The 72,089-nt window shown below is 39.2% G+C and overlaps 3 protein-coding genes and 1 pseudogene across 9 annotated transcripts in view; all 4 read left to right on the top strand.

Moving 5' to 3' along the window:
• The first annotated feature begins 557 nt into the window (after window positions 1-557).
• On the top strand, window positions 558-59,974 carry Znf227 (zinc finger protein 227). Of its 5 annotated transcripts, none has more exons than XM_047528074.1 (6): window positions 558-1,338; window positions 6,003-6,049; window positions 7,920-8,046; window positions 10,102-10,194; window positions 12,777-14,885; window positions 57,256-59,974. In XM_047528074.1, the coding sequence occupies exons 2-6, from the start codon at window positions 6,035-6,037 to the stop codon at window positions 58,701-58,703; spliced, it is 3,792 nt and encodes a 1,263-aa protein (XP_047384030.1). In that variant the 5' UTR covers window positions 558-1,338; window positions 6,003-6,034; the 3' UTR covers window positions 58,704-59,974. The 5 variants fall into 5 exon arrangements, with proteins under 5 accessions (XP_047384030.1, XP_047384026.1, XP_047384028.1 ...); XM_047528070.1 differs by lacking the exon at window positions 57,256-59,974 and having other exon boundaries at window positions 558-774; window positions 1,186-1,338; window positions 12,777-15,408; XM_047528069.1 differs by lacking the exons at window positions 558-1,338; window positions 6,003-6,049; window positions 7,920-8,046; window positions 10,102-10,194; window positions 12,777-14,885 and adding exons at window positions 43,711-44,623; window positions 46,649-46,721; window positions 47,129-47,190; window positions 50,359-50,485; window positions 51,434-51,529 and having other exon boundaries at window positions 56,575-59,974.
• On the top strand, window positions 8,666-9,446 carry LOC124966629 (40S ribosomal protein S4, X isoform-like; annotated as a pseudogene).
• Window positions 28,318-29,761, top strand: LOC124966627 (heterogeneous nuclear ribonucleoprotein A3-like). The gene is given in 1 exon segment (XM_047528088.1): window positions 28,318-29,761. A coding segment is annotated over 1 exon segment (1,092 nt). The 5' UTR covers window positions 28,318-28,505; the 3' UTR covers window positions 29,598-29,761.
• A 7,295-nt stretch (window positions 59,975-67,269) lies between the features above and the next one.
• The window catches only part of LOC124966623 (zinc finger protein 233-like), a 14,054-nt gene continuing 9,234 nt past the window's right edge, over window positions 67,270-72,089 (top strand). For 2 of the 3 annotated variants that reach the window (XM_047528078.1, XM_047528079.1), the window contains exons 1-2: window positions 68,948-69,744; window positions 71,090-71,137. In XM_047528078.1, coding sequence (XP_047384034.1) covers window positions 69,736-69,744; window positions 71,090-71,137 — 57 coding nt within the window. In that variant the 5' untranslated portion in view covers window positions 68,948-69,735. Of the gene's footprint in view, window positions 67,316-68,947; window positions 69,745-71,089; window positions 71,138-72,089 lie in introns of those variants that run through there. The other variant, XM_047528080.1, reaches the window with a different exon arrangement.

The following is a 72,089-nucleotide window of genomic DNA, read 5'->3' on the forward strand; positions in this document are numbered from 1 at the left end:
CATGAAGGCTCACTTCCGGTTCATAAGTAGTTCTTTCCCGTGATGTTGTCCCTTCACTGAAGAAGCAAAAGAGCTCCCTCGGGACATTTTAATGAAAGCACTACCCCAATTCCTGGGGAAGAGCTCTCACTCCCAAAGGTCCAGCCTCCTAATACCATTAGCTTGTGGGTTAGGATGTCAACGCAGGAATTTGGGCGGGGTGTGTGACGCAAGCACTGATACCACAGCATCTAAAGTCTATTCCGTTTCTTAGTCTTAAATTTTCCAGAATCTACAGTCTCCTAAGGCAGACACACTACAATGAATAAACTTGGCCCAAAACCTTCTCAGGGATTCTGGGAAGTGAAAATCAGGAAACTGGGGAAATGTAGTCCAGGATTGAGGTAGAGCGGCTGGTTTCCCCCTAGAATTCTGGGACATGTAGTCTAAGCTCCGTGCACTTCGCATACTTCCTTTATCCTAAGCCCGTTCTGTAAACGGTCCCTCTCCCCCGCGGAATCCTGGGAAGCGTAGTCCCGGAACTCCTGTGCTCGCGGGCTCTTACCAGTGAAGGAAGGCAGTTCTGGGGGTTTCTGGGCAGGGCAGTGTATGTAGTCCCGGAGCCTTTGGTAATCGCAGGCACTTCCGCTCCAGGAGGGCAGCGTAGCAGCCATCTTTTCCCGCGCTGAAGTGGTTTTTGATCGGCGCCCCAGGAATACTTCGAATTTCCCCCATATGTACTTGGGACCAGCCGCTTACAGTCTTTCGTTTGGGGAGGAACGGCTGACAGCGGAGGTTCGAGGATGGCGTTTTGCGTTCTCTAGGGGCGGAGCTTCCTTGAGTTGGGGGCTTACAGGGTCCGGGCGGTCCTGGTTCGTCTTCACGGAGTTAGAGGGCGCCCTGGGGTGCTCGCGCCTCCTACCCGACTCCCCCACCTGTGAGCCAGCCCTGCGACCTCAGACCCTACCACCTCGGGCCGCCTAGTTGATCCCTCTGTACTTTTGTTGTGTAAAAGGAAATGACAAGTTACACCTTCATATAATGGAGTATTTTGAGAAAAACGTGGTATACTACAAATGATTTTAAATTGCCTGGTACACAGATTTTTCTCGATAATACTAAAATTTTTTCGAGAAGCATGTTTCCAGTGAGCATCTGTGACGTCAGGAAGCAACTGGATTTTCCCTAAGCCATTGCTCTTTTTAGGAAGGAGAGTGTTGCTTCTAGCTGGTTTTGGGAGATGTTGCTGTGACTGATTGGAGGTGAAGACACAACCTTGGTATTTCACAACCTCCTCTTCTTCCCCATTCCTGACTTGTCAAAAAGCACTGCACAGAGGAGAAGGCCGCAGAGTCCCACGTGAGTAAGACTTGTCATTCTACAAATGTCACATAAATCTGAGAATGTGTTACAGTTAAAGCATAATTTGCGGAGTTCTAAGGGCTTTATACAGATGAAGCCCTTCACAGTGCTTTGTGAAATGGTACCGCTATTTTTCCTACTGTGAAGATGAGGAGACTGAGAAACAGAGAACATAACCTGTTTGCCCATGGTCCATAGCTGGTAGGTGGCAGAAATAGCCCTAGATCCTGGGCAACCTGAATCCAGACCTGAGTTCATCATCTCTTTGGTATGTTCTCTGAGTCATAGGAATCTGGCTACAATTGTGTGAAAATCTGGCCAGGGTATCTTGAGAGTAAGATGTGGGTTTCATTTAATTTCAAATAATACTTATGTTATAGAATAACCATTTAATCATGGGAAACACAAATATATAAAGAAGCAAATCCTAATTACCATAACCATAGCATGTAAATATGACAAATATTAACAGTTTAGTGCCTTTTTGGCATTATTGTGTATGTTTCTGTTTATCAGAGGCCATTTTGGGGGACACTAATTGTCACTGCAGTGCTTTTGAAACTGGGATCTGCTAGGCATGATTGCACTCACTTATTATCTCAGCTGTTCCAGAGACTGAGGCAGGAATATCACAAGCTCAAGACCAACCTCTGCAACTTAGACCTTGTCTACAAATAAATTTTAAAAAGGCTGGGGAGGTAGTTCAGTGGTAGGAAGCACTGCTGGGTTCTATCCCTCATATGGCCAAAAAAAAAGGGGGGCGAGGAGTGGGAAGAAGAAATGAGTTCACAAACCAGCAGTATTAGGATCACACAGGTAGAAATATCCAGCTTTAAGTCTCAATGAAGACCTTCTACTTCAGAATTTCTGTAGATGGAACCCAGGAATCTGCATTTCAACAAAATCCCAAGATGATTCCTACACAGGCTTAAGTTTGAGAAGCTCAGGAATGGGACCTACTTGGAAACTCAGGCCTAGGCAATTGATCTTGCCACATGTCACAGCTAAAACTGAGCTGGCCACACAAGCTTCCTACTCAGTCCCATGATTTTGTTCACTAAATGTTGCCAATTATCAAGTCTTCTTGAAAAATGCTGACATGAGCAGAAGGCAGCTAGCTAGTCTAGAGTTGAAATGGAGAGAATTAGAAGTGTGAAGATAAATTTTTCCTAGGATTTGGGGAATGGACTCATTGCTCTCTTGTACAGAGGACTTTTGTCTAAAGTGGCAAGATTGACCACTATTTCCTGTTAATTAATGCTAGATACTCTTCTGTAGTCATTGTCATCATTACTATTATTACTACTGTTGATATTACTGTGATAGTTTCCTGATTTCATTAGTTTTTTATTTTTATATAAATTTAAAACTTCAGAAAAGTCGAAAAAACAGTGTAAGGAAATCTCATACTCAACTGAGATTCACCAGTTGTTTGCATTTTGCCTATTTTCTCTGTTGGTAACTGTCAGCCAGGAACATATCTGTTAACCAAAGGCATTTAATTTTATTTTAACTTGCTGCAACAAGAGAACCCACGCACTGTAGGGAATCAGGCCTGGGGTGTCTTGGTAAGAGGCAGTTAGGAGGAGCTGGTTGTAGGTTTATACTTGTACAAGCTGAGATGGGAAGAAATGTAGGCAAGTGAGTTTGTTCTGGATTGGATGCTGTCAATAAGCAGAAGTAATTTGATGACCAAGGATTGTAACAAAACAGACTAGAGAAACAAAACAGACTAGAGTTTTCACTGGTAATGAAGTGGTCACTCATGTTAGCCAGGAGAGACAGTTATTTGCTTATTTTTGTTACTATAGAATGTACCTCTGTGTTAGACTGTCTTCTTTTTTCTTGTCCATCAAATCACTGAATGGCCTTGCCTCATTCTTGTTGATCAGCTGAAAACATCAAGTATTAGCTTTTGCCACTATTAGCTATTAGAGCTTTCTTTTTCTTTATGTATATGTGTGTATACTTATATATAAATTGTTATTTATTTTTTTGCCCAAGCACTTGAGAACAAGCTGGAGGCAGTGATCAAAATGAAATTAATTACATCGATAGCATACTGTCATCTAACCCACAGTTCATATTTAAATTCATTCATCTTTCTCAATAAAGTTATTGCTCCCAGAGTCTTTGAGAACCCTCCATCTCAGGTCAGAGACTAGCCCAGTTGTATGCATTGCACGTAGTTTTTGTTTCATTAGTCTCTTTAATGTAGAATGATTCCTCAAACTTTTTCTTTTTTGCTTTTGAAATTTTCGTAAACTATTGGCAAATTATTTTGTGGAATGTCCCCACTTTTTTTGGTTTATTTGATATTTGTTCATGATAATCAGGCTGTGCGTTATCAACAGAGGTGCCATAGACGTGAGCAGGCTTCCTTCGCCAGGCATGATGTAGGTCAGATGTCACTGTGTTCACCCAATGGTGGTCTCAGCTTTGTTCTTTTGGCTAAGGAATTTGCCAGGTTATCTTTTTCCTCAATTAACACTTTGAGATTTTGTAGCTATATTTTTCCTCACAAACTTCTGCCAACTTTTAGCATCCATCAGTGATTTTCTAGATATCTTTCATTCTAAATGTGTTAGTGTATATGTTGTATAGAAAGGGCTTTTTCTGTTCTCACCTATTTATTTGTTACATATTATTTATAACAATATGAACTCAGATTTCTGTCTTCCTCATTTAAATTGAGTGTAGATTATCACACTTTTTTATTGCAGTATCTTGATTTTATCAGTTTCTTTACCTCTGTGCCTGTGTGCTAAAAGGGTATTTCCTTCTTAAAAAGAAACAGCAAAGGCTGGGGTGTAGTTCAGGAGTAGAGCATGTGCAGCGTCAATTCCTGACAACACAAAACCAAAAGGGAACATCACAGATTTGTATACCTTTTAAAGTTGTCTATGTCAATTTAAATACTGTTGTTGGGCTAGGAGTGTACCTTAGTGGTAAAATATTTGCCTAACATTCATGAAGCCTTGGGTACAATCCCCAGCACAGCAAAAATAAGTTAAATAAAATGAATACATATTATTGTTGGGGTAGCAAAAAGTTATCAAAGACAACCAAAGATTTTTTTAGAAGCTTTAGGAGATTTTCACATCAAAGAGCAACAACCTGTGAGCTCCATGTATCTTAAAATGTTCTCATTGGTAGAAATCAGGTGTGTGTGTGTGTGTTTACTGGGAATTGAACCCACAAGCACTCTACCACTGAGCCACATCCCCAACCCTTTTTATTTTTTGAGATAGGGTATCACTGAGTTGCCAAAGCTAGGCTCAAACTTGTGATCATCCTGCCTTAGCCTCCCAGGTTATTGGGATCATAGGCATGCACCACTGTGCCTAACCAGAAATCACATTTTTAAGGCTTATTTTAAACTGTAGGTTATAACCTACTTATTGCAGTTTCCAAGAAAGAAATTCCAATAGTGTTCCAAGAGCTCTCTACCTTACACCTATCCTGTAGGTTGACACTGTTATTCCTGCCACTTGGAGATGACAGAACTGAGATGAAGAGAAGTTAATTAATTTCCCCAGCATGACAGTTCTAGTGAGTGAGTAGCCATGCCAGGATTTCAGCCCATGCACATCAGCTCTCTTGTACCATACCCAGAGTAAGACTTTCTGCTGTACCGGCGGCAGGCTGGCGACCAGACAACTGTGTATGGATGGGCACATTCTGTGAACAGCTCCCAAAAGGGGTAAAGGAAACACCTAGTGTCATGTTGATTTCTCATAAGCCACTAGGAGCAAGCACCTTTGCTAATTCACAAGGAGCAACCACATGGGTTAGCAACATACTTTCTCAGTTTCCATTTTCAAAAAGGAGAAAAAAAAATCTACACTATAACAGTCATAAAGTATTCAAACCTCCCAGTCTTCAGTTGCCTGATGCATGAGAGGTACCTGATAATGAGCTTCCAGTCTCCAGCAGGTATCTCAGGATGGGATTTGCCCCACTTAAAGGTGGGAGATTCCACTTCCAGGATAATCCAAGATGACCTCACTGGCTTCCAAACCTATTGGCAAATGGGGAGCTGCAGCTTGGGGAATGGGTGTAGTTGGGCCCCTGTGTCCTGGGGCAGAGTGCGGTTGGTTGGGCAGGGGTCCTGGAGGTGGGGTGTGGTCGGTCTCCTTGAGGAGTCCTGGAGGTGGGGCTCAGTCAGTCACTGGGTGTCCTGCAGGTCCTGGCTATTGTCTCAAAATGGGGGCAGCCACGTGTAACCAAACCTGCCGGTACTGTGATAGTGGACTTCCAGGCAACAGCAGGCAACTGGTGGTCCGTTGGCGGTCTGTGGTCAGTCTGCAGGCTACCGGTGGAAGATTGGCAGGTGAACCTCAGGTGGTAGTTAGGTGATGGGTAGGTGAAAGGCAGGCGGTGGGCAGGCAAGAGGCAGGCAAACGGGCAAATGGCAGATGATAGGCAGCAATCTGCTCTCAAAAAATAGTCGATATGTTGGCAGACTGCAGGTGATCCAGGTGGACAAATGGGGTAAACAGCAGGGGATTGATAAGCAGCAAAGACTATCTCACAGAGAAACAGATATCCTCTTCTTGAAACGGAGCAACAAGGAACGCAGCCTCCCTGTAGTTTGCCATCTTGGATCCCCCTCAGAACTCAGTTTCCATTGATTTCTCTCTTTTCTCAATTCTTCTTAGGACTCTGCACTCCCCAGAAAGAAGAATTAAAGATGAGCACATTCAAGGTGAGTAGAGCTTACCTTTCTCACTACTAAATTTTTATTTATTTTATTTTTTTGGTGGTGCTGGGGATTGAACCCAGGGCCTTGTGCATGCAAGGCAAGCACCTTTTCTTACTACCAAAAGTGCCACTTTAAAAAGTGCTCAGAGGGCTGTGGTTGTGGCTCAGTGGTAGAGCGCTTGCCTAGCATGTGTGAAGCATTGGGTTCGATTCTCAGCACAGCATATAAATAAATAAATAAATAAAGGTCCATTGACAGCTAAAAAAAAAAAAAGGTGCTCAGAGATTGGAAGTGTTTCAAGGTGAGTCAAGGCATGCAGAATGTACCAGGTACTTGTTTTGTTCCTTTTAAGTTTAGCTAGTTGGTATTAGTTCTTGTTTTGTTTCATTTTTTAACTTTACAAATAAAAGTATACAGATTAATGGACAGGTACACTCATAATTATATGTTTCAGTTCATAACATAGGTAGATTTTTCTTAATCTTATATATTCTTTTTTCTGTTCTATGAGTCAAACCCAGGGCCTTATGCATTATAGGTAACTCTCTGCCACTGAGTTATATCCCCAAGATACTTCATTTTTTTTTGTTTTCATTTAATGTTATACAAATTCATTTTTAATTACTGTACTAAATTTCCACCAAATTTATATACCCAATTCTTAAACTATTCTCTCTGTAGACATTTATTTTAGTTAGGACTTCCACTGTTTTAAGAACATTACAGTGACAGTGTTCCTGCATTTAGCTTTTTCTGAAAAAGTCAGTTTTGAAAATTGCATTTTTTATATTCTTAATATACTAATTATTCAGAATTGAAAAGATATGTCTTACACATATGTTTTTGGTAGAATATTCAAATATAGCTCAATGTATCAGATTTGACTACTGCTTCGCATAGAAAAATATTGTTCAACATTTTCTTACTATAAGATCTAGATTCTGTCTTTCCTATGCCAGAGTTATACCCTGGGTGTATTTCATTTACTGATCTATTGCATTTTTCCTCTGTGGGTTTGGTATTAGGGATTGAATCCAGGAGTGCTTAACCACAGCACCACATCCCCAGCTCTTTTTTTATTTTTTATTTTAAGGCAAGGTCTTGCTAAGTTGTTGAAGCTAGCTTTGAATTTGGAATCCTGCCTTAGTCTCTTGAGTTACTGGGACATGTGCTGCTGTACCTGGAGTTTTTATTTTATTTATTTATTTATTTATTTATTTATTTATTGGTCAAAGTAATATGTGACATTAATATGAAAAGTCTAGTGGTACTAGAGAACTTTCCAGGTACTTACGATTTATCACTGCATTTATGCTTCAGAGCAACTGTGTGAGGTACTGGGTTTCCTCTTCATTTTAAACATAAAGAAAAGTGGCTGTGAAAGTATTCACATGGAATTCCAAAGACCTAGAGTAAATACCAGAGATCTAGGGTTCTAGTAAAAGATGGAGACAGGAAGAAACAGAACGAGTCTTTGACTAGAGATTTGACATTCCCTTGTGGTTTATTTCAACCTGTAACACTAATAAGTCATCTGGCTCTAACCTCGGTGGGAAGGCAGGTGCTATCAGGCATTGGTGGAATTTAATTGGTAAACAATTCCGGGGAAATTGGAAATACTAATTAAAATGTAAAATCTAATGCAACCATTAGATTTCTAGGGAGTTTACTTATTACTGTATTCACTGAGAGCACCTGTTTTCTTTTTTCTAGCAGCATTTTTGGTGAGGCTGAGGAAAATCAGGGTATGGCATCAGTGAGTAGAAGGAAGAGGGCTGGGAAGCCTACGCATGGCTCAGAACCCAGCGAACCCTCCTTCTACCTTCGTAGTGGACACTTTTCATAAGATTAAGGTCATGTATGTGTGTTGTAGGAAGCTGTGACTTTTAAGGATGTTGCTGTGGCCTTCTCTGAGGAGGAGCTGGGACTGCTGGACTCTGCTCAGAGGAAGCTGTACCAAGATGTGATGGTGGAGAACTTCAGGAACCTGGTCTCAGTAGGTGAGGCCTCCCTCTCAAATAACTCTGTGACCTTGGAGTTTTAATGCTTTGGGGTTCTTGAAATCGTTCCCAGACTTTCCTAATTCCTATGGAATATAGAAGAAGGATGTTTCTGATCTTTCTGAACAGAGTATTTTAGGTTTTTTAATTTGTATTTGGTAAAAGAATCACACATTGACACTATATTGCTATTCCTTGCCTATTCTTTTTCAGAATTTTGCCCCTGTCCCATTAGTGAATTTTAAAACTGATTTATTAAATCCTTTTTTTTTCCTTTTCTTTTCTTGTGGTGCTGGGGATTGAACCCAGGGCCTTGTGCATACGAGGCAAGCACTCTACCAACTGAGCTATATCCCCAGCCCAAACTTTTACTTTAATTTTTGTTATGGTGCAGCCGAGGATCAAACCTAGTACCTCACACATGCTAGGCAAGTGCTCTGCCACTGAGCCACGTCCCCAGCCAATTTATTGAATCCTATCAGCAATTTTTAATTAAATAAAAGAGGGTGGAAAATATCAGAGATCCTTAGGAAAAATGGTACACATTCCAGCAAAAAGTGGCCAACTGTATGAATGGTGTAAGAGTTGGTAGGAAACTCTTTCTGTGCCTAGAGCAGCCATGACTTGTGGTCCCAAGAAGCATCAGAAGTGGGTAGCAGCTCCTAAGCATTGGATGCTGGATAAATTGACTGGTGTGTTTGCTCCTCATCCATCCACTGGTCCCCACAAGCTAAGAGAATATCTTCCTCTCATCATTTTTCTAAGTATGCCCTGACAAGAGATGAAGTAAAAAAGATTTGCATGCAACGCTTCATTAAGATTGACAGCAAAGTCCAAACTGATAAAACCCACCTCGCCGGTTTTATGGATGTCAACAGCATTGATAAGACTGGAGAGAATGTCTGTCTGATCTATGACACCAAGGATTGTTTTGCTGTTCATTGTATTACACCTGAGGAGGCCAAGTACAAGTTGTGCAAAGTCAGAAAGATCTTTGTGGGCACAAAAGGAATCCCTCATCTGGTAACTCACGATGCTTGAACCATTCGCTATCCTGATGCCCTAATCAAGGTGAATGACACCATTTAGATTGATTTGGAGACTGGCAAGATTACTGATTTCATCAAGTTTGACACTGGTAACCTGTGTATGGTGACTGGAAGTGCTAACTTGGGAAGAATTGGTGTGATTACCAACAGAGAGAGACATCCTGGCTCTTTTGACGTGGTTCATGGGAAAGATGCCAATGGTAACAGCTTTGCCACCTGGCTCTCCAACATTTTTGTTATTGGAAAAGGCAACAAACCATGGATTTCTCTTCCCCGAGGAAAAGTAATCCACCTCACCATTGCTGAAGAGAGAGAGACAAGAGATTGGCAGCCAAACAGAGCAATGGGTGAAATAAATGGTCTCTAGTTGACATGCCTGGAGAGTAGAGGTGTTTGTACTTAATTAAAATGTAGCAGGATGGAAAAAAAATTGGTAGGAAGAAATTTAATAAAAACAGACATTAGATAAGTCAGTCAACTCAATGTGGGGGTGCATGCCTGTAAACCCAGCTACTCAGAAACTAAGGAAGGAGGATCGTGAGTTGGAGACCAGCTTCAACAACTTGGCAAGACCCTGTCTCAGAGCTTGAAAATGGACTGGGAATGTAGCTCAGTGGGAGAGTAATTGCCTACCATGCATGAGGCCCTGGGTTTACTCCTTAGTATCTTCAAAAATGAAGAAGAAAAGAACAAAAGGAAAGGAAGAAATAGATCATTCAGACTTTTTATAATATATATTTATGCACATTTTTTTTTTTTTTTTGTGGTGCTGGGGTTGAACCCAGGACCTTGTGCTTGCAAGGCAAGCACTCTACCAACTGAGCTATATCCCCAGCCCTTATGCACATGTTTGATTCATGAAATGGTATTTCTGTAATGGGTGATGATTTTTTTTAAAAGTTTGATGAACACTATTTTCAGTGTCTTGAATATACATTTGTAACTGTTTCCAGTAGATTTTAGCTCTACCATGTCATTTTAAACTTATGACTCTGCATGTTCACAGAGCATCAGCTCTTCAAACAAGATGTATCATATACAGAAAGACAAGAGAAACTGTGGATGATGAAGACGGCAACCCAGAGAGAGACAACTTTAGGTAGGGACCAAGCAGTTTTGAGTTTTTAACTGTGCATCTTTTGTTCTCATCATCCCTGTTGCTGTCCCCTGGTCCAAGTTGCCAACTCTTTCCTGGATTATTGCAGCAACCTTGATTCTGGTCGCCCTCTGCTACTCTTCCCCTCCTACAATCTGTTCTCTGACATGACAGAGTGATCCTTTGTAACCTTAAGTTAGAGTGTGACATTCTTCTGTTCAGAAGTCTCTTGTGGTTTATTTTATGTTGAGAGTGGCCGAGCGCATCCTACATGGTCTGCTTTTTGCCCTCCACTATCTTTCTGACCTTATTTCCTATCTACCTCTTGCTCAGTCTTTTAAGTGTTTTCTTCCCTACAGTTTTTCAGGCCTGCCAAGGACACTTCTGCCTCAGAGACCTTTATATGTTCTTTTCTCTGCCTGACTTCTTGTTTACCTATAATCCTCCTAGCCCCTTCTTTCCTTCATTCAGGTCTCTGCTCAGTTTTGTTGTTATTGTTGCGATTGTTTTTTGGGTTTTTTTTTTTTTTTTGTGGTCCTGGGTATTGAACACAGGGCTTTGTGTATGCTAGGCAATCACTTCACTACTGAGCTATATTCCCAGCCCCTCTGCTGAGTTTTAATACCATAAGAGAGGCTTTCTCTCACCACCTTTCTAAAAATATAATTCTCCCTTTATGCTTTGTGCCCTGCCACATTTTGTGTCTAAGCATCAGTCATTGCCTTGCATATATATTTCACTGTTTTTTTTAAATCACCTATGCCTTCTCATTGGAGTATGAGAGAGGAATAGAATAGTTTTGTCTCTTTCATTTATTTCTGTCTCCTTGGTGCTTAGGATAGTCCTGTTATATGGCAGGGGCTCTGTAAGTATTAGTTGAATAAATGAATAGGTTAGTGGATCTGGAAATCTATCTTTCATGGAGATAACTAATAGGAAATGAACAAATCAGAACAAATAAGGGATTTTGCAAAAATATTTCTCATCACATTAATTCCTAACCTAATTCTAATTTTTCAGGAGTGTGTGTGTTTGTCTATTTGTACAAGCCAATCCACACCTTAGGGAATCTACTTAATAGTATAGTTGTAAATCAAACTGAACAACATGCTTTTGCACTGAATTTATTTGTGCGGTTGTAGCAGAGCTTGTGTACTTGTGAAGGGATTTTTTTAAAATGGTAATTCTTATGTCAACTCCCGAGACATTTGCCTACAGAAGAAAATAAAATTCTATATTCCCTATATCAGAAAAGAAGTCTCAGAAGATAGCCAGCTGTGAATTAGCCTTTCCTTTGAAAGATTTGCTCAGCTGCATTTCATTTGCTACTTCCAAAGTCCACAGACATAAGAAATGGATCTTCTGTTGTTAACTCTAACAAACATTTTATTTGTATTCAGATTTATACAACTGTAGAAGACATTTCACACAGTGACACCATTATTGCTTGTGATGATTCTCTGATCATTTCTAGTCTGTTCTAAACATTTATCACTAGCTATTAAATTCACTTCACATTTTATTGATAGTCTGCAGTTTTCAGTTTGGAAAACATTCTTGTCAAAGGCAAATGTCTGCATCTAAAGTTTTCTATACTTTGCTTTCAAAGAGTCAGCATTCTTCTTGCCTCTGAATTTTGACTCTTGCTTGAGGAAGTAGAAACATAATAGAGAGATGATATAGAGGCCTCAGAAAAAGGCTGGGCACGTGGCTTAGTAGTAGAGTGCTTGCCTGACATGTCTAAGACTCTGAGTTCCATTCCCAAAAAGAAGAAGGGAGGAAGGAAGGAAATCTTTATAATGATCTAGTACACATATCTTCACACTTTCCTTTCACCTTAAGTGATTCTTAGTATCTTTACCATTTTTAAAAAAATTTTTTTTTAGTTGTAGACAGACACAATACATTTATTTTATTTATTAATTTTTTGTGGTGCTGAGGATCAAACCCAGTGACTCACCATGCGAGGCAAGCGCTTTACCACTGATCCACAATCCCAGCCCTCTTACTATCTTTTATTTTTCTCCTCAGCATTAACTCACTTGGTGTACCCCTGCTTCAAGTACAGCTTTTTGCATTCTCAGCAAAACTGCACTTTACAGTTCTTTTTTGGATTTCATATATTTTACATTAAAAATTCCCTTTGCATCTGATTTAGCTCAAACTTAAACTTGGATTTGGAGTTACAGAGAATCCCAGAAGTCAAATTGGAATTTATCTGTGCATCCATTGCTTGAACACCTACTATGTGCCAGCTACTATCCTGGGCAATAGTTATAAAACTGTGAGCCCCATGTTTGTCCTTATTGATACTGTGTTGTAATAGGAATGACTTGTAATTTTAACAAAAAGATTTAGATAGTATGTCAGTAATTGTGTTCTTAAATGAGTTTCAATAATGGTTAGTAGTTGGGAGCTTAATGAACCATCTCTTGGTTTCTGCCAGTATGTAAACCAAAAACCTTCATATATGGTGAAAAACTGAGGTAGGCCATCCTGAGTTTTATTAAAGTCTCTTACTGTTCCTAAGTGAATCTTTGAATAAAGCTTTTACTTGTTTGTGTCTCTGAATTCTGTTTTTATAGGAGAGAACAATCAAAGTGAGTTAAGGACTGTTCAAGACAGAGAATCCCTTGAAGAACTTTGCTGCTGGAAAATCTGGCAACAAATTGCAAATGACCTAACCAGGTGTCATGGCACCTTAATAAATAATACTCAGGTCCATAAACAGTGTTATTCCCCCTGCCAGGTTGGGACAGGACTACCTGATCAAATTTCTGAAGATGAGAACTCTATACAGAATCATAAAGCCAATGGTCCCAATCATACTGAAGACCCAGAGTTTCCAATTTTGAGAACCCAGGATTCTTGGAGGGAAACATTCATAATTGAATCACAGAATTATCAGAGTGGGTATCAGCAGATTTCCATGAAAAATAAACTCTGTCAGCACAAACAGGATATTGACCCCATCAGTTGCATTTCACATCACCGTGATGATCTTAGAATAGACCAAAGTGAAAAATCTTATAGCCCCAATGAATATGGAAAAGATAGCCTAAAGATTTTGACATTTTGTAAGCACAGGATGACTCGCCCAGATCATAAACCTTACAAGTGTAATGAGTATAAAAAAGCCTTCAATGATCTCTCCAGCTTTGAGCCTCAGCAGCAGTTACACTCAGGAGAGAAATCTCAGACATGTTTTGAGTGTGGAAAAGGTTTCCATGACAGCTCAGTACTTTGTGTTCATCTGAGAGTTTGCATGGAAGAAAAACATAAGTGTAATGAGTGTGGTAAGGAATTCAGTCAGAGCTCACATCTGCAAGCCCATCAAAAAGTCCACACAAGAGTAAAACCGTACACATGTGAGCAGTGTGGTAAAGCTTTTAGTCGTAGATCAGCACTTAACGTTCATTGTAAAGTCCACACCGGAGAGAAACCTTATAATTGTGAGGAGTGCGGGAGGGCCTTCAGTCAGGCCTCTCATCTTCAAGATCATCAAAGACTCCACACTGGGGAGAAACCATTCAGATGTGATGCTTGTGGTAAAAGTTTCAGCCGGAATTCACATCTTCAGTCTCATCAGAGAGTACATACAGGAGAGAAACCTTATAAATGTGAGGAATGTGGGAAGGGTTTTATTTGTAGCTCAAATCTTTACATTCATCAGCGGGTCCACACAGGAGAAAAACCCTATAAGTGTGAGGAATGTGGTAAAGGTTTTAGTCGGCCTTCAAGTCTTCAGGCCCATCAGGGAGTCCACACTGGAGAAAAGTCATACATATGTACTGTGTGTGGTAAAGGCTTTACTCTGAGTTCAAACCTTCAAGCTCATCTGAGAGTCCATACTGGAGAGAAACCATACAAATGTGAGGAGTGTGGGAAGAGCTTCAGGAGGAACTCCCATTATCAAGTTCATCTAGTGGTCCACACAGGAGAGAAGCCTTATAAATGTGAGGTGTGTGGGAAGGGCTTCAGTCAGAGTTCCTATCTTCAAATCCATCAGAAGGCCCACAGTGTAGAGAAACCTTACAAGTGTGAAGAGTGTGGGCAGGGGTTCAATCAGAGTTCACGACTTCAGATTCACCAGCTGGTCCACACTGGTGAGAAACCATACAAATGTGAGGAATGTGGAAAGGGATTCAGTCGAAGAGCAGATCTTAAAATTCATTGCAGAATCCACACAGGAGAAAAACCATATAATTGTGAGGAATGTGGGAAGGTCTTTAGGCAGGCCTCAAATCTTTTGGCCCATCAGAGAGTCCATAGTGGAGAAAAACCATTCAAATGTGAAGAGTGTGGGAAGAGCTTCGGTCGGAGTTCACACCTTCAAGCCCATCAGAAAGTCCACACTGGAGACAAGCCCTACAAATGTGGGGAGTGTGGGAAGGGCTTCAAGTGGAGCCTGAATCTGGACATGCATCAGAGGGTTCACACAGGAGAAAAACCATATAAGTGTGGGGAGTGTGGGAAGCACTTCAGTCAGGCCTCAAGTCTCCAACTCCACCAGAGCGTCCACACTGGAGAGAAACCATACAGGTGTGATGTGTGTGGGAAGGTCTTCAGTCGGGCATCACAGCTCCAGTCTCATCAGAGAGTTCACACAGGGGAGAAGCCTTACAGGTGCGAGGTATGTGGTAAGAGCTTCAGCTGGAGATCAAATCTTACAATTCATCATAGAATCCATGTCAGTGATAAGTCCTATAAGAGAGATGATAAGAAAAAAGAACCCACACAGGAACAAAGTTCTATAAAATGATTTTTTTTTTTTTTTTTGGAAGACTCAAGCGGCATGTGAATCCTTCACTTCCCCAAAGAAAGAACTTTGTTTCATTGAAGTCGGCGATTCAGCTACTCAGAAGAGAGATTTTAGGATGAGTTTTATCAGGGATTTTTCAAAAATTATCATCATTGATAAGCCAAAGTTGGTGTCTGCTGGAACGATAATTCCATAATGCAGAGACTGCTGAATGTGCATAACCTTAGCATTGCCCAGTACTTCATCGTTACTGTGTTTAATAAATGGGGAAAATGTGTAACTGAAGATTGTGTTGAAATCACCTCCAGAGCATTGCAAATTTGTAATCAGAACAGGAAATGTGAAAGTAACCATAATAAAATTCATTCAGAGAGAGAGTTGAAATGTAGAAAAACACTCAGTGCTTCAATCTACAATGTTTATTTAGTATTACCCATTAAGATTAGCACCTGTCTTCTGCCAGCCTTTCTTGACAAGTTGGGTCCTATCTTCTTGGACTTTGTTAAGTGTTTTATATATATAAATATATTATATATATATATATATATTTTTAATTTTCAGTTGTAGATAAACACAATACCTTTATTTTATTTATTTTTATGTGGTGCTGAGGATCGAACCCAGTGCCTCACATGTGCTAGGCAAGTGCTCTACCACTGAGCTACAACCCTAGCCCTGTTGTACTGTTTTATACAGTATACATTCAGTTTTTTTTTGTGATAGTATATACTTTTGTTCTTGGAATGGTAGGACTCTGTATACTACACTACTGATTATTTCCAACACCAATAAGGCAGAGGTTTGTCAGAAGTTACTCTTGACAAATATTCTTCATAGTAATTGTTAGAACTGATAATTTTCTTATTCTCTACATTTTCATCCAGACTTTGACATCACTCAGTTTTTCCCAGGAGTGAAAGCGAAGGGGGAGCAACTTGGAAGAGGAGTCAGTCAGAATGCAGAATGTGCATCCTTTGGTAGAATAGGAACTTAATATTAATGTTCAAATGGACATCAGTGATGTTGCTGAGTTTTGTAAACATGGAAATAAGCATTCACCAATATATATTACTTTTAAATTTAAAACTATGCATAAAATTATACATATTTATGGGATGCAGCATGATGCTTCAGTTAGGAATTTTAATATTTTTTTAAGTTATCTGTAATAACATCATTTAAAATGATGGTCAAGATTTATGACTGTACAAGAATAAATTTAATGTAGTTTAGAGAGAGCACCTTAAACTGGTGTGTGTCCATGTGTGCATCCAGTCATGTGACAGGTTATGTACCTTATGTAAACAGCAAGGAGAATCTTCAGGGATTTTTCCACATTTAATTTCTGTATTTTAAAATTTTCAGGGAGAATTTTTGTAGTGAAATACTGTAAGTTTGCAGTAACATATAGTAAAACTACATAAAATATAATTTGAAAAATTACTAAGAATATATCAATGACTTAAGGTTAATGAATCAGCATATAAAAGTCAAAATTAAGAAATAAACTGGAAATCGGTTATTTTTTAAAAATGGTATGCTTGTTCAAATGTACATTGGTGAATGTAAATATCTATTTGCGGTTAATACATTTGAATCTTCTTAGGCATAAGTCCATGCTGTTTAGCAGTGTAGTCCCAAGAGTAGAAATTCATACATCCTTGTTCTTGTCAGACTTCTTCCCTGGATAAATACAGAGTCCAGGGTGCTGCCTTGTCCTTTCTGGTCCTTGATCTGATTGGGGAAGAAGCTGAGTCTTTCCAGATAGTATGTGCCAAAGAGAAGAGCTGTGGGGAAAAGGAATGGTGTGAAGGTTGTTTACAGAGTAACAGGTTGAGGCAGATCCTGAAGATGGAGAGTGAGGGTACTTAAGTTCTGGGGCTATACATAGGGAGAGGGCAGCATGATGCTATGGAACCTAATTATGGGAACAAGCAGTTATGCAGGGTTGAAGACCAGTTTTTAGGCAATTCAGTGATCTTGGTTTGGGAGCTTTCCTCAGCAAAGGATACATGTCAGGGGAAAACCAGGTTTCCAGAATCACATCTTCACATTCTAAGTGTGGAAAGACTATGGTGCCTCAAATCATGCTAGATACCACAAATCCGGGTCTTTGATGTTTTGTTCTTAGTAGATATATCAGGAAAATTACCAACTCTCAAGGTGATTTGTAGTTTAGGGGTTCAGCCATGGGTTGGCACACTACCTTCTTTAGGCCAAATCTAGTCCAGTACATTAAAAGCTTTATTGGAATATGGCAGTGCCTAATTTGTATGTTGTCTATGGCTGCTTTCTTGCTACAGTGGCAGTTCAATTGTGATACACTATAGCTCACAAAACCTAAAATATTAACATTTTGACTTTCTTACAGAAGAACTTTGTTGACCCCTGTGTTAAACCAAAATGGTTTGTCTTCCATAACTGAAAAGATCATATGTAGTTCAGGGTTTAGACCTGGTTGAGTCAGGATTCCAGAATGATTTCCTTTGGATTCTTGTATCTGCCTTTCTGATTGACTTTAGTTCTTAGGTTGGTCCAAAGCCGGGGACCACCTTCTTCACAGCTGTTGGGAGAGAGCTTGCACTTTCATTTATAGTGTTTGTTAGTTCACTCTTTACTCCCAGTGTGCATGGTATGCTGACCTTGACTCCCATCTAATGTCAAGATTAAACTCCCAGCTGTGTATCTAGCTCCCTTGGCTTTTGTGGGCTATTAAGTTTCAACTACCACTTGCCATTATGGCCTTGAGTTTTGGACTTCTGGAAGGTCTTTCTATTTTTGAACTTGACTACGTGCAAATGTTTTGGGGGACATTATGTAGTATCACCATTTCTTTGTTTTTGAAAAAAGAGGTACCAATAAGAAATTCAGTCAGTGACTGAATGGTAACACATTGAATTCACAAAGTTAGGTCTTAGGTCACAAGACATCAATAGGAAGGAGGGAATCCTGAAAGATGAATGGGAACATAGAGCAACAGGGCTGAGGGCTTTGACCTCCAAATTTATTTAAGTTCCTCCTTTGCCACTAGAAGGAGCTCCTTCCTCCCCACTCTATGGATTGAAGAACCTATAACATCCTTTCCTGGGATAGTTGATCTTGCAAGGAGCTATCGATCCTTAAGACATGCCTCCATTACCTCTAATTTTTCTAGACCTATAATAAGACTCAAGTTCTCACAGGTCATAGGGAGAGGAGTCTTTAGGTAAAAGGTATGCCTGACACTATAATATACCAGCCAAAATAATGATTTTCATGTTTTATATCAATAGAAACCTTGGAAATATATATGGTTGCAGGGCATAGTGGCACATGCCTGTAATCCCAGTATTTAGGAGGCTGAGGCAGGAGGATCCCAAGTTTGAGGCCAGTGTCAGAACTTAACCAGACTCTGTCTTAAAAATTTAAAAAGTCCAAGGATGTAACTGAGTGGTAGAGTATCCCTCGGTTCAGTCCCCAGTACTGCAAAAATTGTGTGTGGGAGGGGGAGAGAGAGAGGGAGAGTGTGTATTGTGTACTTAAGGACATAGAATCCAGTGGAAGGGATACAGTGATGGATTAGGTGGATTTTTGGTATGGGTACCCTGAACAGTGAGTGGTTCCAGACCCACTGTGTTAGCTTGAGCATCTGGGGATGTCTTCAACAGTTTGTTGAAAGGCAAGTTGGTCTACACTAAAGTTAAAACCTTAGAACTTTGTAAGTATGCCGTAGAACAGTTTCTCAACCTTGGCACAATCGGCATTTTAGACTGGATATCTCTGTTTTGGGGAGATGTTCTATGCATCATAGAATGTTTACCAGCATCCTTGACCTCTAGCCACTAAGTGCCTGTGTGTGCTTGGCAGTTATAACAGGCAAAAATGTCTAGACACTGCCCAGATGTCCACCGAGGGCAAAGTCACTCCCAAATGAGAGCACTGTTGCAGATGATATACAAAGACATAGGAATGCCTAAAAGCCAGAAGAGATTTGACATGGAAAACCTGCTCACCCAAACCGATATGGGCCTAGGAGGGGGGTGTCCAGAGGACACTTTCTACAAAGGATATGAGAAATTCACTGGGGATGGTATCATTGGGGAGCTCTGTAGCGACTCTTTATGGACCAGAAATAAAAGTGGGAAATCTTGACATACAAATGGCCACTTGATGATGGGATCGTCAGTGAGGAGGATGGGATCCTGGCATGTCCAGGGTCAAGCAGAGGTACTTCACTGGCAGAGATGACATTTATCATAATGAGCAGGAAAGCAAAAGGGATCATCAGAATGGGTTAACAAGAAGAGATCTCTACTTTCACCCATTGATTGTGACATCCCTCTGGCTGAAGTCAATGAGAAGTCTACCAGATTTGTACTTGGTTTGGTTAATTGGAAAAGCTCTAGATCTAGTAAATCAACTTAAGAGAGAATCGTGGCCCTTCATCCAATTCTGTAATGTGAGTTCCCAATTCCAGAGTACCTTGAATGAAGGGTAGGCCAGGTCCCCTTGAGGAAGTACCCTTGATATGCTACCCAAACTGATTTATGCTACTATAAACCATTCTAGCTTTCCCCAAAGTGACTTGCAGCCATAGTTTGGGTATGCATTAGGTATGTGGATACAAATCAGAACACGGAGGGACTACTGGAAACTAGAACTGCATTGACATTAACTTCCAGAACCCCAAAATGTCATTGTGGTTTTCCAGTTAGTAGGAGAGCTTAGAGAAGACCAAAAACAAACAAACAAACAAACAAAAAAGGATGTTTTTGCTCAGGTCCATATATAATGGTCCAAATGGATTCCCCGAAATGGTCCCATGATTATTTCCGTAATTCCAGAATGCAGAGTTGGAATAGAAATACTCAACAACTGGCAGAATCCTCATACTGATTCCCTGACACATGGAATGAGGGCTATTCTGGTAAGAAAGGACAACTAAATGCTGTAACTTCCTTGTAAATAGTAAACCAAAAGCAAAACCACATTCAGTGTCTTGAAAGTCACACCCCCATTTATTCACTCCTTGACTTGTGCAGAACATAAAAAGTGAATCTTGGAGAATGACATGCAGTTATTTTAAATTTAATTAGGAGTTGATGTCAGTTGCAACTCCAGGATGGGGTGTTATTGCTGGAGCAAATCAACCTGTGTGCCGTGACTGACCTTGCCTTTAAACTGATATGTGATTTCTTCACTACACCTAATAGTAAATATTCGAAGCCTAGCTTCATCTGATAGGGACATCAATACATTCTCTTTTTTTTTTTTTTTTTTTTTTTTTTTTTTTGCGGTACTGGGTATCGAACTCAGGGCCTTGTGCTTGCGAGACAAGCACTCTACCAGCTGAGCTATCTCCCCAGCCCTCAATACACTCTTATAGTCCCAGCTTAGGGTAACATCGGCTTTCTAATATTTTCACAATTTATCCAGGGATTGGCAAACTGTGGTCCGTGGTCAAAATTTGACTGCCAGTTGTTTTTGTAAATACAATTTCATTAAAACATAGCCATGACCACTTTTTACATAGATGCTTTTGTGCTAAAATGACAAAGTTATGAGTGTGAAAAGCCTAAAACTTTTACTATCTGACTCTTCCCATAATAATTTTGTTTTCTACTGTAGTCTGTAGAAATCTTAGTTGCCTCTCCATTTCACAGGACACCATACTGACCCAATATGATGGAAAAAATATGTTATACACACATATACATACATACATACACACAATGCAGATTGTACTTTGTAGACAGGAAGAAGTAACCATATAAGACATCTTGGTTAGACATACACATGAGGAGGATAGATTAATAGAGAACATAAATTCAGGCCACCTACATTAGATTTCTAGAGATGTAACTTGAGTTTCAAGTGTTGATTTTTCTACCTGCAATTTTGTTGACATTTGTGTGTGTGTGTGTGTGTGTGTGTGTGTGTGTGTGTACATGGAATCTTTCTATATGTAACATCAAGTCATCTGCAAACAGCAATAAGTTTAATTCTTCTTTTCCAATTTGGATGCCTTTTAATCTTGTCTGACTACTATAGATAGAATATCCAGGATTATTTTAAATAGTATTGGTGAGATTGGGCACTCTTATCTAGTGTCCAATCTTAGAGGAAAGGTTTTCAGTTTTCTGCATTGAGTATGATGTTAACCATTATTTTTTCATGTATAGTTTTCATTGTTTTTTCATATGTGGTTTTTATTATGCTGAAGTAGTTGCCGTCTGTTCCTAATTTGAGTGTTTTTATCATGAAATGCTTTTTTTATATGGTACAGTACATTGATTGATTTTCATATGTGGAATCAGGCTTGCATTCCAGGTATATTATTTTTTAAATGCCAGGTACGATCCTTCTTAATGTAGTTGAATTCAGTTTCTTAGTGTTTTAAGATTTTTGCATCAGTATTAATCATACATACTGGTCTCTAGTGTCTTATCTTTATCCTTGTCTGGTTTTATTATCCAGGTAATTCTGGCCTCAAGGACGAGTTTGAGAATATCCCCTCCTTGTCAGAGCTTTCAAAGAGTTAAGAAGAATTTGCATTACTTCCTTAAATATTTGATAGGATTCTCCAGTGAATCTATGGGTCCTTGACTTTTCTTTTCTGAGAGTTTTTTTTTTTTTATTGTTGCTTCAATTCCACTAGTTATAGGTGTTCTGCATATCTGTTAGATCTAATTGTTCCATAGTGTTTTTCAGGTATTATCTTTCTTTTTTTTCCTCTCTCTCTCTTCTCTCTCTCTTTTGGTACCAGGGCTTAAACCCAGGGGTGCTTAACCACTGAGCTACATCCCAGCCTTTTGTTTTATTTTGAGACCAGGTCTCACTAAGTTGCTTAGGGCCTCAATACGTTGCTGAGGCTGGGTTTGAACTCTCGATTCTCTTACTTCAACCTCTCGAACTGCTGGGATTACAAGGATGTGCCACCGTGCCTGGCTGTTTCCTTATTGATCTTCTGTCTGGTTTTTCTATCCATAACTAAGATGGGATATTGAAGTATCTTGCTATTATTGCATTGCTGACTATTCCTTTGCCTCAGTTTTGTTGGTTTGCTTCAAATATTTGAATGTTCTAATTTTAGATATACATACATTTATAATTGTTATATCATTCTGGGGAATTGAACTTTGTCATTATATAGTGCCCTATGTTGTTGTTGTTTTTGTTTTTTGGGGTACCTGGGATTGAACTCAGGGGCACTCGACCACTGAGCCACATCCCCAGCCCTATTTTGTATTTTATTTAGAGACAGGGTCTCACTGAGTTGCTTACTGTCTCGTGGTTGTTGACACTGGCTTAGAACTCTCTATCCTGCCTCAGCCTCCTAAGCTGCTGGGATTACAGGCATGTGCCAATGTGCCTGGCCCTATTTCCATTTTCATTATATAGATACTTTTGTGGTTATGACAGCAACTGTATAAAATATGTTAAAGTTGTAACAATTTATTTAGACTAATAATAGCTTCAATCACATATAAAAACTATTTTATATCTCTGCCCCTTCCTACTTTATGTATTGATAACAAAATTTGTTCATTTTATATTGAGTTTCCACTAACATTGACTTATAATCATTTTAATCACTTTCTATACCAGATTTATAGGGAGTTGCTCACCTACATTACAATACTACCAGATTCTATATTTTTCTGTGTATTCATTCATCTTCACCAGTGAATTTTATATTATTGTATGGTTTTGTGTTTTTGTTTATCATTTTTTGCTTCAAGTTGTAGCACCCATTTTAGCATTTCCTAAAGGTCAGTTCTGTAAGAAGGAAGTGGTGAAGAACTCCTTCAGCTTTTTTTTTTTTTTTTGTGGTGCTGGGGATCGAACCCAGGGCCTTGTGCTTGCAAGGCAAGCACTCTACCAACTGAGCTATCTCCCCAGCCCCCTCCTTCAGCTTTTGTTCACCTGAGAAGGTCTTAATAATTTCGTGCTTCAGTTTGAAGCACGTTGCTGGGTATAGTGTTGTAGGTTGTCAGGTTTTCTTTAGTATGTTGAATATATCATCCCACTTCCTTCTAGCCGTCTAGGTTCCTCCTAAGAAATCTGATGACAATCCAGTAGGAACAAACTTGTAAGTGACAAGCTGCTTTTGCTGCTTTCGAGATTCTCTGTTAATTTTAATTCTTTGATTATGATGTTCCTTGATGAAGTTATTTTTAGATCTATACTCTGTTGGAGGTCTTTGAGCTTCTTGAATTTGCATGTCTGTTTCTTTCCTCAGATTTGAGGAAAGTTTGGCCATTATTTCTTTAGTTAGGTTCTCTGCCCCCTTTTTCTCTTTTCTTCTCCTCTGGGACTCCCAGTAATGGTGAGTTGTTCCACTTAATGGTGCCCCATAAGTCCCTTGGGTGCTTCACTTTTCTTTTCTTTCCTCCCATTCTTGCTTCCTTCGTCTCCTCTGCCTGTCTTCAGGATCACTCATTCTTTCTTCTGCCTGGTTGAGTCCCCCCAGGGATTTTGTTTCCACTCAGTTATTGTGTTCATTAATTCCAAAATTTCTCTTGGGTTCTTCTTCATATTTTCCATTATTTATTAATATTCTAATTTTATTTATGCATAATTTTCATGATTTTATTCAGTCATTTCTCTGTGTTCTCTTTTAATTCACTGAGCATCTTTATGGTGGTAATTATTATTTCTTTGACAATTCATATGTATTCATTTCTTTAGGTTTGGAGATCTAATTTGTCCTTTTAAATACTTTTAAATAGATCATGTTGCCTTTTTTCTTTGTATCTTGTTTTTTATTGTTGTTGTTGTTGGTTTTTTGTTTTGTTTTGTTTTGGTACTGGGGAGTGAACCCAGGGGTGTTTTAATACTGAGCTGCACCCCCAGCCCTTTTTTATTTTATTAAAAATTTTTTAAAAAATATTTTATTTTAGTTGTAGCTGGACACAACACCTTTATTTTATTTTTACCTGGTGCTGAGAATCGAACCCAGGGCCTCATGCATGCTAGGTGAGTGCTCTACCACTGAGCCACAACCCCAGACCTTATTTTTAAATTTTGAGACAGTTTTTTTCCAAGTCACTTAGGGTCATTATGTTGCTGAGGCTGGCCTCCAACTTGCCATCCTCCTGCCTCAGCCTCCCGACTCACTGGTATTATAGGCCTGCACCATCAAGCCTGGCTGTCATGTTTTTTGTTAGAATTTCAGTATCTGAAGAATCAGCCAACTCCCCAAGACTATGCCATCTTGTTTTCTTAGGAAGGACTTTTTCCACACCATCCAGGTGGTGATTCTGGAGATGTCTTGAACAATTTTCTGGGTATGCATCCTCTCTGGGCTTATGCACACTATTTAAAGAGGTTTTCAGGGAACTTCACCTGCTGTCTGTGACATTGAAGCCTCCTCTGGTGCTATAAGAAGTCGAGTCCCTGGAGCTCCACCTAGTGTTTGTGCTACTATGGTCTCTGGTGGATGGTTGGTGTGTTTCTCAGAGACCCACAAACTGGCTAAGAGTTGGTTCTTTGAATACAGGCAAGACAGACACTGTCCCTCATGCAGCATCCCTAAAAGTTAGTTGAAGGTACATTCTATTTTCAACCCCAGGCAGACGATGGGATTGGGCTGGGGTTCCCCAAACATGCTGTGCCTGTGTAGGGAAAGTGGGGGTGAGGCGGTGATGAAAGTGGGTGGGCAGGGGCTCTGGTGAAAGGAAGTATCAGTAAGTGTCTTGGAATTTCTACTGTGCTTCAGTGTGGCCAGCTTCTTGCTTACCCGGGGTGCAGGAACGTTTTAACTGGTTTGGGATTTCTTTTCTGTTTTTCCTATCATCTTGTTATTTATATGAAAAAGGCATGTTTCATAAAACACACTGAGAAAGTCCATATGACCATTAAGACAAGGCAGGGAGGTGACAGGTCTTCCAAGCCCCTGCTGTGGAAGAAGGAGGCCTGGGACAAAGTGGTGAGAAGGAAGTGCAGAGTGGCAGGGGTCACAGAAAGGAGAATGCTCCAGGGGCATCAATACTGTTGTCAGGTTATGGTAGGATCCACAGTGACCCGGATGCTGGCTTTTACAGGGAGAGGAAGCCACTTACTGCTGCTCACTGGAGTGAAAGCTGATCCCTGATTCCTGTAGGGCACTCATCAAGAGACCCAAGACAGAAAGCCCACAATAGGAAGAGCAAATCAGGGCAATGGCCAGGGAGAAGCAGGTGCCCTACCGTGGTTGGAAAGGGACAGGTCTGAGGCCAAGGTGATCCCTTACCTGTAGACGTTTTTGTCTCTCTGCCAGGCACTGATCAGGGCCTGGGTGTGGAGGATGCCTCCCTTCAGGGCTGGGTGGTGCTTTTGCCACCAGCATCAGTGGTGTGCATACATCTGGCCTCAGAAGGAGTTTGCCCATCTCCTCTATGACGGATAGCTGGGTGGTGTAGGTACTCTGGGAGTCCTGGGTACCAGGTGGCTTCATTGCCTGCACATAGCCCATGGAGGGCCATCCAAAGTCATAAAACAACTGTCTAAAAGGGCCAGCAGCTCCTAGCACCAAGCACCAAGCCTATGGAAATGGGACACTTTTTTTTTTTTTTTTTTTTTTTTTGTGGTGCTGGGGATTTAAACCCAGGGCCTTGTGCTTGTGAGGCAAGCACTCTACCAACTGAGCTATATCCCCAGCCCAAATGGGACACTTTTGACTGTGGGGACAAGGGTGCCTGACTTGGGGGTGCCAGAGCTGGGGATGCTGCTGGGGTCAGGAGTGGTGGGTTTGTAGGACATCCCCAACTCCTGAGTATTGCTAATATCTGCTGGCCACTCCTCAGGGGTTTGCTGTCAGGCTGCTCAGATGTGCTGATTCTTTTTGGGTTCCTCACAGGGATATTTTGTGGGGTTGCGTTAAAATATGAGTTTCCCTGGGGAAAGAGGAGAGGGTCTAGGTCTTGCTCAACCTCTCTCTATTTTGAAGGCAGGAGGTACTTTATTTAGGTGTGTTACTCAATCATACTGTCCAACCTGAAACATGACCAGCTCTGAGGAAAAGAGAAAGTTTCACAATAGTCAGGACTTCTGGGAAAGACCCTGTGCCGCATGGACTGCATGATTCAGCATATCCAATGGTGTATGTAGTGTCTGTGACAAGCAGGGACCCTGCATGAAGCTCATAGAGCTTTAGGATTTTGAATCAAAGTTATGTCATGCTCTGCCTTTACTCTTTATGAGAAAGCAGCTTCTGACTTTATTTGACCCTAGTTAAAACTAAATAATTGGTCATGGGCTGGAAAGTTGCCACGAAGTCAGATCATAAATTTGGGCATACCAGCAGCAATACGTTATCAAGTGGCATGGTACATATGAGGTTGGGTTCACACACAAGTCACAAGTAATCTCATGAGCAAGTGGCTCAGCTTCCTATAACTTCTACTGCTACAGTGACTCCAGACTCTCAGTGCACACCTTTGGCCTCATGAGGAATTTGCTGATTGGTTGAATGTGGAGGAAACATTTGAACCTGGTTTAGAGATAATTCTTCATGATATGCTGGCATCACCCAAAAATGGACAGCAAGAGCACGGTGGTCTGTAAGATGTTAGTGAAAGGAAGTATTTGCATTTGTTAGAATTTTGAGAATTGTACCTCACAGTTCTCTTTTCCTGGAAGGAAAGGTGGCAGGGGTCCTAATAGCTTTGCTGGATGTTCAGGGACTTCAAAGGAACATTGCAGTTGAAAATTGCCTTGTCAATTTGGCAAGGTGGATGGACCACTCTTAATCAGTAGAGTGAAATTATTTGTGATCCTTGTAAATAGTGAATAAGGAGCAGCACAGAGGAGCATCTTAATAATCAGAAAATCAAAGCTGTCCATTCTGTGGATGTCCCTCCATCTCTTTCTCCAAATGACTTTGTCCTTTCCCAGTGTCATGAAAAATGTAGTCATGGAAGCTGGGGTTGTGGCTCAGTGGTAGAGCAATTGCCTGGCATGTGCAAGGCATTAGGTTCGATCCTCAGCACCATATAAAAATAAATTTAAAAAATTAATAAAATAAAGATGTTAAAAATGTTGAAGTAGTCATGGTGGAAGGGAAGGGATAGGGCTTGTGTGTAGGTTCAGTAATATGGTCTAAATCCAGTCTAGCTATAGTCGCTTCCATGTTCAATCTATCAAAATCACAGACCCACACAACCCCGGACATTGTCCTCCAGAGGAAGCCACCAACTCCCTGGTGGAATTCGATGATACCAGGCCATTTCCATCATGGAAGGGGTAGCACTTTGCTGTCCTTGGAAAGGACATTTATTCTTGATATGGATCTGCCTTTCCTGCTCCAGTGCTGCTTCTATTGTTTTTAAAAATTATTTTTGTTTTCTTTTTTTTAAATTTCTTTTTCAGAACTTCTTCTAAAAGCAGAATCTGTGGATCTTACAAAATGGCTTATCCTCTGTCAAGGTTTTTTACCCAGCATTACTTGTAAACAGAGCAGTCATTTTACAACAAATGAATTGTAGTATTTGGGTTCATGCTCACAGATCTCACTGATCTGACCATGTTTCCTATGAACAGTTACATTAAAGTAGCTGAATACGCCTGGATCCTAAAAATCTCTACAATCTTTCATTTGTATTCCCATTATTTTTTTTATGTAAGGTTTAATTCCTTTTGTTTTGTTCTTTTTTTGTTTTCCTCTGAAGTATAATCACTTCCCTAACTCATATCACTAGTAACTACTTTTCATTTTGTTTATATAAATAGAATCACATTGTATACATTCTTTGGGTCTTGTTTTTTTGTTCAACATTATGTTTGTGAGATTGAATCATGTTGCTGTTTATGTTTTTACTTATTTCATTACTATAAAGCAGGGGTGGACAAATCCCCATGGGCCAAATCTTGGATAAATTTTGGTGTACTGGTGTGTAAGTGTGTGTGTTTCTGCTTACAAGATGTAGAATTTCTGTGTCATGGAGGATTCATATATTTTATTTTCATAGATACCATGAAATATTTTCCAAGGGATTTTACTATTGTAAACTTTCACAAGCAAAATGAGAGTATTCCATTTTCTCTGTACGCTCACCAGCACTTGGCACTGCAGATTTAAAATTTTTTAAAGTTTAAAAAAATCATTCTAATTTCTTCATAAAAGCAGGAAGAACAATAGTTACTAGGATCTGAGGTTGGGGAATTGGGAGGATGTTAATGAAAGGATACATTAGCAGGAGGAATAAAACATTGGTCATTGGGTTATGTGGGCAGTGCTGACTCTTCTAGGGTTCCATGTGTACTACTATGATGACTAGTGAAGTTGAGCAAACGGAGCACTTGTACATTTGCACAGCCTCCTTTGGCAGTGCTTTTTCACGTGATTTGTACATTTTTGTATTTACTTGGCCTCAATTTTATTTTTGGATTTAATCATGCTTCATCACAGTCTGCTTACAAAGCTTTCAACAGATATGTGTATTGTGATTATCTTCTAAACTAGTTTGCATTTCCACTTTATGATGTATTTGATGAGCAACCTTTCTTAGTTTTAAGTCTCTCAATCGTTTCAGTTAGTACTTTTAGAAATACTTGGCTACCTGAGGTTGGAAGATGCGAGTCTGATCTTAAAATGGAGGTAAAACTGCCACCTGGTGGTCCCCAGCCAACTCTGTCCTTTGCTGCTGCTGCCAGGGTGGGGGGCCATGATCCAAAGGAACCAGAGAAATTGAAGAAGCTGTTTATTGGTGGTCTGAGCTTTGAAACTACAGATGATAGTTTAAGACAACATTTTGAGAAATGGGACACACTCACAGATTGTGTGGTAATGAGAGACCCCCAAACAAAATGTTCCAGGGGCTTTGGTTTTGTGACTTACTCTTGTATTGAAGAGGTGGATGCAGCAACGTGTGCTTGGCCACATGAAGTTGTTGGGCGTGTAGTGGAACCAAAGAGAGCTGTTTCTAGAGAGGATTCTGTAAAGCCTGGTGCCCATCTAAGAGTGAAGAAAATTTTTGTTGGTGGTATTAAAGAAGATACAGAATATAGTTTGAGAGATTACTTTGAAAAGTATGGCATGATTGAAACCATAGAAATTATGGAAGACAGGCAGAGTGGGAAAAAGAGAGGATTTGCTTTTGTAACTTTTGATGATCATGATACAGATGACAAAATCGTTGTTCAGAAATACCACACTATTAATGGGTATAATTGTGAAGTGAAACAAGAGATGCAGTCTGCTGGATCACAAAGAGGTTGTAGGGGTGGGTCTGGCAACTTTATGGGTCATGGAGGAAACTCTGGAGGTGATGGAGGTAACTTTGGCCATGGTGGAAACTTTGGTGGAAAAGGAGGCTATGGTGGTGGAGATGGTGGTAGCAGAGGTAGTTATGCAGGAGGTGATGGTGGCAACTAGGGCAGTCGTCCTGGTTATAGTAGTAGAGGAGGCTATGGTGGGGGTAGACCAGGACATGGAAACCAAGGTGGTGGATATGGTGGTGGAGGAGAAGGATATGATGGTTACAATGAAGGAGGAAATTTTGGTGGTGGTAACTATGGTGGTGGTGGTAACTATGATGATTTTGGAAACTACAGTGGACAACAGCAATCAAATTATGCACCCATGAAGGGGGGCAGTTTTGGTGGAAGAAGCTCTGGCAGTCCCTATGGTGGTGATTATAGATCTGGTAGTGGAACTGGTGGATATGGTAGCAGAAAGTTTTAAAAACAGCAGAAAAGGGCTACAGTTCTTAGCAGGAGAGAGAGTGAGAAGTTGTCAGGAAAGCTGCAGGTTACTTTGAGACAGTTCTCCCAAATGCATTAGAGGAACTGTAAAAATCTGCCACAGAAGGAACAGTGATCCATAGTCAGAAAAGTTACTGCAGCTTAAACAGGAAACCTTCTTTTTTTTTTTTTTGTGGTGCTGGGGATTGAACCCAGGGCCTTGTGCTTTCGAGAGTGAGCACTCTACCAACTGAGCTATCTCCCCAACCCAAACCTTCTTGTTCAGGACTGTCATAACCATAGTTTGCAAAGAGTGCAGCTATTGATTAATGCAGTGTAGTGTCAATTAGATGTACATTCCTGAGGTCTTTTATCTGTTGTAGCTTTTTCTTTTTCTTTTTCTTTTCATTACATCAGGTATATTGCCCTGTAAATTGTGGTAGTGGTACCAGGAATAAAAAATTAAGGAATTAAAAAAAAAAAAAGAAAAAGAAATACTTGGCTACCTAATACAAGGTCAGGAAGATATTTTAGTAGCTTTTAGGGTGCTTTTTAAGATTCACATTCAATCTCACATTGATGTTTGCATATGGAATGAAGTACATGTCAGGATGATTCTTTCTTCATGTAAATACTCAAAGAACCTATCCTTACCTTTCAAAAAAACTTCCCCATTGTCCTGCAGTGTTATCTTTGTCAAGTTTCAAGTGACTAGGTATGTGTGAATCTATTCCTGAACTTTGATCTCTTACATTAATCCATTCACTTATCTACATATATGCCACACTGTTTAATTATTACAAATTCATAAAAAGTTTGGATATGGCATAAGTCCTCCTCTATGTATTTTATTACAAATTAATTATTCTTAACTGTTGATTTTCCTTATAGGTTTTAGAATCAGCTTTCCAGTTTCCAGAAAAAAACTGGGATTTCTCCTAAATGTATAGACTGTTCAAGGGTAGCACTGATATCTTTATAGTAATGAATTTGCAATGTATAAATAGCACCACATCTTATTAAGTTGCTTAGTTAGTCTGGCCTTGAATTGTGATCCTCCTGCCTCAGTTTCCTAAGTCACTGGCATTATAGGCTTGTATCACTGTGCTCGACTGTGTATTATTTTAATGTAGAAATATTCCATAACTTATTTATCCATTTGATTATCAAATGTATAGTATACTGTGTATAAAATTACCTATTTTATAGATATTAAAATTAGTGTTTGTATGAACATAAAAGGACATGACTTTTGCTGAACATGGATCTCTTTCTGTTGAGAAGATACATAGGCCCAGAGAGTTCTAGGACAGATTTAGTATTTACTTAGTAATAGCATCAAAACTACTCAGCTTCAGTACTTACAACAAAATCTAATTCTAAAGTGACCGCATTAGACTACAGTCACCCCCCATAGAATGCAAGTGTTTGTATCTTTCTCGCTTATTCTTGCATTCATTCTACTATATCTCTCTGATATAGTAGAATCTCATAATAATTTCACTTGCACTTTTTTGATGACTAATGAAGTTAAGTACCTTTTCATCTGACTTTTGGGATATTTTGATAATCTCTTTTTAATCTTTTTTTTTCTTGTTTTATTTGTGGTACCATGGATTGAACTCAGGGGTGTTCTACCACTGAGTCACATCTCCAGTCCTTTTTATGTTTTATTTAGAGATGGTCTCACTAAGTCACGTAGGACATCACTAAGTTGCTGAGGCTGGCTTTGAACTTGTAAACCTTCTGCCTCAGCTTCCCAAGCCTCTGGGATTACAGGTATGTGGCCCCACACCCTGCTTATTTTTTATTTTGAGAAAGTGTTTCATAAGTTGCTTAGGCTGGCATCAAACTTTTGATCTTCCTGCTTCAGTCTCCCAAATGCTTGGGATTACAGTTGTGTGCTGCTGTACCCAACCTTTTTAAAAGTTTTAAAAAATACTCCAAGACAGTACACATGTTCTCTTAAGTTTTTTCTAAAAGCTTCATTGCTTTACTTTCCAAAATCACATCTGCCATCCTTATGAAAGTTATATTTGTGGTTTCTGGGAAGTAGACATAAATGTATGTTTTCCCATATAGAAAAACATATTAAAAATAACTTTCTCACCACCTGTAACAAAATGAAATTACACCCCTATCTCTCAGCTGCACAAAACTAAACTTTAAGTGGATCAAAGACTTAGGCACTAGAACAGAGACCCTGCACCTAATAGAAGAAAAAGTAGGCACAAATCTTCACCATGTCAGCCTAGAATCTGACTTCCTTAACAAGACCCCTAAAGTGCAAGAAATAAAATCAAGAATCAATAAATGGGATGGATTCAAACTAAAAAACTTCTCAGCAAAGGAAACAATCAATAGTTTGAAGAGAGAGCCTACAGAATGGGAGAAAATTTTTATTTACCACATACACTTCACATAGAGCATTAATCTCCAGGATATACAAAGAACTCAAAAAACACCAAAACCCCCTAAATAACCCAATCAATAAATGGGCTAAGAAACTGAACAGAAGAAGAAATACAATCGATCAACAAATATATAAAAAAACCTTCAGTATCTCTAGCAATTAGAGAAATGCAAATCAAAACTAAGATTTTAACTCCAGTCAGAATGGTAATTATCAAGACTACAAGTAATAACAAATGTAGGTGAGGATGTGGGGGGAAAAGGTACACTCCTACATTGCTGGTGGGACTGCAAATTGGGGCATCCATTCTGGAAAGCAGTATGGAGGTTCCTAAGAAAACTTGGAATGGAACCACCATTTGACCCAGCTATCCCACTCTTTGGTTTATACCGAAAGGACTTAAAATCAGCAATTTACAGTGATGTAGCCACATCAATGTTTATAGTAGTTCAACTCACAATAGCTAAACTATGGAACCAACCTAGGTGCCCTTCAACAGATATATATATATATATATATATATATATATATATATATACACACATATATATATCACATTTTCTTTATCCATATATATATATATATACACACACACATATATATATATCACATTTTCTTTATCCATATATATATATATATATATACACACACACATATATATCACATTTTCTTTATCCATATATATATATATGACTATATATTTGGATATATAGCCACGATGGAATATCACTCAACCTTAAAGAAGACTGAAATTATGGCATTTGGTCCACGGATGAAGCTGGAGAATAACATGCTAAGCAAAATAAGCCAATCCCCAAAAAACAAAGGCTGAATGTTTTCTCTGATATGCAGATGATAATTCACAATAAGGGGGTGCTAGGGAAGAATAGAGTTACTTTAGGTAGAGAGTTACTTTAGGTAGAGGGTATGGGAGTAGTAGAATGAGTTAGCCATTATTACTTGTGTTCACATATAACTATATGACAGGTGGGATTTCACACCATGTACAACCAGAAGAATGAGAAATTATATTCCATCTATGTATGATGTATCAAAATGCATTCTACTGTCAAATATAACTAATTAGAACAAATAAAAAAATACTATATAAAAAAGAGTTTTCTCTCTGTACTGCAGCATCTCCTTTTCATAAATCAAGTGGTAGCATGTATTTTGATCTAGATTTCATTCTCTATTGTCTATAAGTAACCACCGCACTGTCTTAGATAATTCAGCTTTTAAATATGACTTCAGAGCTCATGAAGTTAAGTCCTCCATTTGTTATTATTTCACATTATCTTGACTATTCTTACCCCTCATATTTTCCACAGAATTTTTATAACCATTGCATCAATTTCTAGAAAAATTTATTATTTTTATTGAATTTGTGTTAATATTACAGATCATTTGGGGAGGAATATTGACATATAAAATATTAATTTTCTACTCATAAACACAATGATTTATCATATTTTTCTGTATTTGCAGGGAAGTAAAAGAAGATCTTCACCTAATAACCTATATATATATATGACTTCAAAAGAAAGATACATTTAGAAAATTAGTTTTTTAAAATGTAAGAGAATACTCTGGAAACTTAGGTTTTTATAAAGAACAAAATTAAGGCAAAGACTTATTAAATTTATTTCCTCATAATTAAGGATATTTATGCAATCATTATTGTTTATTAGAACACAATAAATGAATATTAAAACCAAGGGCAGGTGTCAAGACAATTCAATGGGAAAAAAACAATCTGTTCAACAAATGTTGCTAAGAACACTGGATATGCCCATGCAGAACAATGAATTTGGACCCTTACTTTGTACCACACACAAAATTAACTCAAAATAGATCTAAAATCTAAATGTATGAGCTAAAATTATTAAACTCTTAGACAAAATCATAGGCATAAATCTTAATTACTTTGAAAAAGGCAATTACTCCTTCAAAATGCCATCAAAGGCACAAGGATAAAGAACAAAAAATAAATATATTGGACTTAGTAAAATTAAAAAAAAATTGTGCATTGATGGACACAAAAAAGTGAAAAGATAGCAACAGAATTGGGGAACATATTTGTAAACCATATATGTGCTAAGGAATTCGTGACCAGAATACATGAAGAACTCTTACAATTCAATAATAAAAACACAAACAATGGGTCAAATGCTTTAAATGTATATTTCTTGAAGATATAATAAATAGCCAAAAATCACATAAAACAATGGTCAATGTCATTGGTCATTGGGGAAATGCAAACCAAAACCACAAGGAGATATCGATTTTACTTCTACCAGGGTTGGCTATAATGTAAAAGACAGTAAAAAAAAAAAAAAAAAAAAAAAAAAGGGTTGTCGAGGAAATGGAGAAATTGGAAGCCTCATACATTTTTGGTGGCAATGTAAAATGGTGCAAATGCTTTGGTAAATAGTCAAAGTTTTTCAAAAAGTTGAGCATAGAGTTATGACTCACCATTCCACTCTTAGATATATAATCAAGAGAAATAAAGACATATCCCTGTGCCCAAACTTGTACACAAATGTCTAAAGCAAAATTATTCATAATAACCCCAAAGTGGAAACAACCAAAATGTCCCTCAACTGATGGACAGATGGATAAGATATGGTATAGTCATACAAACAAAGATATTTTGTTGAACTATAAAAAGAGACAAAGCACTGAAACATAGCAAAATGGATGGATCTTTAGAATATTGTGCCAAATAAAAGAAGTTAATCTTAAAAGACTACCTATTATACAATTACACTCATGAAATTTCAGAAAATGTACATCAAAAGAAGGTAGATTAGTTGTTGCCTAGCACTGGGAGTTTGTGGAACACTGAAATAACTGTGAGTGGGTACCAGTTTTCTTTTAGAAGTGATGAAAATGTCCTGAATTTGAATGTGGTGCTGTTTGTAGAACAATCCAAATATAATAAAATGCATTTAAGTATGAACTTTGGTATGTGAATTATATCTTTTTTTTTTCGTGGTGCTGGGGATCAAACCCAGGACCAACTGAGCTATATCCCCAGCCCAAATTATATCTTAATAAAGTTATTACAAGTAAGATCAGGTGCCAAATAGAAGATATTGCTCTCTTAAATTCACAAGACATTAATAATCAGAATACATACAATCCACGGGCTGGGGTTGTGGCTCAGTGGTCGAGCACTTGCCTAGCATGTGTGAGGCAGTGGGTTTGATTCTCAGCACTGAATATAAATAAATGAATAAAATAAAGATCCATCAACAACCAAAGACAATATTTCGAAAAAAGAATATATACAATCCAAACAAGGAAAAGATCACACAGCAGAAGTGGAAAATGGTATAAATTACCAGTTTACAGAAGAGGGTATGGAACCTTTGGAGAAATATTCAAACTTATTGGAAATTAGAGAAATTTAGTTATAACAGTGTGATGCCACTATAATTGAGCATCATGACTTAGGCTGATTGATCATGGCAAACTGTGTACTGGTAATAGTTATACAACAAGCTTCATATAGTGCTCATTGGAATGCAAACTGGTGCCAATCTGGAAAGCAATTTAGCTATTTATAAATGTAAGTATATGAATATGTTATGAACCAACACCTGTACTTCTGGACATGTGTCCTAAATAATTTTTTACATATTTGTATAAAGATGTATAAAAATTGTATTGTTATGGAGTTGTTTCTAGGATCATTATTTCCAATGGCATACTGGGTTGTCATGGAAGAGTAAATGGCTAAAATGTTGTGGGTAAAGACAATAAATTATATCCATGTGAGAAACATGGGTGAATCTTTAAAATACATTGCTAAGGAAAGTAAAAAACAATTAGCTTTATGACATTTTACCACCTATACAAATTAAAAATGTGTGCACAAAACCATACAAAACACATTTTACACAAGGACACACACACAAAGAGAAATACATCAAACAAACTAGTATCCTGGGATAGGCAAGGGAATAAGAATAGGAAACAGGAATAAGTACAAAATAAAACTATTATATTTTAACACAATTTCTCCAGAATTTCAATTTAATTGTGCTATAAAGCAGCTCTCCAATTTGCTTTAAAATATTCCATCCAAGCCAGGCTCAGTGTCACACACCTGTAATCCTAGTTACTCAAAAGGCTGAGTTCAAGGCCAGCCTGGACAATATAGGAGAACCTGTTCTTAAAAACTGTATTTCAGTCAAATGATTTTAAAAGTGATAATGGCCTCAAAGTAACAAGAAAATATTGTCAGTGCATGTAGGAAAAATAGTAGAAGGTATAAGCATTAGAAAAGAAGAAACAAAAATTGTCATCACTTACAGATGATATATTACAATATAGAAAATATAAAATAATTTACATATAAATTATCAGGGTTGACAATTTGATCATGCTGTTGGATCGAAGATTCAGTACAATTTTTAAAATAATTTTACTTATTTATGTGATGCTGAGCATCAAACCCAGTGCCTCACATGTGCTTGGCAAGCACTCTACCACTGAGCCACAACCCTTGCCTGACACAGTACAATTCATTAGAAGTGATGATATTCAGTATTCTCTTGGGAGTGAGGTCTACCACTGAGCTACAGCCCTTGTCCTTTATTTTATTTTATTTTGCAGTTTGTTCTCAAATTTGCTATCGTCCTGCCTCAGCCTCCCAAGTAACTGGGATTGCTGTGCCACTGGCCCAGCACTATGGCACTTTAAAAAATCCACTCTAGTTTGTTTTCTCTTTTAAGAATCTTCTCTTGGTCATTTCCTTTCATATACTTACTGAAAAGCACCCAGAAACCACTCTGGATGTGGGAACTCACGCAAGAGACTTTATTAAGCGGACAGGCAGTGTCTACCTGCAGGGAGGGAGGGAGGGAGGGAGTGTGTGTGTGTGTGTGTGTGTGTGTGTGTGTGTGAGAGAGAGAGAGAGAGAGAGAGAGAGAGAGAGAGAGAGAGAGCCAGAGAGTGCATGGGAGAGGGAGAGGGAGAGAAAGGTGGTGACCCCGACTGTGCCTTCCGGGTGGCGAAATGCCTGACTGGCGAGTCGCCTGGTGTGAATGTTCGCAGGGCTCCCAACGCTTCCCTCACCTACCTGTCAGCTCTTTCCATTTCCGTTTTGCAAATTACTCAAGCTCCATCTGCCCCATTCTCATCTCCGAAATGGTGTAGCAGCTACGTGGAATTTCGCATGCTAATAATAAGGAACCAATGACTGATGATAATGTTCACAATATGGACCAATAACTTCCAAGAATGTTTGCAGGCTGACGAATGGACCAATGGCTGGCTAGGATGTCTGCAGACTGACAGTCTGGGTTGTAAAGTGGTGTGTGGGGGAGCAGAATACTGGCAGCAGCGGATGCCAATACTTACTGTGTATGTACTTTGGAATTTGTTTATTAAATTCCTTAGATATTTTCACTGGGGATATGCTTTCACTTATTTTTTAGCTTATTTTTATTTATTTATTTATTTGTACCAGGGATCGAATCACCGAGCCACATCCCCATCCCCAGGCCTTTTTAAATATTAGAGACAGGGCCTCACTAAATTACTGAGGCTGGTCTTGAACTTTCAATCCTCCTGCCTCAGCCTCCCTAGTTGCTGAAATTAACTCATGTGCCACAGCGCCCAGCTAGCTTATGTTTTTGCATTTTCTAATAAGCACTAAAATCCAGTCTGATTATGAGCCTATGATTTTTCTTTGTAGTCTGACAATTTCACTTTATAATGTTTCTTTGTATTATGAAATGCTGGTATTCTTGATAACTTGCACCTTCATTATGAAGTGTTTTTCTGAACGCCTTTTAATGCTCTTCGAGGATAACTGCAACATTACAATATTTTAAAATTAATTTCAGGCCTAGGAAAGATGGTCTCCTTTCTCTAGACAGAATTCTTATTTGTTTCTGCTAAGTACCTGAGAATGCTTTAAAACAAAAAATTCACATTACGTATTCTTAAGTATTGAAATTTGAAGTTTGCTCCAGTTCCTCCCAAAGACAATTCCTTTCTCTTTAATCCTTAGAAATATTGTGCAGTTCTTTGGAGTCTTAGAAGGCACTCTTTGCTTCCCAGCCCAAGTTTCTCTCTGAGCCCTTTGAACGTAGCTAACACTTCCAATAACAGTATCAGTACGTGCCACCAAAGTAGATGAATCAACCTGATCTTCCCTTCGGCATCCGGGGAATGCTCAAAAATTCAGGGCACTTCCGCTCCAGGGGGCGGGGCTGCAACTGCGTTTCCGCTGAGGCAGTCTGGGAAGTGCACTCTGAAAGGGGTATAGCCCAGGGGCACTTCCGTTTCTGGCCGGTGGGACTAAGGAATTCTGGGAAGTGACCCCGGGGCTTCCTTTAGTCGGAAGAAGACTCTTTCGCTGTGGGAGGAGTCTAGGGGACGACTCTGATTCGCCGGGACCCTCCAGGCGTTCTCTATCTGGATAGGGAGCCTCTTGCGCCCCCGAGGGCTGGAAGTTGGTGCTGGTAGCGCTTTGCGTTCCAGTCGGCCGAGCCTCCGTTTGGAGCCTACTGTGCGTTCCGGGTCGCGGACTGCCTGGTTCGCGTGTCGCCTGGTTTGAATGTTCTCAGGGCTCGCAACGCTTCCCTCACTTACCTGTCAGCTCTTTCCATTTCCGTTTTGCAAATTACTCAATCTCCATCTGCCCCATTCTCATCTCCGAAATGGTGTAGCAGCTCGCTGTCACTTTATAGGAATTAATTCACTAAACGACCATAACAGGTTTATGAGGTAGGCACTACTATTTTTTCCCTAAAGGTAAGGAAAGGGAAGTAATACCCTTCCTACACGATGCAGATAAGAAAGCTGTCTTATTACAGAATGAGGACACGCAGAGTATCATGTGGTAGGTAATCTGCGAAAGGGATTACATTCAAAAGGGACAAATTTCAGACCTTTGGAAAACATTTCTTGGCTGTAAACTTCGCAAGATTTACATGCATATCAAAAGGTTATGGAAGGGATTCAGAAACAGAGATATCTTGTAGAAATGCCCTAAGAAAAAGGAGAGGAAAGTAGACCCTTTTGGCAAGCGGAAATAATTTCATTTACTTTTTATTTTTTTATTTTTATTTTTGGTACTTGAAATTGGACCCAGAGGAACTTTCCCACTGAGCCATATCCCCTGCCCATTTTATTTTTTATTTTGAGTCAGGGTCTCACTAACTCACTTACAGTCTTACTAATTTGCTGAGGCTGGCCTTGAACTTGCAGATCTTCCTGCTTCAGACTCCCCAGTCGCTGGAATGACAGGCATGTGCTACCAGACCGGACCCCCATTTTCTAAGAGTTTATGTTGTTTGCTCAAGACTTACAGTTAGTAAGAAGCAGAATTACCATTTGAATCCAGAGTCGGAGCTTCAAATCTGTGTTCATAATCTATGCTGTACTTTTGTTTAATTCATAGGTAATAGTCATGTATATGATTTAAGGTTTGAAGGGTGATTTCGGGATTTGTACTTTGTGTTTTCATTATAACACATGGTAGTTATAAAGATTCAAAAATACAAGTAAAAAATGAAGAATTAGAATTACTCATAAACTCAATTTAAATATAATTACTGTTAATATTTTTGGGTATTTTTTGGAAGTGCTGAGGATCAAAACCAGGACTTTTTGCAAGTGCTCTACCAATGAGCTACATATCCAGCTCTGTTAATATTTTTGATGCATTTATGCATTGGTGACATTCTAAATATGATATTTTCTCCTTCAAATTTTATTATGGAAATGCACACACATACACAGAGAGAACACAGCATAATGAAACATGCCCCTCAGTCATCATTTGTTTTCCACTCTCGTCAATATTTGGTCTATCATAGAGTCTATTGCTCTTCTACCCCATAAAATACTTTTTTGGCATGTGCAGACTGGAAGACCTGTAGTATTTTAAACCCAAACCAGATCCCAGTCAGGGAGTCAGTCAAATTAAAAATAATATCAAGAGTTTACTTATGGAGAGAAAAGCAAGGCAATTAAGTTTAGCCTTTTATTCCTAGTAACTAGATGGTAGTTGTGTGAAAATGCTAACAGAACAAGCATTGCGATTTGAAGCGCTGTAAGTTATGAAGTTGACTTTTTATTTGGAGTTGAACTTGGCAGGATCTCATTTGATCTCTTTCTTCCTTAGGCTTCAGGTTGTTCTGGGGCGCAACTTAAGAACAGACCGCTCACCACTGAGAAGTCCAAATTTGAGAGTCTTTATTAAGCTGACCAGCTGACTGTCTCACACAATGCCCCAAAAAATGACTGTTGGGAGAACAACCCTGACCACAGTGTTGTAGGGGTTCTTATAACAAAAATCACATTAATCATAAGTGTCTGTTGCAATGATTCGAAATTACATGTTAACATCATGAGATCATCAACAGATGGGGAAGTGGGTCAGAATGACCCTTACCTAGGTACAAACTAAAGAATGGTTACTAATATCCACACAATCACTGTCACATGGTACATTGTTTAGGAGCAATAGGTATCAAAAGAGAGAAATTCTTTACTACATAGGAGTTGCCATTGTATATTATTAAACATGTCACACCAAGTAACTGATGATGGGTACAGAGGCGGGGTGTTCCCATGGGAGAAGCTTATTTCCTACGTAACATGGAGTCTCAAAGCAAAATGGAGTCTGTTTAGTCATTTCCCTTAGAGTCTGGCCTATAACATTTTCATGGAACCAAATCTGTCAGCCCATCACAAGGTTACTTCGTTGCATGGCATATGTCCCGGTCTTTACCTTGTGCTAAGCACTCAGCACAAGACTGTCAAAAAGGACTTCTTCAGTGTTTGTCATTGGTGTAACTGTCCAAAATTATTAAATAGAGGACCACATCCCAGTTAAAGTATATTCAGAATTCCTGAAATGGATTTAGGAAACAACAAAGGAAATAATAATGATTTTAGTGATCCTTTATGTTAAGTTCAGTGGGATGCAGAAACTTCCAGTTTTTCCACAATATTACAAAGTTCATATACAATTATTGATAATATTTTAATCATTTAGAAACAAACTAATATAATACTGCTCCCCTGCCCTTTCTCTGCCTCCCAACTACTGTCAGTCTGTAAACATCCTAGCTAGCTATTGGTTCATCAGTCAGCTTGCAAGTATCCTTCTCCAGTTTTGGTCCCCTGTTAGCCCGGTGGAATTCAACTGCTTAAGGATAGCTTCCCCACCATCTTTTCTCATGCTTTCTCTCTCGTACTCACTGTCTTTCTCTCTCCTCTTCACTTTTCACACTCTCTTGCACGTACTCTCTCTCTTTTTCTCTCATTTTCTCTCTTACCCTGAAGGGAGACATTCTGTTTGCTTAATAAACCCTCTTATTCCCGTGTCCAGCATGGTTTTCTGGGTTCTTACACAAACCATCCCTGATATTTTTGTATAGTGCTTATTACCTGAGGAATATTTTCTAACTTCTTATAAGGTAAGTCTAGCAGAGTCTCCAGTCCTTTACATGTATTTAATCCATTTGTTTCATAAATCAACCTTATTGTAACCTCCATTTTACAAACTAAGAAAGAAGAGTCAGATATTCACAGAATAAAGCCAGGCATATGGTGCATGCCTATAATCCCAGCTACTCAGGAGGCTGAGGCAGGAGGATTGAAACTTTGAGAGCAACCTGGGCAACTTAGTGAGATCCTGTCTAAAAAATAAATAAATAAATAAATAAATAAATAGAACTGTGAGTGTAGCTCAGTGGTAATACCATGCTCCTGGGTTCAATCCCAGTAACAACAGCAACTAGTATTTTATTCCAGGTAACTTCATTACAAATTTGCAGTCTTGGCTACTGAACACTACTTTTATTAATCCATTAATAATCCATAACAGAGCAGGAAATATTTAAGCTTTGACCTAGGAATGAATAGCAGGTGATCACAGAAGGAACAGCAGACATAAAGACTAGAGGCCTTTTCTGGGAGTACAAGTTATTCAATATGGCTGTGCATGTGGAGTTACCAGTGAATTTGAAGAGGGAAACAGCTTATGGAAGACTCCGTGTTTATTTGAGTTGCTAAAGCATTTGGGCCTCTTATTGGCACTGGATACATGTGCAGGGAAAAGTAATAGAACTTCCATCTTAGGACGCGCCTTTCTAGAGTCAGGAAGGAAAAATAGTTTATTGAAGCTGAATATTCTGTTTGCATTGATTGTGTAAGACATGGTTAATGTTGTAGTTAGCACCCAGGTTTTAGTTTTTGAATGCCAAATTTTGAAATGTGGCTTTAGCACACAATTTAATCATAATAATGTAACTTGGGACAAACTGCTTAACCTCTTTCTACCTCTGGTTCCTAAATTGTAGTATGTGACTGTATTTACCATAAAAATGTTGTGAAGATATAGTGAGGTACCAGAGCCTGAAGAATTTGGAATAGTTCCTGGCATATGCACAACCATCTCTTATAACAAAATAAAACATTCAGTATGAAACAGTGGTCCACTTTATGCTTTGAATATAACCCTTGCTGCTCTGCCATTGCAACTGATTTTTAAAATGGACATGATTCTTTCTCTTCCTCTCTCCCTTCTCATCCCTAATCTCTCTCCCTCCCTGATCTCAGGGGTAACAGGACTAGCTTTCTTTCCCATCCTAGGCAGAGTTATCTGTCCCTGAGTACACACCCCTGTGGGAACAAAGTAATCCAGACTTTGGGGATGGTACCAGAAGATCTCAGAAATGACTATCTCTCAAATTAACAAGTGACAATTCCAGACAGCCAACATACAGCGTAGCCTTTGAATCACCTCTTTAAAAGCCCCTGTTTCTGCTGATGGGTAGAACCACAATCTTTGGGACAGTCTGTGTTTCTCCTTTGCTAGAAAAGCAATAAACCATCTTTTTCCTTTTTCTCAAAATGTTCTCACTGGATTGGCATTGGGGACGAGGACCAAGCTTTTGGTTACGAGTAAATGAGATAAACTTTAATGGCCATGGGAAAATTTGCAAATATTCATCTCTTGTCCAACCCTCATTTATTGTAAATATTAATTCTATCATGCAATTGAGCAAATAAGTCTTTCAAATGACCATGGCTTAAAGATCAAGTTAATGAATTTGTTCATCTTTCAAATTGAGAAATTCCCACAGAAATGATCCCAGACCTCAATTACTTTGAAGAGTGCATATAGAAGTTTATGTTGAAGCGTGTGTTTTTTCACTTTGAGTATATGTAGTGCTCAACACGCAAGTTCAGAATTATTTGTGCTGTTAACAAAAGTAGAAAGGTGGACTGGGGATATAGCTCAGTTGGTAGAGTGTTTGCCTCGCTAAGCGTAAGGCCCTGCATTCAATCCCCAGCACTGAGCAAAAGGAAGAGGGAAAAAAAGTAGAAAGCTACAAAGTGTTCTGCTTCCATCGTATATTTTCGGTATTTGATTCTGTTTGTATCTAAAAGTATCTTTCCTACTGCTTAATCATGTTTAAACACTGAAAATTAAAATCTTTTTCCCCCCAGGGTAGCTGGGTGTAATTCTATTAGGAAAGGATCACATGATATTTTTCTTACAATCTCCGACTCATTTGTTATTACTTTTTTATTTACTTGTCAGTGAGAAAAACCTAAACTGTCATCAAGAACGACTTCAGACCTGCAAAATGGCGGGAAGTCATGAAGAGCATTCTGGAAGTCGTAGTCCAGAAGCTCCAAGAGTTTGGAGACTTATTTTCCACTGAGAAGAAGAACTCAATTCCTCCCGCTCACGGCATTCTGGAAAACGTATTTCAGGATTCCGTCCGGAAGTCATCGGGCAGCGGAAGCGTGGCGTTCCTTCCCCTGGGGGCTTCTGGGAAGTGTAGTTCAGGAGTTCCAGGTAGTCCGAGTCGCTTCCGCCCTGGGAAAGCGAGGCAGTCACCATCTTTTCGGTCGGGGAGGTGAGTTTATCCGGCACCCACAACAACCCGCGGAGCCTTTTCAGCCTGAGCTTGGGGCTCGCGGCCACTGGCCAGCAGTTTAACATGAAGAAGTCGCGGCCGCCGGGGGAGGTTGAGAGGCGGAGGGCAGAAGCGTGGATCCCCTCGACCATCCCCGTACCGAGCTGCGCTCATTCCCTCGGCGTGAGACGGCTAGCGGTCGCCGTCTCTGCGCTCCGCTTTCCTCGGGTGTAAGGGAGCGGTGAAGCTGGCAGTGCCCGGGGAGCAGTGTAGGAGGCTGAGACCGTCAGGTCACACGCTCGCGCCGGCGGCGGCGCCTGGTCTCGGGCCGCCTTTCAAGCTGTCCACACAGCTCTACGCTCGCAACTCGCTTTTCACCTGGAAGCCCCGCGAAGAGAATCGAGGCCAGGGCCCCGGAGAACGCCGCGACCCGCCCCACGGCCCGCCGAGAGCGCTGGCCTCCCCGCTGCCTTTTCTTCAGCCCTAAATAAGAGCCGGCGGGAGGGACTGTACTGCCGCTGAACTGAACGCACTTTCTTGCTTCGCCATCTCTTGCCGTCAGCCGCGTTTCCTTGTTCCGTAAATTATCACGAGGAAAATGATCCAGATTTTTGTTGCATAACTGAGTTATGCATAGGACTCAGAAATGACTTTATTAATAACGTCTCGCCACTTTGACGTCCAGACATTCTTCTGTGGACACCGTGAATTGATGTAGGTATTTGTTTAATTTGATTCCACATCAAATAAAATGAGTCATATTCCAATTTAGTGAATCCTTAAGTAACCAACAGTTTCAACATTTGCTGCGAACTGCCTCCTCCCCTTTTATTTTAACTCTAGCCTTTTAAAGCATATCGCAGGCATTACCCCAGTGTTTCTTAAATTTTGTCATGACCTCTGAAACTGAAGCTTTTGACATTTGCTCAGGATCTCTTTTTCCGTTCCTTTTCTTGCAAACTTTTTTGTCATTATGCGTCTCTTAGAATGCAGTTGGAATTTTTAAAATGCAGTCAGGGATGTTGAATTCCTTTTTTTTTTTTTTTTTTTTTTTGTAGATGGAAATAATAACCTTATTTAATTTAGGTTTTTTAATGTGCTGAGGATCGAATCCAGTGCCTCATGCGCATCGCTCTGCCACAGAGCCACAACCCCAGCCCTGAATCCGTTTCTTAATGTGTATTTCTTTTCTACATATACATGTATACATTTTAAAGTTTATCATACTTTGCATTGCTTCATTTTGTTCTCCTTTTTTGACAGTTTTTTGTTCAGTTTATTGCACCCTTATTATCCTCAACTGGTATAGAATTTGTAGTCTTCCATCATTCTTTTAACTTCTAAAAATTATTACCTACTTCAACAATACTAATTTTAATCAGCATATATTCTCATTCTGAAAAAATATAGACTAAAAATTCTTAAAATTTGATGTCCCCTTTTGTTGGTTTGTTTCATATGTATATATAGGTATACATTATGCATGTATATATACATATGTATACATATATTTTTTACATATATACATATACTTTTTACACATATATATAAAATATACATATATTTTTTAAGCTGTTGATGGACCTTTTATTTATTTATATGCAGTGCTGAGAATCAAACCCAATGCCTCATACGTGATAAGCAAGTGCTCTACCACTGAGCCATAACCCCAGCCTATTGGTTTGTTTGTAATTGGGGGCTAAGTTATAGGCCTGCTTCTTTTAAAAACATTATAGTTATTGTGCTTTTTTTTTTTTTTTTTTTTTTAATGCAGAGACTTATATAGCCAATACATTGACAGATGTTTTCTTCCCATTACTTCTTGTAGTTCATCTTTCAGGGTTCATATAGTCATAATTTTTTTCATTTATGGTCACCTAAAATATCTTTGTTTTTGCCTCATGTAAGTAATCATTCATTGAGCATAGAAAGGTTGACAGTTGGGCTGGGGTTGTGGCTCAGTGGGGAGCGTTTGCCTTGCTGGGTTTGATCCTCAGCACTACGTAAAAATAAATAAGGAAATAAAGATATATCCATCTACAACTAAAGTATTTTTTAAGAAAAGGTTGACAGTTATCCTGTTTATAATTGATAATAATTGTTTATAATAATTGTTTGAATCTCCATTTAGTTATCCTGTTTGTCAACTTGTCATTTAAGTAAACTAAATATATTTTCTTTCTAGAAACTCTAAGATTGTTATTGCTTTTAATTTTTTGCATTTGTTTAGTCTGTCACTTTCCCAAGTTGTACTATGATTTATTAGTGTAGGAGTATATTTATTTTTATTTATAAATGTGAACTCATGTCTTTTATCAATTGTAGGAATTCTGAGTAATTATCTCTTGGAAGAAGACATCTCTACTGTTTCCTCCATTCTCTTCTCTTACTCCTTTTAGGCAAATGTTGGAGCCTTTCAGTTTATTTTCTATTATCTTGATTTTTCTCTTGTCTTTACCTTTCTCTTTGTTATGCGTTTTTCCTTATTTCTATGCACATAGAATTTAAGGGAGCCTTTTCTGATATCATGAGGTAAATTGACCTGAAATGGTACTTTTTAGAAAACTGATACCAGTATCAATAAAATATTACTAGTGGGCAACATATTCTTAACTAAGAAGATATTTTAAATCAGAATTAGACTTTTTAGAAATTAAAGGTGATTTTATAGAATAACAATGTTTGCAAGTACAATTTATGATGCAAAATATGTTTTTTGTTTTTGTTTTTCTTTTGCAGCTACAAGAGAAAGAGACTCCTGGTTTTTAGAACTTTCCATCTGTTCATTTAATCCTTGGAGCTGCTCTATGAGGTAGGTACCATGTTCGATTCTTGTCGTCTTTGACACATGACAAAAATGGGGTAGAGTGAGATTTCTTAAGATACCCTGGGTTATACAGAATTGTCATTTCTAGAAACTAAACCTGGCATTTGACTCCAGAACACAGTCTTTTTAGCCAGCGTGTTAGCCTTTTATCTCTAGCCATTCCCAGAAATTCCTATAGTAGGGATGCTGCATTTGGTTGTGTTCATTGGTCACTACCCAACAGCATTGAGCTGACAGGCCAAGAGTAGATGGAATCTAGTTCATGCTCTGATTACAAAACTGTGTGTCTGGAAGTAGGGGCAGTCTTGTACTCTTATATAATTTCCACAAAAATCCACATGAGGTAATAGCAGCTCTAACTTCTATCTCATGACTTCTTCATCCTTCCTCAGTCATGCCTGTTCAGGAGTCTGATCTTCCCCAGAAGGAACGGGAACAAATGACCAAGTTTCAGGTAAGGAATTCCGTGTCTTAAGATATGATTATACTTTCTCAACAATTAGGCACATCTTTTTCTGTTCTTTGGGAAGGCTAATGGAAAAATTTTTTTTTTTTTTTTTTTTTTTTTGATCAGGAGTGAACTCAGCGGTACTTAACCACTGAACTACATTCCCAGCCCTTTTTATGTTTTATATTTGAGACAGGATCTTGGTAATTTGCTTAGGACCTCGCTAAGTTGCTGAGGCTAGCTTTGAACTTGCAGTCCTCCTGCCTTAGCCTCTTGAGCTGCTGGGAATTGCAGGCATGTGCCACTGCACCCTGCAAAATAACAGATCTTTGAGTGCACTCTGTATGCTTGTTGTGTGTGTATGTTTGTGTTTTTTTGATTATCTTTACTGTTTTACAAAAAAAACTTTGAGAAGATATTAGAAACTTTAGATAGAACAAAATAATCTATACTGTTCTCTTGCTTATAAACTAGCTCTTTTCGCTTTTCCATATTCCTTTTTCAAGTGCATTGTCACTGTATATCTGCAATAATGGAATAGGTAAATTTTTGACTTTTTTTTCATTTAGTTATATCATGTGCATTTCAGTGGTTATATTATATTCCATTGAATTGGAATGCCCTTTTAAAAAAATAAACTATTCCTTATTCAAACTTTAAGAGAATTTAAAAATTTTACCATTTTGAGGAACACTATAGGAACATTTTCTCTATATATAACTTTTGTCCCCCAGAAAGCAATTCTGGTGGAATTCTGCATTGTTTGTCAAAGTTTTAGGACCTCTAAATTGAAGAGGTAATTTCATGTCAGTTCCCTTAGATATTTTGTAAGCAGAGCATCCAAAATATGACATGGTGTAATGTTATAGATTTTGTGTATGTGTGTTATGCTGGGGATTGAACCCAGGGCCTTGTGCATGCAAGGCAAGCACTCTACCAACTGAGCTATCTCCCCAGCCCCTATGGATGTTTTTATAGAGGGAGAGCTACAGGTTTTCTTTACGTGTGTGTGTATGTGTGTGTGTGTGTGTGTGTGTTTTAGTCACTCACCTATTTTCTTGTGTTATTTTATCAAAGTAATTGTATATAGATATGTCTAATAGTGTTTAAATACCTTGCCAGCCCTTTCTGTCATTGCATTATTCTTTGTTTTTGTTGTTTGTTTGTTTTTGTTTTTTTTTTTTTGGTGCTGGGGATTGAACCCAGGGCCTTGTGCATGTGAGGCAAGCATTCTGCCAACTGAGCTATCTCCCCAGCCCAATTGCATTATTCTTTAGAGCACTGTGTGAATATGTAGGTGATTTATCTGCATTTTAAACATGAAGATAGGGGTGCGGGAACATCATATAACTGCCTTCCTTTTCCCAGTCACCAGTACATTGAACTCTGAAGTTTTTGACTGTTAGGTAGGAATATCTTTCATTCCATTTTTATGAAGAGATAGACAAGGCAAAAAAATTTTCCAGAAACCGGAGTGCATATTATAAAAACACCTGACATGACCTTTTGAAGCATAAACCTTGATGGTGCCCTTCATTTGGGTCTCACCTCAGGGCTTGTCTCCTCTCTGCTATGTGTGTGTCTTAGTCATTCTGAAAACCTAGATGCTCAAGCTCGGTTTAACACAAGCATTTTAAATTTCCCTTCAGCATGAGATATCAGGTGCAATATTACAAGACAATAACCAACTGGTGGGATAGACTTAAATATAAGGTAAAGGTTAATAGTTCAGTTTCCAGTTAAGATAGCCTGGTGTGTGGTGCACACCTGTAACTTTAGCAATGTGGGAAACTGAGTCAGGAGGATCACAAGTTTGAGGCCAGCCCCATTAACTTAGTGGAATCCTGTCTCAAGATAAAAAAATAAAAAGGACTGCGGATGTAACTTAGTGGTAGAGTGCCTCTGAATTAAATCCCTTACCTTCCCCGCCAAAAAGTAAGATAAAACCCAGTTGGATTATGAGAATAAAAAAATACAGGGGTTTCTTGAAAAAAGAAAGTGAATTTATGAAAAATAGTGTTTGTTAATAATATATATGAATATTAAGAAAGATTTATTTATTTTACTTACATTGTAAAATACTTTTTTAAAAAAGAACTAAGGTATATTTGTCCAAGTTTAAAGATCCAGGAATGCTTGTACTTATGTGAAAAGTGAATTGAGAAAACTTTTGAGGGGGCATTCTGCTATTCTGCTTTTAAAGTTTTAAAAGTGCCTGTTCTATGACTATGCAATTGGTGCTTCTTGGCCAAGATATACATATATATATATATTTGGCTAAGATCTCTGTAAAGGAATCTTTGCAGTATTGATTATAGGTAGACATCTGTAACTAATTATGTGTTTTTTGGATTGGTTAAAGATACATTGTTCCAAGGAATATCATTCTGTGCCCTCACAATGGGATGAACGAGATTATAGCAAGGGTGTGAACTATTCCGTTTCCTCGCCCCTGTGGTGCACCAGTCTTAAGTGCTTTACATGTATTTACCTACCTAGTCCTTGCCAGCACCTTGCAATTTAGACAGCATTGAAGAGAAGAGGAAATTGAGACAATGAAAAGTTAAGGAACTTGTTCAAGTTTCTTGGGAGAGAAATTTGATAAATGACAGAAATTGGAAATTTGAACTCAGACAGCCTGAGTCCAGAGCTAGTGCCTGAATCGGCCGTGAATTGGCAATTAATATGCATTTGCCTTGGAAGCATCCAGGAAGAGCTGTGTACTATCCTAGGGGGTTGCTGAAGTCCTGTGAACTTTGCAAATATTTAAAACAGATATAGGGTAAGATTTGGGAATGGAGGTAGGGCACATTAAAGGAGAGACAGTAGTTGAAACAACTGGGATTCCTTCAAATCTGCATGTAACTTTTTTTTTTTTTTTTTTTCTGTATTCTCTCTATCCTTTTTGTGCTGTATTTCTTTTTTGGTTTGTTTTTGGTGGTACTGGGAATTGAACCCAGGCATGCTTTACCACTAAGCTACAGCCCCAGGAATTTTTTTCTTTTCTATTTTTTTTTGAGACTTGGTCTTGTTAAGTTGCTGAGGCTGACCCTAAATTTGTGCCTCAGCCTCCTGAGTTGCTAGGATTACAGGTGTGCACCACTGTGCCACACTTGCATTGCACTTTTTCTGGGGTTTCCGCAAAATTGAGGCTATGTGTGTTTGATATTGTAGGAGGCAGTGACATTCAAAGATGTGGCTGTGGTCTTCACCACAGAGGAGCTGGGGCTGCTGGACCTTACCCAGAGGAAGCTGTACCAAGATGTAATGGTGGAGAATTTCAAGAACCTGGTTGCAGTGGGTGAGGACAGGCTCCCTCTCACACTGAACTTCCACTCCCTTGAGTTTCTCTGTGCCCTCAGGTGTTCAAGACTTTGACCCATTTGAAATGGTTCCCTGCTCTTGAAGGAAAAATGATTTCTAATGTCTGGGATAACGGGACAGGTTTTAGTGGCAGTTTTGCTCACACGAAATTCTTTTCTTTTGACTCACTGGTTCTCATCTGGGGTGATTTTTCTGTCAGAGGACATTTGGCAATGTCTGGACATGTTGTCACATCTAGTGGGTGGTGACCAGGGATGTGGGCCTGCAGTGCATAGGACAGTTCCCTACAACACAGAATTACCAGTACAAAGTATCAGTAGTGCCACAGTGGAGACCCTATTTTAGACGAACTGTAAATGGCCAACTTAGCTTCTGTATTTTGTCTTTCAAATTATGGCGGTAAACCACTGCTGGGTCATGAAGTAAACTTAGTATAAATACTGGCATTTTCTTTTCAATGAAATAGATAAGGGTAGATCATATCAGTTCTTTATCAAAAACTACTCACATTGCAGCCTTGGCTGTGACCTATTTTTAAAAATAATGTTATTTTATTTTTATGCCTTTATTTACTTATTTTTATGTGGTGCTGACGATCGAACCCAGTGCCTTACACATGCTTGGCAAGTGCTCTACCACTGAGCCACAATCCTAGCCCATGCTGTGACCATTTTGAATGAGTGATGGGAGAGACAGCGTTGGCTATTTAATTAAAAAAAATATATATGTGTATATAAAATATATATGTGTATAAAAAACACATATATGAGAACTAGGCATGACCTAAATTTTTTTTTATAGTTTATGGTCAAAAAAAGTTCTTACAATACCACTTTTGATGATCTGAGGATTATATGACTTAGACAAAAATGTATTTCAGTTGTGTGTTTACCTTAAATATATATATATCTCTGCCTTTTCATAGGGTACCTTCCCTTCAAAGTGGATATGGTATCCCAGTTGGAAGCAGAAGAAAAGCTTTGGATGATGGAAACAGAAACCCAGAGAAGTAGCTATTTTGGTGAGATCCGTGCAGCTATTCTTTCAGACACTAGCTGGTGAGATTATCACCACATGTATCATAGCTACCACCATCCAAGTGTTAGCACCTCTCACTTAGATAATGACAAGCACCTCCACGCTGGTCTCTGTGGTTCCTCCCTTACATTCCTATTATCTGTCCACAGTAACCAGGTGATTCTTTAAAAAATAAAAAAAAGTTAGATCATGCCAGTCCTGCTCAACCCCCTTTAAAACCTTCACTTCTCACCCAGACTGGACTGTAAGACCCTGTCTGATCTGGTATCCTCACCAAGTTTCTATCCTTTTCCCCTTGCTTAGATCTTCTGGCCTTATGGGTCCCCTTGACGTATTCTTTCTGAGTTCTTTGTTTCATGGCTTTGGTTCTGTTCTCTACCTCAGCAGACCCCCCAGCCCAGCACAGCCCCTTCCTTACTCCTTTCAGGTCATTCCTCAAATTTCATTCTTTAGAGAAGCCTTCTATGTCTGTCCTGTTTAAAATAACATCTTCCTTCCATTCTCCATCCCCTTACCTTGTCTCTTTTGTGTCTAACCACTAAGCACCTAATGGCATATTTTTATTTATTTGTTCATTATCTGTCTCATCTCACAAGAGTAGGAATTTTGGCAGTTCCATTTATTGCTGTCTACTCAAACTGATGGGTCTTCTGCATGGTAGGTTCTCAGTAAATACTTGCTGAGAGAATGAATTTATCAGGACTGGGGCTGTGGCTCAGTGATAGAGCACTTGCCTAGCAAGTGTGAGGCACTGGGTTGATCCTCAGCACCACATAAAAATAAATAAATAAATAATAAAGGTCCATCAACAACTGAAAAATAAAAAAAAGAATGAATTCTTAACATAAATCCTAATCATTGGAACAGGAATGGGAAAGCTCCGCTCATGGCTCCCCCAGCCTGTGATCCCAGCCTTTTCTGTGCTTGAAGGCTGCCTTGTCCACATGCTGCCAGCCACTGTTCACTAGCTTGTCCTTGTCTTCCTCATCCCCCCTTCACTTCTTCACTTTTCACTGCGTTCTTCACCCCTTTTTTTTCTTTCTTCTTTGATCTGTATATTTCTCAGTTCTATTTAAAAAGTAAAAGTAAAAATTAGATAGTCCTAGAGGCTGTAAATTTGTATACTCTCGCCCACTCCCAAAACAAAATAGAGGCTTGTCTGCAAGCACAGCAGATGAGACCCTGAATCTGTGAGTGGTTAATGGATATAACCACTCTTTTTCAGTCTGTCTCCCTTTTAGGTGTACATGATGCATCATGTTTCATGTGTTTAGGATTATTAGATACTGGCTTCACTTGACTGGGTCTCATTTTCACATGCAAACAACCTCGAGAGTTATGATCCTAAGTATTGTCGTTTTTCATTTTTGCATAACAGACTGAGTTCCTTCTTTAACAAATCAGGTGGCATTTTCTGTCCCCCTTTCTCAAAAGTTTCCTTTGCTTCTTCAATATCAGTATATTTAAGGACTTTGCAATCATGTTCCAGGTACAAATAATATCCTAGAATTATATATTTTATATATATGCCCTATAGGTCACAGGAGCACAAATTATAGTGCTTGTTTTTATAGTGATTCTTAAAAACTTATAGAGAATGGAAACAAACAGAACTTCCATCCCTAATACTCCAAGGGGTAGCTCATTGATTTAGAACACACTAATGTGATTAATGGGTAATTTTGAAACATTGTTTTACAGTGAATCTGTAAACATAATTATATATTTAGATAATTATTATTATACAATTGAAATTATAATTTTATAGACATCTTTATGTATGTAAAGTTCAGATTGTCTAAACTTGGGCGATAAAAGCTATTCACAATTATCAGACTATAATTGAACTCTTAAAAATTATCAGTACCAATGTACCAGGCATTATGATTCATCAGTTCCCACGTAGTAACTTCAAGTTGCTACATTTTGGGGAAAACTGCCCTGTATATACAGCTAGCTTGCTGCTTTTTCCCTCCCTTTATTATAATATCTAAATAGCCATATCACTTATATGCAGTTATTCAGCAGTGCTGATTGAACATTTTCAGAAGTCCACAGGCACTGACATACCTGTGGAGTTGACAAGAGCCCTGATTAGGAAAGGTAAAACTGTGGAATTTTCTACATAGATTTTCCAGCATAATTTAAACCTTATTGGTATTAATCTTGGCCAATGCTAGGCAGTGTGAGAAGCTCTTCACATGTTGTGATGGCTTCTGATGCCAAGAAGTTGAAGTTAGGCCAGGCTTTACAGGTTAAGGGCACAGTTCTCCACAAGACATCCCTCATCACCAGCTGTCAGTCTAGGGGTTCTCAGACTCACTTAAGACCTACTAGCTACAAATTTGGGGGTTCCCTGGTAATTTGTTAGAATGACTCACAGAACTCAGGAGGGTGCTTTATTTAACAGTTTTATTATAGCAGAAAGAATGCAAATCAGAACAACCACAACGGAGAGATGCAGAGGCTGAAATGTGGGAAGGTTCCCTCCTGCCTACCTCTTATGAGAACTCTTGTAATAACTTTGAGCTCTTCTTATTAATCCAGGATAATCTCCCCATCTCAAGATCCTTGATTTACTCACATTTGTGAAGTCCCTTTTGCCATTAACAGGTTCAGGACTTGAACATCTCTGGTATGGAGTGGTGGGTTATTCAGCCCGCCACATCCAGAATTGCATGTATGCCTGTTGATAGTTTTTCAAAGTTCATGTTTTTAGGATATAACTCTCATTTAAGCAAATTAATTATATAATTAAGGTCCCTCCTTTCCTCTTAAATATTTTAAGCCAGGATTTCATCATTTGTTTGTTTCAGTGCTAGGGATCAAACCCAGGGCCTTATGCAGGCTAGGCAAGCACTCTACCTCTAAGCCACAACTCCAGCATAGGTTTCATATGTTTGTTACCACAGTCCTCGATAAGAAGCATATTTTACTTCCTGACCAAGTGTGAAATGTGCATATTTATGTGTCCGTGTACAAGTATTTCGAATAGTGATACTTTTTGAGACAGAGGTCCCACTGTGTTGCCCATGCTCATCTCAAAATCCTGAGCTCAGGTAATCCTGCTCAGCCTCTTGAGTAGTTGGACTAGAGGTGCTTGCCATCTCACCTTGTGTATAGTGGGACTCTTATTGTTTGTAATACACTTAAGTTTTTAATTCTGTTTTTTCAAAAAAATGTTTGTCACAAGTTACAGAATTGGTTTCATGGTATACTAATATATCTCAACAATTTGAAAAAAGTCATATTATTGTGGGGATGAAGCAATGAAGGGAACAAAGTTCGTGTTTTCCATGTAACTGTTATATTCTAGTGGGTATAAAAAGGACAGAAAAATAGGAAGTATAGAGTAAGTCAAATAATACAGAATGAATATCCCTTATCCAAAATGGTTGGGACTAGAAGTATTTCATGTTTTGCATTGTTTGGGATTTGGGAATATTTGTATGTATGTATGAGATATATTGAGGATGGAACCTAAGCCTAAACTCAAAGGTCGTTTGTATTTCATAGATACTTTATACTTGTAACCAGGAGATAATTTTATGTAGTTCATTTAATACACCTGCACTTTGACTGTGACCCATCACATGAGGTCAGGTGTGGAGTTTCCCACTGTCACACCATGTCAGCGCAGTTTTGGGTTTGGGAATATTTTGGATTTTAGATTTTCAAATTAGGGATGATCAACTTGTAAAAGTGCTGTGGAGAGAGATATGGGGCTGGGGGTGGAGCCCAGTGGTAGAGCACTTCCCTAACATGCATAAGGCCTTGGGTTGCATCCCCAGCACTGCAAGAGAGAGATTGCGGGAGAGGGATAAGGAGAATGGGAAGGATCAAAGGTATATGAGGTAAGGAAGAATTATTTTTACATTGAATGTTAGGAAGGGCGTCACCAGTAGAGTGACATTTGAACACAGACCTAAAGGGAGTGAGAGAATCAACAAATCTCAGGGTTTTCCAAGTGAAATATAATTCTTCTCTTCTTATGGGTTGACTTTGAGAGCCTGCATTGTGCCCCATTTCATTCCTTCTCCCAATTTCTTTCTCAGTTGTACAAGATTAGCTGTCCCTTTTCTTCTCCTTTTACAGACTTGAATTAGTACCAGGTTTCAGAACAAAGCATGTTAATATTCCAACCACTTTCTTAAATTATTATTTAAAAAATATTTTTTTTAAGTTGTTGATGGACCTTATTTTATTCATTAATTTTTTTGTGGTGCTGAGAATCGAACCCAGTTCCTCACACGTGCTAGGCAAATACTCTACTACCGAGCCACAACCCCAGCCCAGCCTAAATTATTCTTGAAGTATAATTTCTATCAAGACCTAAAGTATGATTTTATGTCCAAGGAAGGGGCAAATAAGCTTTTAATTGGTGTTATTGTGGTTGGAATGTGGATTATCTTTTTGTTACCTTGAAACCATCTGATTTCAAGCTTGTGGCTCTCATATTAAACATTATTCTAGCAATGAGTCACATTGTACACCCTGGATTTAGGAGACTTTTTTAAAAAAAAATTTTACAGACTGCATTTTGATTCATTGTACACAAATGGGGTACATCATTTTGTTTGTATGGTTATACACGATGTAGATTCACTATTTGTGTAATCATACGTGTACATAGGGTAATGATGTCTGAGGAGACTCTTGATCCCACTCTTCTATGTGCAAAAAACAAGAAAAGGATAAATGTTGTTGTAAGGATAAGATGATCCTTCTCCTGCTTATTAACTCTCTGGTCTTACTCCGAAACACTTTTTTTTTGTTTTGTTTCAGAGATCAGACCCAGAGGCACTTAACCACTGAACCACATCCCCAGCCCTTTTTATTTTTTATTTTGAGACAGGGTCTTGCTAAGTTGCTGAGGCTGGCTTTGAACTTGTGATCCACCTGCCTCAGCCTCCTGAGCTGTTGGGTTTACAGGCGTGCACCACTTAACCTGGCCTTGCTGTGAAATTCTAATATTTCCAAAGAAAATGTTAACCTGTCCTTATTTCTGAATATTGCTTTCTTTTATAGGTAGTACAAGTCAAAATGAGATAGAAACTCTTCAAAAATTTGCATTAAAATACCTTTCACATGCAGAGCTATCCTGCTGGCAAATCTGGAAACAGGTTGCAAGTAAATTAACCAGATGTCTTCAGAGGAAGAATTTCCAATTACCACAAGGTAATTCCATTCAGGTTTTTGAAAATGAGAGCAATATAAAGAATCATAAAGGAAATAGTTCCAGGTATATTGAAAATGAAGAATTTTCAAGTTTAAGAACCCAGGATTCTTGCCGGAATACATATCTGAGCAAGTCACAGAATCTCAGTAGAAATAAGCAAATGGATGTGCAAAGCAGTCTGCATACGTGTGAAGACTTGATGAAGAAATCACCGTTCAGTGAGCATGTTAAAACCGAGGCAGAGCAGAAGCCCTGCAAATGTGACGAATGGGGCAGGAGCATTATTGATGGCTCCAATCCGCAGTTACCCTTTCAAGGGAAACTACGTCCATGTAATGTGTGTGGAATGAGCTTCCATTATAGTTCAGCGCTTCACCTTCATCAGAAGGTTCACACAGAGCAGCGCTTCGGTCAAAACACACGCCTGCAAACTCATCAGAGAATTCAGCCAGGAGAGAAACAGGGCACATGTAGAGAATCTGGTGATTGCTTCCATAAGAACCCTTTTTATTCTCATCAGCCTAACCCAGGAGAGAAGTCCTATAGATGTGACAGTTGTGGTAAGGGGTTCAGTAGCAGCACAGGTCTCATCATTCATTATAGAACTCACACGGGAGAGAAACCTTACAAATGTGAGGAGTGTGGTAAATGTTTTAGTCAAAGTTCAAATTTTCAGTGCCATCAGAGAGTCCACACTGAAGAAAAACCATACAAATGTGAGGAGTGTGGCAAGGGCTTTGGCTGGAGCGTTAATCTCCGAGTCCATCAGAGGGTCCACAGGGGTGAAAAACCTTATAAATGTGAGGAGTGTGGGAAGGGATTCACTCAGGCTGCACATTTCCACATACATCAGCGAGTCCACACTGGGGAGAAACCCTACAAATGTGATGTGTGTGGTAAGGGCTTCAGCCACAATTCGCCACTAATATGCCATCGGAGAGTCCACACTGGGGAGAAACCATATAAATGTGAGGCATGTGGGAAAGGCTTTACCCGAAATACAGATCTTCATATCCATTTCAGAGTCCACACAGGAGAGAAGCCTTATAAATGTAAGGAGTGTGGTAAGGGCTTCAGTCAGGCCTCAAATCTTCAAGTCCATCAGAATGTCCACACTGGAGAGAAACGATTCAAATGTGAAATGTGTGGGAAGGGCTTCAGTCAGTCCTCAAAGCTTCAAACCCATCAGAGAGTCCACACTGGAGAGAAACCGTACAAATGTGATGTGTGTGGTAAGGACTTCAGTTACAGTTCAAATCTTAAACTACACCAAGTAATTCACACTGGAGAAAAACCATATAAGTGTGAGGAGTGTGGGAAGGGCTTCAGCTGGAGGTCAAATCTTCATGCTCATCAGAGAGTCCACTCGGGAGAGAAACCTTATAAATGTGAAGAGTGTGATAAAAGCTTCAGTCAGGCCATCGATTTTCGGGTACATCAGAGAGTCCATACTGGAGAGAAACCATACAAATGTGGTGTATGTGGTAAGGGCTTCAGTCAGTCCTCAGGCCTCCAGTCCCATCAGAGAGTCCATACCGGGGAGAAGCCATATACCTGTGATGTGTGTGGAAAGGGCTTCAGATACAGTTCACAGTTCATATACCATCAGAGAGGCCACACTGGAGAAAAGCCCTACAGATGTGAGGAGTGTGGGAAGGGCTTTGGTAGGAGCTTGAATCTTCGCCATCACCAGAGGGTCCACACAGGAGAAAAGCCTCATAAGTGTGAGGAGTGTGGGAAGGCCTTTAGTCTCCCCTCAAATCTTCGAGTCCATCTGAGTGTTCACACTCGGGAGAGACCCTACAAATGTGAGGTGTGCGGAAAGGGCTTCAGTCAGAGTGCACGTCTTCAAGCCCACCGAAGAGTCCACACTGGAGAAAAACCTTACAAATGCGATCTGTGCGGCAAAGACTTCAGTCACCGGTCCCGTCTCACATACCACCAGAAAGTCCACGTTGGCAAAAAGCTCAAGAAATGAAATTTTTTGTTGACTTCTGCCAGAAGGTAGAACTTCAAGTTTTTGGAGTCGATGCTAGTGATGGGACCCTGTAAAAATATTGAGAGTGGAAGGGGTTTTCTTCAGGTTCAGAATCTTAACATATACTCTAAAATGATGGCAGAACCAGAGTAACGGAACTGGAACTCAGATTTAGGGAAGAAGTTGGTATTGCAGCCCTGTTGGTAAGATCCAGTTAATATAAATGACCATCTTTCAGTGTGACTGTATGCTGAAAGGTAATGTATAAAAGGATATTTGCCATATTTTAACTACTTATTTTTGGTCAGGAAGGGTTTTCAATTACTTTAACTTTCCTTTTATACTTACAGTGGTTATTATTTTACTAAAAAGCTGTAAAGCTATGGAAAAATAAAATTGCTGACTAAAAATTTCCTGTTACTAAGGATGCATGTTTGTTTCATGTAGTATAAAGGGCTATAATTAAGGAGTAGATCCCCAGAGATGAGCCTTTGATCTTCAAATGTAAATTTATGTGTGCCACAGATATATATAAAAAGATATTCATTGAATCATTTTAGTAGCAAACAACCAGTTGGATTGCCAGGGTATTTTATGTGTTATCAGTCCAATGGAATACTATACAAACATCAAATGAGAGAAAGCAAATTTGTAATTACAGAGGTTGGAAGATTTCCAGAATTTAGTAACCTGGGAAAACACAAAATCTGAGTTTTTGTGGAATCCTATTTTTTTAAGAAAAGGTATAGATGTGTAGAGATTTCTAATTATCTCTAAATGATGAGATTTTGATTTTGATGTATCGTTATATTTCTTTTTATTTTGAAATCATATAAAACTTAGAAAAACTGTAAAATTTGTATAAATTCTCTCATATTCTCTTTACCCAGATTCGTTAACAAGTCATTCTTCACATACCTGAATGTGTGTATGACTGTGTATACACACTTTTCTTAACCACACAGTCATCTTGCCCTTACACTAAAATACGAAGTGTATTTTCCTAAGAATAAGGATGTTTACTCAAAACAGCTTTGACATAACATTCAGGAAGACATGAGCTCTTAATTCTTTCACCAGTGCCACTTGTTCCTAATTACTCTAGCTTTATTTTAAGTCTCTAAGTCTAGTAGCATAAATTCTCCAACTTTGCTTTTTCAGAATTGCTTTAGCTGTTGTAATTTTTCATTTTTGCATGTAAGTTGGAGAATCATTTTGTTTATTAAAAAAAAAAAAAAAAAAAACCCTGCAGAACTTTTGATGGGAACTGTGTTGGATGACTTGGCATATTTGAGTCTTTCCATTCATATATCTCCTCCCTCTTAGGTGTTTTATTTCCTTAGTGATTTTTATTGTTCGATGCACAGATATTGCCCGTGTTTTGTTAGATTTGTAGTAAAAAGTTTTCTGAAATTTTAATCTGTTGGAAGTTTCTACTTGTTCATTTCTAGTATATAGAAATACAGTTTATTTATATTAACATTGTACCCCTAGACCTATCTAAACTCACTAGTTCTCTTACCTTTTAAATAGATTCTTTATAATCATGTCTGAAAATGGAGATACTTTTTTCTTCTTTTCCACTCTGGTTTTTGCTTGTTTGCTTGTTTCCTTATTATATTGTTTGAACCTTACAAAAAGTTATTGCATGGAAGTATTGAAAGAATTAGTCTTTAAATTAGTCTTTTTTTTTTTTTTTTTTTTTTTTTTTTTTTTTTTTTTTTGGTGGTACTGGAGATTGAACAACGTGCTAGACATGTGCTCTGCCAGTGAGCTACTTCTCTAGCCCAGTCTTTTAGGTGTTACATTAGCTGGAGGTTTTTGTAACAACTTTATATAAAGTTGAGGGAAATCCCTGTGTCTCAATTTGCTGAGAAATTTTCACAATAAATGGATGTTGAATTTTCTTAAATGCCTTTTTCTGCATGTATAAAAATATTCATGTGTTTTTCTACCTCAGTCTATTAATTATGTTCATTTTCAAATGTTGGACTAACATTGCATTCTTGAGATAAATCCACTTGATACATTCTCATATATAGTATTCTACTTGTTAGTACTGTTGAGTTTTGCATGAGGATTATTGATCTGTTATCTTCATGTAATGTCTTTTTTTCTCATTCTGGTAACAAAATAATGATGGCCTCATAAAATAAGTTAAAAGGTGTTCTGTCTTCTTCTATTTTCTTAAAATATTTGTGCAGAATTGGTGGAGGAAGAGGGTTTTCTTAAGTGTTTGGTAGATGTGAGAGCTCTGGGCCTGTTGTTATTTTGAAAGGTGTTTTTTTTTTTTTTTTTTTTTTTTTAATCTGAAATTCTGGAATTCAGTGTTGTTCCACACAAGAATAATCAGATTGCCTTATTTCTTCTTGGATTAGTTTTGGTAGTTTGTGTCTTTTAAGGAATTTGTCCATTTCACCCAAATTGTCACATGGTATAAAGCTGTTCATAATTTTCTTTATTGTTTTATTGTCATTAGGATCTATAATCATGTTTTTAAGTTCTGCAATTGGAAATTTCTACTTTCTTTTCATAGTTTGTTGATTTTTTTAAAACTTATTTTTCTTTAATTTCTGCTTTTTATTCTCTCTTCTGCTTGGATTGTATTTAATTTTCTCATTTTTAGTTTCTTAAGGTATGAACTTGAATAAATAAGACTTTTCTTCTTTTCCAACATAAGCATTTAATGCTCTAAATTTTGTTCTGAATGTTGCCTTAACTTCATTTCACATTCTGATAGGTCATGTTTTTGTTTTCTATTTAAATGGTTTTCCATTTTCCTTTGTGACTCCATTTTTGACCCAACGGTTGATTTCCAGCTATTTGGGGACTTGCCCAAGATCATTTTGTTATTGGTTCTCATTGCACTTTGTTGCAGTCTGAGAACATACTAGGTTGTTTCAGCTCTTTTAAATTGATTGCAGTTAGTTATGTGGCCCAGGGTATGATCCATTTTTATGTTCCATGTGCCGTTGGGGAAAAAGCATATTCTGCTGTTGTTGGGTAGGGCTTTCTATAAATGTTAGCTAAGTGAGGTTTATTAGTAGTGTCATTGAGACTTGTATCCTTGCTGGTTTTCTTTTGACTTGTTGTATTGCCTAGTGAGCAAAGAGTCTCTGATTGTAATTGTGGATCTGTTCAGTCTTTTAGTTTACCAGTTTTGACTTCATGTATTTTGAAGTTCTATTTTGTGCATACACATTTAATTTTATGCCTTTTTGATGAAATTACTCCTTTTATTATTTTTCAGGAGGCTTCTTTTCCCAGGTAAATTTCCTTGTCTTGGTGTCTACTTTGTTTACTTTTTTTTTTTTATAATTTATTTTGATTCATTGTAAATAAATGGGGTACACAACTTGTTTCTCTGGTTGTACATGAAGCAGAGTCATATCATTTGTGTTTACTTTTAGTATTACCACTCCTTTTGTTCATTTGTTTTGTTACTGTTTTTGAGACATGGCCTCACTCTGTTGCTTAAGCTGGCCTCAAACTTGCAGTCCTCCTGGCTCAGTTTCTTCGTAGCTGGGATTATAGACTTTCACTACTGGGCCCACTTTCCAGCTTGCTTTATTTTATTTATTTATTTATTTATTTTGTGATGCTGGGGATCGAACCCAGGGCCTTGGGCTTGCAAAGCAAGCACTCTACCGACTGAGCTATCTCCCCAGCCCCCAGCTTGCTTTTTATTTGTGTTTGCTTAATATTAATATAACCATTTTAACTTAGATTATTGTTGCTTTATTCTCCAGCGTGACCATTTCTGCCTTGTTATTGGTGTGTTTATGTTATGTTTCATGTAATTATTGACACAATCAGATATTAACCCATACTTTTAGTTGCCTTCTGCTTTTTCTCCCTTCCCCTTCCTCATTATTTTTTTCACAGATTAATTTGAAATTTCTAATGATTTCATATTATGTCCACACTTCTTTTATTGTTATTTTAGTGATTATCATAGAAATTACAATACACATTTTTGTCATGAGCATATGTAATATTTTCTAGGATAGATCACTAGACTATAAAACAGCCCCCAATAAAAATAAATCTCAGGTCTCAATAGAAAGATAAATATACACAATATATTCTCTGACCACAATTAACTGAAACACACCAATAGTGGGAGAAGAACTGGAAAATTCACACACTCTTAAAAATCAATGGGGCAAGACTGTGTTACAGGAAAATTAGAAAATGCTTTAGGATGAAAACAATTCTGAGTTGAAGATATTTATGGTAGAAAATACCAAAGATAGTCCCCTGCCCATATTAGGGGTAAAATATTACAATACTCTGCCTCTCACAACATATATAGCTTTCTCCTTCTGAAAGAAAATCACACTGAATAAATAACCTGCAAGAAGTTCTTGTGTGTGTGTGCTTTTACAGGACTGCTAAAGTTACTTTGTTTTGGATTTCACCTAGCCTTTTTTGTTCCCCCAAAAACTATTGTTAAGTCCTAAACCCTCATTCCTGTGAATGTGACCTTACTTGGAAATAGCATCTTTAATCCAGTTAAGATGCAGTTATACTGAACAAGTGTCCCTGATTCGGTGCCTGGTGTCCTTTTAAGAAGAACTGGGTGTGGGCACAAGGAAAGGCTGTGTGAAGACAGAGGCCAAGATAACACCACTGAAGCCAAGGAGTACAAAGCTCTCAGCACCTGCCAGGGGCTAGGAAGAGGCAAGGAAGAGTACGCCCCTGGGGTCTTCAGAGAAAGCGTGACTCTGTCCACACCTTGATTTCTGACTGGTCACCTCCACATTGTGAGAAAATACATCTCTGTTGCTGTGAGCCACCTGTTTGAGGTAATTTGTTTCTAGATTCAGTCCTAGGAAGCTAGTACAGAATATAATGCCCCAAAGTATAGTTAGTTCACTTTCTTTGGGCAAAAGCCACTTTAAAGAGTCAAAATAATAGAAAAGCATATTGCTTGTGGGAGATTTCAATAGAGTTTGATCTTGTTTCTTTAGTTCTGCAACTTTGTTACAGGTGAATGCTTATTTCTTTCACCTGATCTTTATCATGGAGCTCTAGCTTTACATTGTCCTATTCTGCCAGAGGCTCCCACTTCCTATTTTGGTATCAGTTCATGATATCTCCAGTGCCTGAATGGCATCTCTTCCTATGGAAAATGCACATAGTAAAAAATTTAAATAAAATCTAAATCTCAGAATCCCTGCCATTGCTTGGAAACTGATGGCAATTTGGTAATAACCTTTGCTTATCAGAGGCACACTGCTGCAGAAGGGAATTCTTAACAGTCTCACTTCTTAAGCAATCAGGAATGAATTTATCAGTGTCTTCCTTGGATGGAGATTAATGGGTGTAGATTAGAAAATGACACTGCCAGTAAGTCATCAGGCTCCGGAAAACATTGACCAGTGTATCCAGTGAAAGAAATGTAACTCTCAATTTCTTCATTGTCTCCTCTTGAAGACTTGCTGTGTGGGTGTAGTCACTTAGGAGAACTCGGCAGATAAAAGAGCAAGACTGCCTCAGTGCTGAAGCACAAGAAGGGCTCCTGCGAATCCGTTAACTTGTGTAGTCAGTGTGCCTCCTGCCCAAGAAGCTTTGCCATGTTGAGGACAAGTTGTCAAACCGCAGAGAAGGACCTGGCGTGTGGTTTTTCTAAAACTGAAGTTCAGGGTTGGAACTCAATCTCCAAGTGGGGAATACTTGACAGCATCTCACTGACCTCATGCCAGTCTTATAAGTTTGTGGCTAGAAAGATCTAGTTCTGACATGAGCACAGAAGTCATCAGTTCCTTTTTTGTCTCCTGCAATGGCCACTTCACAGTCGATCAACTAGTACACTTGGGAGGTTAAGATAGTCTTTAAAAGGGGTATCCTGATGTGTGGTTAGGACACGAACCCCATCCTAGGTCCACAGTGGTAAGGACAGATCTCGGGGAAGTATTTAAAAATAAACGATGGTTGATCTGTTTTTCCTAAAAGTCACTCAGGCGGGAAGTGGGGCAGCTGCTGCTGTGACTCTTCTCGCATTGCTGCCTCAATTGATCACAGCTTGAGCGCATTGCCCCACGTTGCCCTGATAGAGTTGCCATGTGATTGTGATCCTGTGTGAATAGAATTCCAGAGTGACCACATCCATTATCACTGCACCACTTTTCCTTGAAAACTCCAGATAGGAAATTTACTGTTTTAACCAGCTACTTTCCTTTCCCTCTGTCTTATAGGTGACAATTTAAATCAACTCATGGAATCATCAAAGGAAAATATTATTACCTCACATAATTTTTCTTCTCCATGTGACTATCATTCTTATATCAGTTATTGAAAAATCCCTTTCCCATCGATTGCATGTCACTTTAAAAAGCCATAAATGCAGCCTGGTGTGGTGGCCTGAGTGGCTTTGGAGGCTGAGGCAGGAGGATCACAATTTCAAGGCCAGCCTCAGCAACTTAAAGCAACTTAGCAAGACCCTGTCTCAAAAAATAAAGAGGACTGGGGTTGTGGTTCAGTGGTAGAGCACTTGCCTAGCATGTGTGAGGCACTGGGTTCAATCCTCAGCACCACATACAAATAAATAAAAGGTCCATTGACAACTAACTAAATAAAAAGAGCTGAGGATGTGTGGCTCAGTGGTTAAGCACACCTGGGTTCTATCCCTGGTATGAGAAAAAAAATCAAATGCCTAGATGTGTCTTGGCTCCCAATTTCCATTGATTAAGTCAATTTTCAATGCTTTTTCAATTTTTTTTTCAATTTTTTTTTTTTTTTTTTGCAGTACTGGGGATTGAACTCAGGGCCTTGTGCTTGCAAGGCAAGCACTCTACCAGCTGAGCTATCTCCCCAGCCCTTCAATATTTTTATCAACACGGTTTTTGTTATACTTTTGATGTGTATTCCATTCATATACAGAAGGCAAGGAGATAGAGCAAGTTCAGCAATACAAGAAGGAATGATCCACAAGATTGGATACGCAAAAATAATGCTATTTCCCCAACAAATAAGTGACCAAAGAGAGGACCATTATAATGTAAATAGATTTAAGCATAACTAATTCAGTGAGTGGAACTTGTTTGGTTTTAATTCAACCAAAACAACTATTACAGGATCTTTGGAACAATATGGTAAATGGTATTATGGACTGAGCATTAATATTAAAGAAATACTGTTTTTCTAATATGATATAGGTATATGTAAGGAAAGAACCTAATGAAGGAGATGAAGAGGAGAAGTACCTCGACAGTAACAGGCTTATTTGGGATTGACCTGCAGAGGGGTGGAGTCCATCTGCTTACAACCTAGGGGAGTGAGAGGTGGGGAAATTTTTGCTGTTTGTTGCTAGGAGGTTGTCAGGGAAGGATTCTTGGAGTCATCACTACCATTCTTTGTGGTTGCTGCTGTTCCATGTCGAACAAAATATTTCTCAAGATTTCAGTTCCAGATAATAAGGTACAGGGTATTGTCGGATTTAGGTCATGTTGACCATTGCTATGCATCAGAGTGACGGGTGACAGTTTTTCTAAGATGGAGGCTATGTTTCAAAATGGCATTGCCTAAGTCAAGTTGTCCCAAATAGTGTAGTGATTCTTGTATTTAAAAAAAGTTATGAATGCATAGATGTGGTGTCTGGGATATTCTTTAAAATCTACCAGTAAAACTGCTAGTAAATGGATTCACTGCTAAATCAGAAAGAGATACTAGCTACTGCAGTAAAGGAATAGAAAAGGCATATGACAACTATTAAAAATAAGTGAGGCGACTGGGGAGATAGCTCAGTCGGTAGAGTGCTTGCCTTGCAAGCACAAGGTCCTGGGTTCGATACCCAGCACCACAAAAAATAAAATAAATGAATAAATAAATGAGGGGCTGGGGTTGTGGCTCAGTGGCAAAGTGCTTGCCTGGCATGTGTGAGGCACTGGGTTCGAGTCTCAGCACCACACATAAAATAAAGGTTCATTACCTGTTCACCCAGAAAACACCAAATCAACATATAAGTTGTGGGTATTTCTAGTACATCCTAAGAAATATTGCCACAAAGGACGGACGCAAATCTAATGAAGACTTTAAACCTTACACTGAAGATTCCAGGATATTGTGTAACTTGCAAGCTAAACAAATTACCCTGGCACTTTTGTTTTTGGAGACAAAAGACTGTACTTTCGTGGTGTAGCTCATGTTAGAATGTTTGTCTAGCATGGACCAACCCCGGGGTTGAATCCCCCAAACCCCAACAAATAGAAACGCACCAGCCCTACTATCTGAAAAGTGATTGGTCCTTGAGTACAACTAATAGAAAAATAAAATATTCTATTGTATTTATGATGTCCAGAGTTTCTGGTTGTAGATGAAAGCACTTCTGAGCTGGGGAAGGGAGGTATGGAAAAGTAAAAAGAAGAAAAGTTTAAGCTCCGTGAACGCCGTGAACTGAACGCTCCTACCTATTAAGAGCTACTTTGCTGGGGATTCTGGGAAGTGTAGTCCAGAAGCTCCGGGTAGTCGGCCACTTCCGCCGTAGGAGGTGGGGCTAGTGCTCATGTTCCTTCCAGGAATTCTGGGAAGTGTAGTCCAGGAGTTGTGTCCAGGGCTGAGCACTTCCGCCCCAAGAGGGCAAGGCGGCCGTCATCAGTGCCCGCTGGGAGGTGAGTGAGCGCCGATTCTTCGCGTCTACTCGGATCATACCTGGGCTGCGGGTGGAACACGCACCAACAGGTGTTGGCCCTAGCTCTCGGGAAGAAGAAGCCTTGGCGGCAGGGGCGACAATTTGCGTCCCCCACGCTTTTTGGGCTTTCACAGCCCCCGCGTCCGGGGCTGGCCCTGGTCGTGCATCTCTGCTTTGGTGTCTCCCCGGCTCGCGTGTCTCCAGTTTCCCCACTTTCCACACGCCCTGCAGCTTTCTGGCCATATACTCTTAGTGGTTACGTAACTACTCCGTTTCCCCTCTACACAGTGGGTCTGCTTGTAGAGCCGACCTCGTAGGGGCTGAAATGTCTGCGAAGTAAGTCGACCTAAGTTCTCTCAGAGCCCATCCTGGCACGGCTGCTGCCGGCTGCTGCTTCCCCCAGAAGCCCTCGGCCCCTGAGGACCGAGAGCCGGTGGTGGGCGCTGAGCTCCAGCTGCAACCCCTCTGGCCTGGCTGATCCTGATGACCCCCGCCCTGTGTCTCCCTTCCGTCGCGTGCCAGAGGTCGCTCACTGGGATTTATCCCGAACCAGGGACACGATCATATCTTCGAATCTCCTTTCCTTCCTCAGCCCCCACTTCTCAAAAAGGGCTGCGGACAGCGGGAGGGCGTGACCCCCGTGGCAACACCATCCCAGCGTGAGAGGACTTAACAGGATGTGTGTCATTTCAACCCGTTGTTATTCCGGTGCTATAGAAGAGGCCCAAGGGGATGATTGATCTACAAAGTGTCACTCAACCATCACTAGAAGTGAAGCCCCGTTTCTGAAATAGCATGTCCCCATTGCTCTCTCCCTGACACCTTTCATCCTGATCTGTTTGTTGTTACCTATCCCCCCACTAGTCCACCTCATGAGCACGGGGACTTTCTTCACTGTCATCTTTAATATACAGAATTGTGCCTGGCACTTGCGAGGTTTCTCAGTAAAAATTTATTGAATGAATAAATTAATCCACCTGGTAAGCGGTAATGAGGTGCTGAGTTAGTATAAAATGTATCTTGATCACCTTTTCATCCAGTCATTCATTTTTCAGCATCTCTTATACTGCATGCCTACCACTTTAACAAATGCTCTAGACACTGGATAAAAAGCAGTGAACAAAACAGGAGGCTTCCATTCCAAAAGGGGGGATAGAAGATAAGTAAATAAGATGTGCATTGGGATATTAGAGAGTGATAGTGCTAAATGTATAAAGTGAATGGGAGAAGAAGAGAAATGGTGCGTGGGGGTGGGGTTGAAATTATATAAATCATGTCCGGAGAGGAACTCTTCAAGAAGATTATGTAACTACCTGATGGTGTTATTAAAACAGATAGGGTTTACATCAGCCATAGCCTAGAATTGACCCGTTTGTGAATCACTTCGTTTTAAAGGATGACCTTGATGTTGCTCAAAGTAAATAAAAATTTAAAAGCCAAAGGAAGAAATGAGATGATACAGTCCATCCTCCCCTCCTTGCAATTAGGGGCAGACTCAGAGTTTTACATTTCAAAGAAACCTGAGAGATGAATTCATACAGTCCTTGTCTGACCATGTGTCTTCAGTCATTCTTGGATTCCGTGTGTGTTTTGAGAACCTGCTACATTCTAGGTGCTGGGGACAAAAAGGTGCCTAAGAGTTCATTTCACAGGCAAAACCAGATGCTTAATCTCATCATCCCCCAAATCCCCTGAAGGTTGCTCCGCAGGGATTACAGGAGAAGAAAGGGAAGCCATGCTCTGGGGAAGCAGAGTGGTGGGAGCAGAGACAGGAGAGAATTTGGCAACCCAACAATGAGCGAGGTTTGGGAACCTGGCCTGTAGAAGTAACCCTGCAGCATCCGGTGAGCAGAACAGAGTCAGGCCTGTCTGCTTTTCTCTCCTAACTGTTGGGAAATGTCAGGTCTCCCTCAAAACCCTGTTATCAAGCAGAGCAGGAAGGTACAGACAAATGAGGGCCAGGACAAAGGGAACTGAATGTTACAAAGGGATATTTTCCCCAAGCTTTGGAGAAGTGGCCACATTGCTTTTGTCTACTCGTGTGCTTCTGCTTAAGCAGGAATACCCGGGAACATCATCCATTCTGTACTGAGTGTGTCTTAACAACTTTCTGAAGTAGACTTTGTCGCCGTGCCCATTTTATCAACGTGGTGATGGAAAGAGGCCCAAAGAGCTAATGAATCAGGGATCAGTGTTAGGATTCTGAGGATCTGGCTTCTGTATCTCTCAGCAGATCATTTTTAGCAGAGTCTGTGTCCTCCAGCTCCCCTTTCTTTGATCCAAAAGATACCCTGATCATCTCTTCAGACTTAAAGATTAGAGAGGGAGATGAGACTCCAAGTCCAGGCTCTGGAGTCAGCTGGATTCGGATGCAGCCTCACCTCACCAGCTTTGTGACCCATGCATAAGGTAATCTTGCCACTCCTCAGTTTTCTCATTCATTAAATGGGAACATCCCTTCTTGAAAGCTTATATACTATGCCAGGCATGGAGCCAAGGCTCTTGTACTCCTATCTTACAAATCGAGTTGTAATTCACATACCGTATAATTCACTTCTTTGTGTGTACAATTCAGTGGCCGTCAGGATGTTCACAAGGTTGTACAACCATCACCACTGTCCCTTTCAGAATGGTTTCATCACATCACAAGAAACCTCATAACCCTTAAGCCTCTTGCTTTACTACCTGCCCCTCGCCTCTGGCAGCAACTCAGACTGTGTCTATGGATTTGCATAACCAAGGTGCTGATGGCTGACAAACACCCAAAGCAACTCTGTCACTTAGGATCTGTTATTACTTCTGCAGTACTCTTCATTTAAATGAGACTGCTGAACATTTGTTTAAAATGAAAAGACCAACAGTCCTAATTGTAGTTTTTCTTCACTACAGAGAATGCAGGAGGAAGGGGCTGTACCACTGAGATTCTCCTATCTACACAAAGAAAATTGAGAAGTATTCATACCTTTTATAAAACCAGATAGTGATGTCAATTAAATATCATTACACTACAACACGGCACTAAGTAACATAGCCAACAGGACTCACAGACTGTTCAAAGGCAAAGGGGAATTTCAGAGGACAAAGCATTGTACAGTTTGTGAAATCTGGGTGTTAGAAGAGACTCCTTTTTTGGATATGATGACGAGACATTCCCAAGGATAATCTTAGGATGCACACTGATACTTTGCTGCAGGGACATCAATTGTAAGCATTTCAGTCTACTCATACTCAACCCTCAACAATCCCTCGAAGCACTCTTTCTCAGTTTTATAGGTTACACGTTTGGGGTGCAGGGAGGTAATTAGCTCAACCAGAACAGCAGTGCCAAGATTTGGCTCCAGAGTCTGGTACATCCCACTGACTTTCATTTCCAATGACACCCAGGAAGAGAATGGTAAAGCTTAGGAGCCGCAGGGGCTGCCATGGGAGGCATGCTGCTGAGAGTTGAGTAGGTCATTCACTGTGCAAGGTCCCCAGACTGTGGGACCAGTGGTATGTGCTGCTTGCAATTTAGAAATTCCTACTGAGGGACTGGGGCTGTAACTCAGGCGGAGTGCTTGCCTAGCATGTGTGAGGCACTGGGTTCGATCCTTAGCACCATATTAAAAAAAATAAAACAAATAAAATAAAAGCATGCTGTCCATCTACAACTACCAAAAAAAAAAAAAAAAAAATTAAAAAGAAAAGAAAGAAATTCATACCAAGCAGCCAAATGGGCTGAGGCCTGTCTCATGGCTTCTTTCCTCTTTCCCAGGATTCTGCCCTTCCCCAGAAGGAGCAGGAGAAGATGACCAAGTTTCAGGTGAGTGGAGTTGGGATTTTTATCTCTTAAAATGACATCGTCTCAAAGATGAAACATGTCTTTTGTCTCTGCTTTGGGAAGGACAAAGGAGGAAAATATATTTGTGACCTGCCAGTTACTTGGGTTTTTTTTGGATCAATTTTTTTTGTCTTTAACTTTTGTTTAGTTTTTAGTTTTAATTGTTTTATCATCATCTTTATTTTGCAAATAATAGTGTGGAAATTCATAGATATCAAAATATTGGGAAAACCCACATTTACTATATTACTTACAAATCATCTATAGTCCCCATACTATTTTATATGCTTTTATAGATATATGTATACTTTTAAATTTTATTTTATATAATTAGGTTATTGTATGTAGTTTTTAGTTTTCTTTTTTAAAAATATCATCACTTGAGTTTGTTATCCAGAATTTTTTAAAAAATATTTTTTCTAGTTGTCCACAGACCTTTATTTAATTAATTTACTTACATATGGTGCTGAGGATCAAACCCAGTGCCTCACACATGCTAGGCAAATGCTGTAGAACCCCAGCCAGAACCCCAGCCCAGTGATCCAGCATTTTTTATGTACCTCTCTCAGAAATTTTCCAGTTTTTAATCTAATCTTTCAGAAACTGCCAGCAAGTGTATACACTGCTATGCCTCCGAATAAATTTGGTTTTGATTTTTAACAATTTCACATGGGACTTCTTGAAATGAAATTCAATTTAATTAAGAAGTCACACAGACCATAAGTAAATGACATTTGTATACCCTGTTTGACAACTGTGTTATTGCATTAACCCATCACCCAAAACAAGATGCAGACATCTGCTTGCCCCCAAAACTTCCTTCAAGTCTTGTTCCAGGCAGTTCTTTACTCCCCAGAGGCCATGTCTGCTCAGACCCATCATGTATATTTCCTTGTTATCAAACTCGACATACTTAGTGGAATGGAGTAGTATG

This window comes from Sciurus carolinensis, chromosome 16 (assembly GCF_902686445.1).
Source record: "Sciurus carolinensis chromosome 16, mSciCar1.2, whole genome shotgun sequence".
NCBI lineage: Eukaryota > Metazoa > Chordata > Mammalia > Rodentia > Sciuridae > Sciurus > Sciurus carolinensis.

Bases quoted from the DNA above. Each gene is read 5' to 3' on its own strand.
- Znf227 (XM_047528074.1), top strand. The intron at 8,047-10,101 runs GTGAGGCCTCCC...GCATGTTCACAG, and splicing joins CAGGAACCTGGTCTCAGTAG to AGCATCAGCTCTTCAAACAA. The intron at 14,886-57,255 runs GTGATAAGTCCT...AGCCTAACCCAG, and splicing joins TCATCATAGAATCCATGTCA to GAGAGAAGTCCTATAGATGT.